This window comes from Gracilinanus agilis, chromosome 3, assembly GCF_016433145.1.
Source record: "Gracilinanus agilis isolate LMUSP501 chromosome 3, AgileGrace, whole genome shotgun sequence".
Lineage (NCBI taxonomy): Eukaryota > Metazoa > Chordata > Mammalia > Didelphimorphia > Didelphidae > Gracilinanus > Gracilinanus agilis.
In genome coordinates this window covers 511,444,552-511,516,640 of record NC_058132.1, presented here as the reverse complement: position 1 = coordinate 511,516,640, position 72,089 = coordinate 511,444,552, and the positions used below count along the sequence as shown (strand labels likewise).

General features: G+C 37.0%; 5 protein-coding genes across 5 annotated transcripts; all 5 read right to left on the bottom strand.

Annotated features, from left to right (window-relative positions):
- Nucleotides 1-34,310: 34,310 nt before the first annotated feature.
- LOC123241793 (probable E3 ubiquitin-protein ligase TRIML1) lies at nucleotides 34,311-35,720 on the bottom strand. Its single transcript, XM_044669337.1, has one exon. It carries the CDS (start codon nucleotides 35,718-35,720, stop codon nucleotides 34,311-34,313), a length of 1,410 nt encoding a protein of 469 aa, XP_044525272.1.
- Nucleotides 35,721-42,352: 6,632 nt separating this feature from the next.
- On the bottom strand, nucleotides 42,353-43,762 carry LOC123241792 (probable E3 ubiquitin-protein ligase TRIML1). The gene has a single exon (XM_044669336.1). It carries the CDS (start codon nucleotides 43,760-43,762, stop codon nucleotides 42,353-42,355), a length of 1,410 nt encoding a protein of 469 aa, XP_044525271.1.
- A 6,632-nt stretch (nucleotides 43,763-50,394) lies between these two features.
- Nucleotides 50,395-51,804, bottom strand: LOC123241791 (probable E3 ubiquitin-protein ligase TRIML1). The gene has a single exon (XM_044669335.1). It carries the CDS (start codon nucleotides 51,802-51,804, stop codon nucleotides 50,395-50,397), a length of 1,410 nt encoding a protein of 469 aa, XP_044525270.1.
- Nucleotides 51,805-58,436: 6,632 nt separating this feature from the next.
- Nucleotides 58,437-59,846, bottom strand: LOC123241790 (probable E3 ubiquitin-protein ligase TRIML1). The gene has a single exon (XM_044669334.1). It carries the CDS (start codon nucleotides 59,844-59,846, stop codon nucleotides 58,437-58,439), a length of 1,410 nt encoding a protein of 469 aa, XP_044525269.1.
- Nucleotides 59,847-66,478: 6,632 nt separating this feature from the next.
- On the bottom strand, nucleotides 66,479-67,888 carry LOC123241789 (probable E3 ubiquitin-protein ligase TRIML1). Its single transcript, XM_044669333.1, has one exon. The coding sequence runs from the start codon at nucleotides 67,886-67,888 to the stop codon at nucleotides 66,479-66,481; it is 1,410 nt and encodes a 469-aa protein (XP_044525268.1).
- Nucleotides 67,889-72,089: the final 4,201 nt, after the last annotated feature.

Genomic DNA, 72,089 nt, shown 5'->3' with positions numbered 1-72,089 from the left:
TATGTGACCCAGGGAAAGTCTCTTAACCCTCATTGTTTGGCTCTTTCCATTCTCCTGTCTTGGAACCAATACACTGTATTGATTCTAAAACGAAAAATAAGGGTTTTAAAAACAAAAAAAAAGAAACAAAAAAGAGTGATGTTCTCATTTCCTAGCAAAGTCACTTCATACTTAGCAAGTCTGATCTAAAAAGAGTTGTGTTGATAATGAAGCAAGGGACCATCTTCATGAGTTCACTGTACTATTAAAGTGGAACCCAAAATGAGATCAAAAGTCTTCTCTACATTCTATGAAGGAAGGGCAGTCACATCCTGGAGGCAAGATGGAACTCCAGTAGCCACAGTATCTGACTGAGCAAAACCATAAACTACTGGGCAGGAAGGACCCTGAAGCCACATCTGTCTGTCCATGTATAAAAAGAGCAAAAAGCTTATAGTATCAAAGTCCTAATGCAAATGCAGATAATAGAATCTGTTTCAGCTCTGCTATAGCTATGAGATATTGGGACTCTAACCACAAAGTTCAAGAACAAAGTTTTTAGTTAAAGACATGTGATGCTTGGTAATCTGACTAAAAGAAAGAATCCAGTGCCTACACCACCCATATGCCCCTAGGATGGTCCTCAGTGGCCATTTAGAGGAGGGGGCAGAAAGTTTTTTAATAAACTGAATATGCTTGGGAGAAATAGATCAAATCCCAATATCTACAATAAACCCCAGATACTATACCACTGCATCTTTGATTTAGAGCCATTATGACCCCTTTGGTGAAGCTCCAACAATAAACAACAATTATCTTCCTGGCAGATCTCTCTATCTGGTGCTTCTAGCAGATCATCTATATATTGAACTAGAGAACTTTAAAAATGATGGAGTCAAAATCTTACTGCAAAATTTGAGGAAATAAAGTTGAGCTTTCTTCATACTTTTGAAGGAAAGGAGTCTATGTCCACTTTTGACTGTTTCTAGGCTAAAGCAAATATAAATTGGGAATCTTGATGTATCAGTATGTGGGAGGGGGGAGCAGAATAGAGGTGAAGCCTGATCGCTTCAAAAGGGACTGAGGAAGTGATAGTGACAGGGCTTGGCACCGACAGGTGTCTAGGTATGGCATATGAATTAACTGCATTCAAATCCTGAACAAAATGATAAATAGGTTCATCATCTGGTCTATACTTAGGTGTTATAACAGGAGGATTGATGTATTTCATTGGGATTTGACAGAAATAAACAAGTCTTTGTCTATTAATATGTTAAATGTAGATTAAATTCCTTCAATAACTTCTTTGGACAAGGGATACGGAGAAAAAGAATGTGGGGGTGCAACTGTAGTTTTAATGGTATTATTAAAATTAATAATTAATAATATTAAAACTCTCTGGAAATGATTTTAACTTACAATTTATTAAATAAATTAAAAGAGTGGGTAAGAGAAAGAAAAGGCACCAGCCAAATGTGGCTGGATGTTCCTTTCACACTCCTCTTTCTCTAGCCAGGGCTTCCCTGAGCTCATACTCACCTAATGTTATATTATAAGGAGGACACTACTATCTTTTGATGTATATGAAGTTGGAGTACAGAAAGATGATAAGATAGTATTTCTCCTTTATAACAGTTGCCCCGGCAGGATCCTTTAGGTCAAAGTGGTTTATCCTTTCAGGATCCACCTGGGGTTAATTGATATTAATTATTGGGCTCTTCAGCTGAGGTAACGTTGGTAATCTGACTGCATAACTCCCTTCCCAAATAAGCTTTGGAAATCAATTCAGGAATGTACTTTAAACTTTAAATATATTTGGTAAGAAGGATAATGGTGTGGGATAGAGGTAAAAGGAAGACCCTACTTTAAATTGACACTAATGGATCTCTAACTGCAGCTAAATGGAGGAATCAAGATGATAGCTTCTCTCTGGTACAGCCTGGCCAGGGCTAACCCAGAGAAGGCAAACTGCTGTGAAATCTTCAGCTTCTTCTTCAGTAGATCTTAAGCCTAATCAGGTTGAGATATATTCACCCTTTCCACCCTCTTCTTTCCTGCCCACTTCCCTGATCCTTCCTGGGCCGTGGGAAGCCTAGATAACTAAGATGATGAACTTCCTAATATCTAGGGGCAGTAGAACTGATGGTGGTCTAATACAGGAAACACAGGAGGAGCTTGCAGGGTAGTGTTTGCAAGTCTCTATCTCCAAAGACCAGGATCCACACTGATCTCCAGCCTCAGGGACAGGTAAAAGACCCCAGAACCTCTCTTAGGGTTCTCAACTGCTCTCTCCTGAGTCCACATGCCTCTCTGGGAACATTCTATACAACTGATCTATCTGTCAATCAACAGTGAATTTCAAGCTCCCAAAGATTCAATATAACACTAACGGCCTCCTCTCAACATGATTCTAGGACAAAAGAGCGGCTGTGCAGCAATCTAGTTTGCTCTTCTAGCTACCTCCTCTCTCCTCAGTTCTGGGCAAAAAAGGCCTATTTCCTTTCCAGATCCAAACTTATATCCTTCAGTGATGTCACTTTTTCTGAGCCCCTCTGATTTGGCACACTTGACCTCAGGCCAGATCAGAGGTGAGTCTGCCAGACTGCAGGAGTCACATGGGACAAGAAGTAATCATCTACAGGCTTCTGGTGCCCTCCCAGAGTACACATGCATTTTCCATTATCCAGACATGCCCCAGGTTTAGTTCTTAATTCAATCAAATAGTGGAGTTGAATTGTATCCTCAAAGAAACTCTCCTTTCAAAACCTCAAAACTGATCTTAGGGTACCAAAGACTAGTGTTAAATTGTTACAAGGTAATAGGAATATCAGAAGGGATTTCAAAAAAGTATTTTCTACTGTCCCTTTTATGTTTTTAATGAGGACTGGGAATAGAGGGAGTGAGTCCTCAGACAGCTGTAGAAACAGTGCCATTAGGAGAGCAGAAAATGGTAGCCCTAAGTTTACACAGGAGATCACATCCCAACAAATTTACAGGAGATTCAGGATTGAGGAGAAATAAGTATTCTGTGATAAGAGGGCCCATTTGGAGAGATAGTTTATGGACATGTTGAGCCTTTCCTGAAACTGCAACTACATTTCAGGACTCAATAGAAGTACATCTAGGATTAGGTTTACTTAATTAGGACTGATTTTAGAAGCCCAAGAATCCAGTAAACCATCATAGTGTGTCCTCAACTTTAAGGGTGACATAGGGTTCATTGTTTAGAGGAGGGGAATGAACTGAGATAATGAGGGCAAGTAGATCAGGTTCTGGGAGAGCAAAATCATTATACTCAAGTTCGATAGCCCCTCCTCCTCCCCAACACATTCGTGCCTCAGTGATCCTCTGGGAGCTCCTAAAATCAGTACAGTTTCACTAGGAGTCTCTAAAGTCATTATATCTTGTATTTCTAAGGTTCAGTCTTTTCTGTCCACACTCTAGACTCTGGAGAAATGTGCCCCCCTTTTTTGCAATAGAAACAGGTGTGTGGATTCTGAAACATTAGCAGAGAGTCCCTGCTACCTATGCCAGGTTCTGAGACACCTCCTGCAAAGGACCTCATACATTTTGGATCAAGGCTATTTTTATAGGAATTATGGTAGACAAGTTCTATTCTTTCTCCTATTTCTTTTTCTCATGTTTATTCTTGTCCTCTCTCTCTTTCTCTATCTTCTCTCTCCTTTTTTGTTTCTTCCATAAACATATAAAGCAGTATCTTCCAATTATTCTTTATTCATGTTTTACCATGAGTTTTCTTATTGCTGGTGGTCATTGATTCACAAAATGAGTAAGGATGTTGTGCACATCTCTTGAGTTAATTGGTTCTAATCCAACATCACTTAGCTCTTTTACATAAATGGTCAAAAATCTATTTTATTTTGGGTGTTCCTTATCTCCCTGAAGCATATCTTGAAATCTATCTCAATTTTCTGGCCTAACCAAATATCCATTCCTTTAAATAAAGTTTCCCTAGTTTTTTTGTAATTTGATGCAATCCTTGGGATTATTTGGATCCCAATTAAGATCCCTTAGAGACCAAAGTTGGACTGACCCACCTACAGGGAATAGTTTAATGCAACTAAAATAGTTTGCCTTTCTCTAGGGAAAAGAAAAAAAATAGATCCATTACAGCACTTCAAGCTGGATTAAAACCTCTAAAAATTGCTTGAAATTGAGTGATTATAGCTACTGAATCCTCATCACATTTAGGAGTCTCTCTCCTTAAAGTACAAAGATTAGTAGGGAAGGGAACATGTTGCTAGAGTAAAACTACATTTCCTCTTCAATCATGGGATGGCAACTTCCTACAAAGGTAAAATGCCTTCAGGTTTTTTCCTTTACCTATAGAGAATTCCATTGCTCAATTGAGGCAGAGGAGTAGACAGAGGGAAGAGTTGAAGAACAGCTACAGCCAGCTCTAGAATCTCAAAGTTGTCTGCTAGGGATTCTTTGATCTTTGGCTCGCAAAGGGATTTCAGAGAAGAAACTGGCAAGGTAAAATAATTTGGTAAGGCAGAGGAGTAGAAGAATACAAGGGAACTGGAAAGGAAAGGGTTAAAGCAGGCTAGAAAGCTGGAGGTGAGATCAAAGAGGTAAGTAAATTCAAAGGAGAAAGGAGCAAGAAAAGGGTTCAGAAGATAAATTTGGAAGATAATTGAATTGATGTCATCAGATGACTGAAGTTTAATGGTGGGATCTATTGATCTACCCCAAAGGTACCAATGATCCAATTGTTTAGAGTTTTTGTTCCCTATAACTAGCCTCAACTATTTCAATTTCTGATAACAAAGAGAACCCTATCAGGGCCACAAAGATTCCCAAGATGAATTAGTTGTAGCCTTGGACCAAATGTCATAGAACTAAATTGCTTATCTTCTGGTCATTCCTGTCTCAGTGAGTTCTCCCTTAATCTATGTTATAGTAGTTTCCTAATGGTGTTCATTTTGGCCCATTATTCTTACTACCCTTGGCTCTCATTAGATTTCACTGAGTTTTTTGAATTAGTCTCTGAGAGTGCCTTTTCCCAGGCCCTTCCAGATTACTTCGTCTGTAATGGGGGGAGTCATATAATGAACAAAGCCTGGCTATGAGATTTTTTTAAAAATTGATTGATTGATTTGTTTGTTCATTAGGTTAAAGTCTCCAAGTATCTCTCTCCTTCCTCTCTTCCCTCTAGAAAAGGCATCATTTTACAATAACAATTATACACACATATTATATATTGTTATATAATTTTATATTATATTATATATTATTATATTATACTCATGTATAATAGTATATATAATTTACATATAGATATAGATATGTAAAACTATAGATCCAGCTTGTTCTAGTCAAGCGTCACCTCTACAAGCTATATAACTCTACATTTCAATCAGGGGTAGAGGGTGGAGGGGGAGGAACTTGGGACAGAAGCTTATCACCCCAGAAAGAGTATCTGGTTTAGGTTAGTTCTGTTTACAAAGAAAACAGAACTCAAATTCTCAGTTAGGTAGACCCAGTCCCAATTTAGGAAGATATCTTAGAGCAGGATTGGCAAACCTTTTCCCAGTTCAAGTGCCCAGAAGACAAATTCAAGCTGTTTGTGAGCTCTCCATTACCATTACCTGAGAGAGTTGAAGGAGAAAGTACTTGTTTTGGGTGGCTGGACAGAGGGGTGGGGCATGCAAAAAATGTCCTTGGTTGCTGGGAAGAGGGAGAATGAGCAGCTCCCAGAGTGTCAGCTGTGCACACGTGCCAAGGCTTTCCCAATGAGGTCTTAATGCAAGGACATTTCTAAGCCTCTCAGAGAAATTTTTGAGCTTAGACGGGAAACACAATGTTATAGGTTAAAATAAAAAAAGCAAATGATACAGCATTAAAATGTATTTCCTTCAAGATACGAGTTAGATGCTTCCTTAGAGGGATATTGTAGAGGACAATTAGGTTCAGGAACAGCTTGGACTTGAAAACTCTTGGGGTGTTTTCCAACTCTGAGCTTCTATGATTCTTTGGCCTCATGAAGGAGTCCATTCTATTTTTTACAGTTGTAATTGATAAGCTTTTCCTTTATATCGTGCCTAAATTCATCTCCTGGTAAATTCCACGCATTATATCTAACACTGCTCAATGAAGCCATATCTGATACAGATCCTTTAAATTGGCAAGGCAATCATACCTGAAATTATCTCTTCATATTAAATATCCTGAGATCCATCAACTGATCCTCTTCAGAATTATCTTTATAATTCTAAGAAATTTATTTACTTTAAAATATTTTTTCAATTACATATAGAAACACTTTTTGACAATTTTTTGACACTTTAAAATTTAAATTTTCTCCCTGCCTATCCTCTTCCCTCCTTGAGGCGCTGAATAATATGATATGTTATACCCGTACTTTCAAGTAATACATAGTTTCATATTGTTCATGACATGATTGAAGACACATATTATCCATACAATAGAAGTCTCATGAAAGATATATATATATATGAAGATGGCTCCTTCTTTGGCTATAGATAGCATTTTCAGCATGAGTTCCTTGTGGTTATCTTGGAAACTTGTTTCACTAATAATAGTCTATCCTTCACAATTGATCATCATATAGTATTTCTTCTCATGTTTACCATTTTCCATTTTGGTTTTTGTCTCCCATCTGGCAGGTATGAGGTGGTATCTCAGAGTTGTTTTAATTTGCATTGCTCTAATCAGTTGTGATGTGTAGCATTTTATCATATGCTAAGGGTAGTTTTAACTTCTTCCTCTGAGAACTGCCTGTTTGTATCCTTTGAATAATTTTTGATTGGGGTATGCTTGTATTCTTATAGATTGGCTCAGTTCTCTATATATTTAGAAACTGATGCTTTTGTCAAAACATTTAAGATAAAAATATCTTTCCCCAAATTTGCTGTTTTCTCTTCTAGTCTTAGTTGGATTGGTTTTATTTTTACAAAATCTTTTTAATTGAAAGTAATCAAATTATTTATTTTATTTTTTGTAATGTTCTCTGTCTTGTTTGGTCATACATTCTTCCCTTATCCCTACATCTGACAGGTAAACTTTTCCATGTTTCCCCAATCTGTTTATAGTGTCACCTTTATACCTAGATCAAGTATCCATTTTGACTTTATCCTAGTGTGTGGTGTGAGATGTTGGTCCATGAGTACTCTCTGCTTTACTGCTTTCCAGATTTCCCAGCAACTTTTGTGAAATAATAAGTTCTTTTTCCAAAAGCTTTGATCTTTGTGTTTTCAAACACTGAGATGCTATGGACATTAACTGCTATGTGTTGACTACCTTATCTATTCAACTGATCTACAACTCTTTTCCTTAAGTCACTATCCAGTTGTTAAGAAGATTTTCATTTTATAGTGCAGTTTGAGATTTGATACACCCAAGCCTCCTTCCTTCTTATTTTCTTTTTCATTAATTTCCTTGATAATTTTGGCCTTTTGTTCTTCCAGATGGAATTTGTTGTTATTTCTTACAGGTCTATGAAATAATTATTGGTTATTTTGATTGGTATGGCACTGAATAAGTATATTAATTTGGGAAGGATTGTCATTTTTACTATATTGGCTTGGCCTCTCCATGAATAATTAGTGTTTTTCCACTTGCTTTGTGTGAAGAGTAATTGTGTCATTTATTTGCTGGGTTTGCTGGGTATATCCCCAAATATTCTATATTGTTGAGTTATTTCGAATGAAATTTCATTTTTTATCTTTTATTGTTGGATTTTGTTAATGGTAAATAGAAATGCTGATGATTTGTATGAGTTTATTGTGTATCCTGTGGCTTTCTTGAAGTTGTTCATTATTTCTATTAGTTTTTTAGTTGGTTCTCAGGGATGCTCTATGTATACATTATATCTTTTGCAAAGAGGGATAACTTTGTTTTCTCATTGCCTATTATAATTCCTTCCATTACTTTTTTCTGCTCTTAATACTTTAACAAGTTTTTGTAGTACAATATGAAATAATGATGGGCTTTACCCCTTCTTTTATTGTGAAGGGTTGTGCTTTATCCTCATTCCAGAAAATTTTTGCTGGTGGTTTTAGATAAATTACACTTATCACTGAGGAAGGTTCCATTTATTTAAATGTTTTCTCATGTTTTGTTTTGTTTTTTAAGGAATGGGTCAAATTTGTCAAATGTCTTTTCTCCATTTCCTCCTTCATTATAAGAGAGGGATAAATTTGGTTCATTACCATTTAAAATCAGCTCAGTTCTTTCTAAGGTTGTGAGCTTTGCTGTAGTATCTGCCCAATGATTTCCGCTAGAGATAGGGTCAGTACCCCCTGTATGGGCAGGGCAATGGACTACAGCCAGAGCTTCAGGTAGTTGGAGAGCAGAGAGCACCCCTTTAATAATCTCTGCGTTTGTAATACATTTTCCAATAGTAGTTGTTAAGGCGACCTTGATCATGAGGATAGGTAAGAATCCAAACTCTAGTTCTCCCCTGGGGTCAGTGGCATAGCGAGCAATTAAGGTAGGGACAACAAGGCTGGGCTGGTGTCTTCTGGGCTGCACAAGTGAAGGATGAAGGGTGACAGTGGGCTCGTGAGGCATGACCTATGAGAGTAAGTGAGTGGAGAGAAAATTAGATAAACCTAGGCAGGGGCAGATTACTCTCTCTTTCTGTCCTACTTTTGGACTGACTAGGAACCCCCATTGGTGCTGCAGAACAACCATCTAAATGGAGATGCTACCCTGATTTAGCATTTTCTAATATTGGCTAGTAATATTCGCTATTTTTAATAGCTTTTTGAACACTAGTACCACTTAACTTTTCAAAGCCTCATTTTTTTTATCTTTAAGTTGAAAAGAATAATCAAATACATGAACTAGCCAACTCATGGTAGTATTATATTTCTTATTGTTCAGTAGCTTTAGTTGTGTCTGACTTTGGCCCCATTTGGAATATTCTTGGCAAAGTGCTTAAAACCTACTAAATTTTCTAGTACTGAACTTGGGGCTGGGGATATAAATCCAAAACATTCCCTGCCCTCCACTAGTTCATATTCTAATAGTGGGACATAACACATATAAAAGAGAAAGGTTTTGGTCTGGGGAGTCATAGGAATTGTGACCATGATGATAATATGATTGATTGTTTTCTTTTCAGAATCAATTGAAGTAGAGGCAGCTGATAGTATAGTGGATAAAGCATTAGCCTGAAATCAGAAAGATCTGAGCTCAAATCCAGCCTCAGACGCTTAAGAGCTATTCACTTAATTTTTAATTAGCTCAGATTCTTCAACTATAAAAAGGAGATAGTAATATTACTTACCTCACATAGTTGTTAAGGATTAAATGAGATAATATTTGAAAAAGAATTTGGCATAGTGCCTAGCACAGAGTAGGCACTATATAATGTTTACTCCCTCCCTTTATATTGATTATTATTTTCAGACCAAGAGTAAGAGGAGAAAAGTGGAAAGAAGAAAGGAGTAAAAATATAACAGCTAAGAAGACAGAGGCAAGAAATCTATGGTAGGTAAGCCCTGGTATCATGGTAGGTGACTTTATGGTATATTAAGATAGCTTTTGGTTAGCTGGACACAAAATATAGTGGGTTGTAGTGAGTTTTCATTCATTCACTTTTTATTTACTACCAAGCAGAGAAGCTTAATTCCAAAGCAGAGTTTCAGATATTGAAAGGATTTCCACAGGGTTGTGGGGGATCTGGTCTCTTTTGGTCCAGGATATGGGAAGATTCTGTTCTTGTTGAGAAGAGGCAAAGCAACAGATCAAAGAGCAAGATGCCCACATCAAGTAGTCACTGGTGCCATGATGGAGAGTGTTCTGGAGCTATATTGAGTTGAATTAGTACACATGGGTCTTTTATTTAATGTCCTCATACATCCTAACTTTATCAGTGGGCATGCAACATTTTTCCTCAGAGATTTGAACAGAATAACTTCCTTATTTCTATTAGACAATGTCACAAAGAACTTTTATCATGACTGAATGAATACCAGATCAAAGCTTGGTGACATCTTCTAGGACCGTATTACTGCCAATTCTAACTTGGAAAATATGGGCATTCTGATTAATTGACCTAGAATAGTGGATTTTTCAATAGTCAGACTATGTAAATATTTTTGTGCTTTGAAATCAACACTATTTATTCCAAGTAACATAAGTTGACACAACTTAACTTGTTTTGATGCCAATTTACTTGCCAACACTAACCTTAGGCTCCATTTTTAAACTTAATTACTTCAAGGTAACAGGAAACATATAGAAATCTACTTGTTTGGGTCTATTTGTGAAAGAAACATAACTTGTCATCAATTAGGATTTATTGAGCACCCACTGGGCATGTGGGATGGTGCTAGGAAAACATGAACATCTCAATTAGAGAAGCATTAAAAGCATGCCCTGGAGTGTGGTAGAGTCAATATGAAAAGTATCACAAGATTTTTATAGAATCAAAAGACTGGCCTAAAAATCAACATGTTCATTTTAAAGTTAAAATAATCCAATGGCTGTGATTAATACAGGAAGGGAGGAAAGAAACAAATATGTATTAAGCACCTACTAAGGGCCATGCAATGTACTAAGTGCTTTACAAATATTATTTTATTTGATCAGTTGACATGAGCATAGTTGGACAGTTTGGTAGAATAAATTCAGAATGAGACACTAACCATATTCTCTCTCTCTGTCTTTATCTCCATCTCTCTTTGTCTCTGTCTCTGTCTTTTTCTCTGTCTTTATCTCTATCTCTCTCTTTTTCTTTGTGTTTCTTTGTCTGTCTGTCTGTCTCTCACACTCACACCCACACAAATGCATGCATAAATTCACCTAACCTTTGAGTCATATCTACAGATTATTTCATTTTTTTCAGAATAGGCATGATATGAAATCATGAAATCATATTCCATTGCCACCAAAATAATTATTACACATGTAAAATAAAATGTACATTAAAGATTATCTGTTCCCCTACTTAAACATTAAATAATTTAGCACAGATGGGGCACTGATGCCTAGAAAAATAAAACAAATTTCTCCCGATTCAGAAACACAAATCTCTACTCATGATTATACAATAGGATTTAGGCAATTACTGGGCACTGCCCTGAAAAGGAAAATGGATGTGTGTTAGGCTTGCAATCACAACGGATGCTATAATTTGTTTTTAACATACTGTTATTAGGTTATTTTATAATAGGGTTTGCCTCAAGTCTCGAGATTACTAATGATAACTCTGCCAGAAAAGAGCTTCAGAGAGTGGAGTCCTGATTTTTTTTTTTAAATTGAAGAATGACTGAGCTTGGTTTATTCCTCTTAGAATGCATTAATACAAAAAGACCAATTGGCAGCCAACCAGACTGATCCTTTTGGTTCAATTTTAGGACAGGAGTTAGGGGACTGATTCTAACAACATATAAAAATTTCTGTATTAAAAGGAGAAAAGGAATTCAAATTTTCACTTTCCTGCTATGTAACAAGGGACACAAACCATATAAAACAAGATTTTTCTCCTCACCTATGAATATGACATAGTTAATATCAGAGACTTGGAGCTGAAGTAGACAAGCTATTACTTAGTATATTTATTAAGTATATATTAATTTTTAAATTTTTAAATTGTATATGTGCAAGCTGTAGATGATATGGATATGTAAATAAAAATATAAATGTTATTAATATATATAGATAGATATACACATTTTGACAATATATCCACATAGTATTTTTTCTGTAAGGAAATTCTCTGCATGGGTGAAATTGGGGAACTAATCTGCAACTTATAATCTTAAAGAGTTTCCTGGGGGCCCTCAAAGTTAACTAAGCTGCCCAAGATCAGACAACTTATCTAGATACTCCTATTTCTCACATCAACTGACTTTTCTAAGTCTCTGTCTGTCTCTCTTTCCTTTCTCCCCCACCCCCATACATATATTGTTATTGTTGTTCATTGCTGTAATAGAAGATATCTTGTACAGGTTCAAAAATGGAATCATTTCTCATTGTAAGAAATCTAAATTATAAATAGTCCTTGCCACATGATTTAATATTGCATACTAAATTCATTGGCATTTCCCATAAGGCATTGAATAAGATTTGATAAATACAAATATGCTTAGTCCATGATGACACAGAATACCAGCACTGGCAAAGAGCACCTTGATGGGCCATGTGAGCATAGATATCCCAAATTGCTTTAGTAGGAAGTAAGCCAAAAGTATATTGTGCAATCAAACTTTTTGGAATGCCGTGTGATGTCTGAATCACCTAGTAGTCTTTTCTCATTCCATTTAAAGACATTATTCAAAGCAACTCTCTATGGGTCACTGCCTGAAAAGGAGTACTTTCAGGATTCAAAAGGACTTTGTTTCCATTTACCCTTATTACTGTGTTAGTAACGGTGTTACTAAGAAACATATATCCTTAATGTTGGGCATGCACTAAGAACCATGTGTTTAACAGACATACTTGTAGATTTCCCTAGGAAAAATGTGAAGGCTTCAAAAGATCAAAAGATAATGAAGTTAGTGTTTAGTACAAGAAGGTAAAAATGTTAAAAATGATGATACATAGTTGAAATGGATCACTAGAAGATCAACTATGAAGGGAAGAACCCAAGACCAGAGCTGCAGTGATTGGGAGGGATGGTGGAGAGATTGCGGTAGGGACAAAAAACATAAAAAGGAGTGAGTAAGGAGAAAATTTAGGACAAGGAAATAATGAGAAAGAGGAATTTTGGAGTTCACAAACAGGGAGGTGCATAATCACAGCAGAGGATGTGCATGATAAGGTATGATCATCCCTATAAGTGACTAAAGAAAGCTTTAAGACTTAAGAGTTGTGGAAGCTGATAGACTGAGAAGCCAAGATATTTGAGCAGAATTAACATGTGTGTTGAAGTTTCCAAGTAGATGGAAAAGGAGCTGAACGAAGAAAAAGGCTACTGTGATCCAGATGGTAAACTTGAGAAAGGAAAAGCTTAAACTCTAAATCAGCATATAATACCAACAAAAGTCTTGGCTGGGATGATAGAGATGGGTGGAATTAAGCTCAAAGGAGTAAAGGTTGTTGAGTGATCTTGACAAAGGAAAAGGACTGGATGTGGCAATGGGGAGTGGGAAAAAAAACTCAATCTCCCTTCTGGACCAGTTTTTCATAGACATGAAAGAAACCCAACTGTTGAAAGAAAAATAAGAAACAAAAGATGTAAAATAAGACATTCATTTGGAGACAAGGCCAAAACACTGATTTTTTTTTTGTTTTGCTTTGTTATACTTATTTCTCACCAGAAAAAATTTCTATGAAGGGAGCTGTTAGATAGTGAGAGTGAAATAAAAAAGAAAGAAAAGAGCATCAATTAAGAATGAAAAATACACAGATGAGAGTTGGAATATTGTCTAGATAAGCAGGGAAATGTTTGTATTTAATTTAACATATACTTTAAAACTATATAATGGAAATTCACAGATTCACTTGTAATCTTTCTTTTCTTTGGATAGTAAAGTAGTCATGTTTGTTGTGCTCATAAGCAAGAAAATTTTTAAAAATTAAAAAGGCACCACTAGCACTGGAAAGCAAGAATCCTTTGGAGAATCAGATTTTGTGAAGGGAAGAAAGGAGAAATAGAATGAAAGAAGAGATCAAGGACTCAAGGAAACATATTTATGATTAGGCAGAGTTTCTAGAAAACACAAAGAGATGGAAAAGACTGGAGAAGCATGACTAGTGAGTGGCAGGATTTAACTGGTTAAGAATAAGAGTAGTAGACAGAGGAAGAAAAGAAAGCTTTCACCCCAGGAGATGAAAGACTCTGAATCATTGAGAATAGTAGTGTAAGAGGGAAAGATTCACTGAAAATAAATAACAATTATTTGAGCTTTTTTTCAGAGTTATATAAAGATTTATGGCAGCAAAATGGTGAAGCATTGACTCCCCAAATGTGAATAGACTCCCCAGTGATGAAGCACTGACTCTGTAAACAGTTGTGAATTGTGGATGTTGGTGAAAGGGGAAGGAGCGCTCTAGGATAGAGATTGGAGTATTCAGGGACTGAAGTTATCTCACATTTACCTTAGAAAATACACTCCAACATGGCAGGAGATAAAATAGCTAGACCTTTGCCAGAACTCTTGATCTTCCTAATCACAGGCAAATGGAAATGGAGGGCAGGGCTGTGAAAGAAAACTTAAAAGGAATTAAATAGAAGACTGAGCTAAATCCAGACTTTAACATTACAGAAAATTAGAGATTTGTCAGATTTCCTTTATTTAATTGTTTAATGCATTTTTGAATGAAGCAAATCAAAATTTCCTTATTTGTCCAAAAGATGTAGGTTCAAATTTGAGCTTTGCCACTTGCTACCTATGTTACATTTAAACTCCTTGAGGGCAAGGACAACTTTTTTTTCTTTTACTTTTGATCCTCAGAGTTCAACATAATGTGTGGCACCAAATAAGCACTCTATAAATGCCTTGTTAACATACTTAATGTCTCAAACCTCATTTTTCTCCTGTAAAATGAGGATTTTGAACTAGATCGCTTCTAAGATCCCTTCTAGGTCTAAATCTATAAGTCTGTGAACCCAAATGGGGACATATTCATGACCCTGAATTGCTTTCAGGTTATAAAACAATTATATCATTGATTTGACAATCTCTAAATCCATGTTTGAAATAGAACAAAAGGACATCCCCACAGAGACCTAGGCTCCTACATTGTAGGTAAATGGGATGTATATATCCCAGGTCCCAATATTTGTGAGAACCCTGACTTGTGAGACATTTAGTTCTACTGCTGACTTACTACACAGCTAAACTTTTATCCAAAAGTTCTGTGTTCCCATTTCCATATATGGTCGTAATAAAATCTACTATAATTAAAAAGGTGCCAACATCTATCCCAGGTTGAAGGTAGAAAAGTATATTTGTCCACTTGTGATAGGAACTAGAAATTCTAAATTGATGCAAAGTACACAACTTTTTGAAATCAGTATTAGTATTGAATGAAGTAAACTAAGCATTCTATAGCAATGATGTAGAAGAACAAAACCCTCATGATAGATATTAATCCTGATGTTATTTCTGTTCATTCATTTATTTCTTCCTTCAAAAGGCATTCATAAAGTGACTGCCACATGCATAACTCTGAACTAAAAGGTATGAGTAATACCAAGGCAGTTGAGTCTATGACTTACATAATTAAGAAATTCACAGTATTATATTGGAAGGCATCAATTTTCCTTAGCTATTAATTGTCATTGCTACAGCATCTTAAAATTATATGACACAATTATTTTTATCTTAGAGGAGCATTCAAAAATGTTTTTTTTTGGTTGTTGATGTTTTACTCTCTAGCTTCTGAAATGCAGTTTATTGGAAAATTTTGCATGGTTTTCTAAACTTTAAAAATGTAAACAGGAACTGGAATGACCTCCAGGAATTGATGCAGAGCAAAAGGAACAAAACCAAGAGAACATTTTATACAGAGACGGTTACACTGTGGCACAATTGAACATAATGGACTTCTGTACTAGCAGCAATGTGACAAATGATCCAGGACAATTCTGAGGGACTTACGAGAAAGAACACTATCCACATCCAGAGAAAGAATTGTAGGAGTAGAAACACAGAAGAAAAACAACTGCTTGATCACATGGTTTGATGGGGATATTTTTGGGGATGTAGACTTTAAATGATCCCCTTATTACAAACATTAATAATATGGAAATAGGTCTTGATCAATGATATACGTAAAACCCAGTGGAATTGCTCATAGGCTATGGGGGGGTAGGGGAGAGGAGGGAAGGGAAAGAACATGAATCATGTAACTATGGAAAAATATTCTAAATTAATCAATTAAATAAATAAAGTTAAAAAATATAAACAGGGAAGAGTCATTTTACATACTGGAAAATTTAAGGAGATCCGTGTTTCCTTTTGGGACATTATCTCAAATGAACCCTCACCACACATGCACAATACACATACACACACAGACACATACACATATACATTTCACTTCTTGAATCTGATTATAAGGAAGAAAAACATCTTTCCAGATCTATTACCAACATACACGCAGTCTTGTAAGTTTGAGTCAAACTTGTAAGTATGGAAGGAAAAGAAAAAGAGAAGGGAAAGGGGAAGGAAGGAAAAATTGAGGGATGGAAAGAAGGAAGGAAGAAGATAGAGGAGGTAGGAATGAGTAGACAAAAAAATTCTTCCAACTAGTATTAATAATTTTTTATATGTGATCTAAAAAAATCTGTTTTAACCATGTAATCCACCAAGCTAGGGTCCAGTGGGAAAAATCCTATTGTAGCAGAAACTTTGTAGTAGAAACTGGTTTCTAAATATTTAACTAGATTTTGCAATAGATATGTTAGCTGAGTCTATCTAGGCTTAGTACCTGCTTCATTTAAAAAAAAAAAGGCTCTTTAATGTTGATTTACCACCTGTAGCCTATTTAAGAAGAAATATATATTTGGAGAGAGACAGAGAAGAGAGAGGAACTTAAATGACAACTTCGACTATTTATTCAAAATATGCAAATGTCTTTATCTGTGATTTCATTGAATTCACCTTTAATAAGTACAGATCTTACAGATCTTATTCTGCGTTTGCCATCCTAAGTCTATGTCCTATAATATAGTCATTGGATGGTTTTCTGGGCTTTAATCTCACGTCGAGAGTGTACTAGTGGAATATCATTAATCGGTAATTATCATACCTTATCTTACCCCAGCACAAACCTCTAAGTTACTCCCTGATATATTCTTTCCATGATCTTACTCTCCAATAATTTCTCTCACTGGAAATTTAAACTTCACTTTAAGTCTCCTAGCTCTTCTTTATTTTTTTTTAACCCTTACCTTCCATCTTAGAATCAATATTGGATATTGGTTCTAAGGCAGAATAATGGTAAGGGCTAGAAAATTGCCCAGGGTCACACAGCTAGGAAGGGTCTGAGATAAAATTTGAACTTAGGACCTCCCATCTCTGGACCTGACTACTCAATCCACTGAGCCACCCAGCTGCCCTCTGCTCATCTCTTTTTTTAAAGCCTTTTGATCTTGTCTCCCTCTATTCCCTGCCCAACAAATACTCTGTAACATTTTTAGCACTCTTTTATGTGTTATCTTTCCTTCTTAGAATATAAGCTTCTTTTGGATAGGGACTGTTTTCTTTGTTCATATTTGTTTTTGCCTAGGCCAGTACTACTAGGTCATATAATAAGTGTTTAATAAATACTCTCTTTTTCTTTCTGCCTCTATCTCTGTTTCTCTATCTGTTGTTTTTTTTTTAATTTTAGTGACTTTAATTTTGTTCTTTTTATTGGGTGATGTAGCCTTCTCACCTTCACCAAAAAGCAGAAGGGGGAAAAAAGCATTTTAAAGAAAGCTTGGAGTGAGACTCAATTAAACAAAATTTCAGAGGGTGTTCAAGGATGGAAATGGATGGACAATAAGCAGAAAATAGAAAAGATCTGCAAAGGTGTTTACAACAAACATTTTGCTAGCAAGGACCAGAGAACCACACAGTTAGACACTAAATCAAAGTCTAAGGTATACTTTAAAAAGATGTAGAAATATCACAAATGAGGATAAAGAGAGGAAAGTAGCTTGATTAGAACAAGTGTATATCAGTAAAATATGTTGGAGACAATAGAATTATGAAGATTTTGAGGGATTGATTTTGTAGGAAATTAATGTTGAATTATAATGATTTTTATGTGACTCCTTTGAAGTCAGCAAGCTTCCAAGTAGTTTATTTCCATGGCTCAGAGTATCTCACTGGCCTGGCTTTTGTGAGAGGCAGGATGAAGACCTGCCTCTTATTTATTTGTAAACAAGAATTCTCTTAGGTAGAGGAAGTCAGAAAGCTCTACCACCATGTTGGAAAGTATAGTGAACTCTGAGAGTGAATTGGGCAGCAGTGTTGGATTGACCCAACCCCATGGCAGGGAGGAAGGAGCATGTTGTCTTCCTCCTGAGGGGCTGAGTGATAAAGTCACAAGTAATCTATATCAGTGTGTGTGATAGGAAGTGGAGCTTTCTTGCCCAGTTGCTCTTTTTTGCCTGGACATCTTTCTTCCAATGGTTAGGGCTTTTTGGCCCTGGCTCTCTTTTGCCCTGTGTGAGAAATGAACACTGGCCCATACCCTTTTTCTTGGTACTTTAAAGTTTAAAAGGGAAAAGTTTCATATTGAGTTTGAAAATAGCCCATTCTCTGAATGAACTTGCAATTCAACACCACCTTTTGATTGAATTAAGAGCAAGGCTGATGCTCATCAGGCAACAAACTACTTAAAATAGTGGGATATACACAGCATGTGTACACTGGGGGGAATGCCAGAGGTCTCTTGGCTCCCTTCTTGGCACCTCTTTGGTGCCAAGAAGAAGACACTTAACTTTTATCCAGGCTGAGGTCAGAGTCCTCTACATTAGAGGGACCCAGAAAAGTGACATCACAAGTACCATAAATGGGACTCAGGGAAAGGAAGTAGCTGTCTCTTTTTTTTCCCCTCAGAACCACAGAGAGAGGTGGCCCTGGGTCAGTCCTGTAGTGTGACCACAGAGCTGACTAGGGGAAGCCATTCAGGAAAGTACCAGCAAGCACTGGCTAGGGGAGGAGGCTTGTGAAGGCAATAGCCAGCCAAATGTGACTAGTGCCTATTCTTTCTCTGACCTACTTTAAAAATTCTTTAATAAATACATGTAAAATAAGATATAGTCTCCAGAGAATTTTAATCTTAACACCTGATCTTCACTTTCATTGCATTAGGATTGTGATGGGAGTCTACTGACTATTTTATTTTGTTTTTAGTGGTCAATTAAGAAATTAACCTAAAATTATGAAATAGTGCCTCTTGAGAATTTCAATCATTACAGTTTACGAGATATCTGAAAGAGAGCAAAACATCAAAACACTCTCTCTGGAATTAATAGATCTGGGTCCAAATCATACCTCTAAAACTTAATATGCCTCTGACTTTGGGAAAGTCACTTAACCTCCAGTAATGGTAATATCATCATTTATAAAATGAGAGTGTTGGAAAAATGGTTACTGAAATTCCTATTAGTTCTGGGTATATCATTTTATATTCTATGATCCCAATGTTTAAAGAGGGTGGGATGTGACCAAGAGTAGTGTATAATTTTTGTAAAATCCAAGATTTAAAATATTTTGAGAGAAATTTCGGGAAAAGAAGCTTGCTAAATCCTCGAATCAAGAGAATGAACTATTTGGAGAAAGTGCCATAAAGAAACTTACGCTGCATCAGAAGATCCAGAATGAACTTTGGGATGTAATTGATTGAACTGAAGGGGGTTGAACATATTTATTTTGATTGTAAACTCTTATGCCAGAACTCTTATGCTCCAAAGTCAGCACTCTAGCCACTATACTACCTAGATGCCCTAGACCACATCTTTACCATTTCATAATTGACTAAAAGACATAGAGAATGTCATATCCCACTATACTCATTATTGATTATGAATTTAAATATAGGATTAAAAAAAACATAGGATTCCTCTCCATTTGAGTACATTCTTGGGAATTGGAGACACGAGTTATGGGGTCTAAAAGTATCAGACCAGGAGCCAAGAAGACTTAAATTGAAATCTTGCATTTGGATTTTCTTAGCTGAATTACCATGGGCAAATTTACTTCACTTTTTAATGTTGATTCATGTAATAGTTATCTCAAAGTGTTTAGAAGGCTCAAAGAAGAGCATAAGAGCCTGTGAGGCACTTTACAAATCTTAGAGATCTTTATAAATGTCAGTATAACAGGGTCAAGGGATAGTACGATAGAGGCAAAGAAACTGAGCAAGCACTATAGACTACATGCTTGACTCTTAATCCCATTAGCATTAGTTATTAGTTATTATTTTTAGTCACAATGAATAGAGAAAAGACTTGTCATCTATTATTTTATGCAGAAATGCAGTATAGACCAGATGAAGAAGTCCCCAACTCATCTACATCTGATATGTAAAAACTTCTTAAATAAGCATACCAATTACTTGGTGGTAGAGAGGAGCAAGTCTTAGGTGAGATGAGTAAGAAATAAGGTAACAATTACCATACTTCAAAGTACAAGTATATAAAGGGTCTCAACAACTGAGCAAGTTCTTCCTTGATGGGAAACAGGTTAATTGCTAATGAAAAAAGTCTTCCCATTTGCACATAACTATATTTTAGATGAGGAAGATACCTCTAGAAAAGTAATATTTTTTTGAGAAACCCATTATTTTGTTGCATAAATACATGCCTAAAGATGAGCTATCATATAAAGCACTGAATGAATGCAATTCCATAGAAATGAAATGTTGTCATTATTCATTTTTACATCTATTTGTGCACCTATTTCATTGGAAATAATGGACACAATTCATCAAAAGGAATAGCAAACTTGACAGGATTGGGGAGAGGGGTCTAATTTTCATAATGTTAATGAAAGAAGTGACATTTCTATTCTCTATTTGTCAAATTCCAACAGTCAATAAATGTTTATAATGATTTCCAAACTATGAGATGTGACTCACTTTCTAAGTGTCATAATTTTTAAGATTTATGAAGGGGGTGTTTCTTCCATGAACACTCAAGTTTGATAATTATCAGTTGAACTATTTATTATGTTTCAGAAGTTAAATGCATGATAAATGGAAAATGTCACTTATTGATTCCAATTTTCCAAATAAAAAATGCCCACTTTTTCCTTAATAATCAACTCAAAAAATAACTCAAACAACAACAATAATAACAATATTTTTCTCTCCCCCCCACAAGAGTGACTCTTACCTTTCAGCATCATAATCATCCTGAGCAGTTAACATTCTCACTTTTAAATACATATAGTTGAGGATCAGAGCAAGAAGTGAGCTCCAGATTCTAGGTGCCCAGAATTATGCTAACCCCTTTGCTACATATGGGCATGCTATTCATTGTAGACATATGGCTGGTGTACTATAATATACTGCTAAAACGAGGTACATAGTTAATAGCTGACTGGTGAGTACTTATGGGACTTCGAGATTAAGGGAGGGAACCAGGGCAGTGTGGTACAGTGGAAAGCATTTGAGGAACTGGGTCCAATTCTCATCTCTGACACTTAACTTCCTTAAACTCCATTTTCTGAGTCTATAAACCCAGGGGATTAGACTTAGACTCTATGACTCCTGAAGTCCCTTCCAGATCCAGATGTGAGCCACTATCACTTTCATCTGTGCAACTGAAGTTGATGCCATCTCTGTCCTTTGGAGGTTGGAACCTGGAATTCAAAGAATGCTTTTGCATTTCCAAAGGATTCTTATTCACCAAAGGGCTTGCCCTGGGGTCTCTTTATAGTGAACTCTTCCCCCCACTTCCCCCCCCCCCCCGCCCCCAATCTATTTAAGGGATTGTTTATTAGTTCACTGGGTGGCCTGGAATGGAGAAACATGGAGCAACACTGTTGAGATTCAAGGACAATTAACACTCAAAAATTAAGATAAACCCCTCCAAACTGATAATGCTAATTGAAGTGGAAGTAGAACTGACAAAAAATGATCTGCAATCTTTTTAGGGTTACATTCCAGTAAGAGGAAAAGCATAACTTCATTCTGAATGAAACACTTTTAGAGTTTTCTCCATATTGGTACTTGGAAGATTTCACCACTCTACCCTTCAGAGACATCCTCACCACCACATAAATATTTCTTAATAAATATGACACTCTAAAAGCAAACCCGGACTTTGAAGCATCATAATAATACAACCAATAATCAAAATAACATAAACCTTACATTTGGAGGCAGGCCACCTGAGTTCTAATTTCTGGTAGTGTCTATTGAATCATCTATGCCTCTCCGGGTTACTTAACTTTTACTTCAGTTTTCTATGTGAAAAGAAGAGAGTTAGACTGTTTGTATGATGTTTTCAAAACTCTAACAAAAAGGGGGAAATAATTGTTTTCATGGTTCAGAAACATGAATATATTAAATGATTTGTCCATGATGTACAAATTGCTTGAATGTGGCTAAATTAATTTTTCTCAGGTCAACATACTCAGTAAGGAAAAGCATGCAAATGCATTTAATTATATTGTTTTTTAAGGCATGCATTTTTAAATGTCCTCTCAGCAGCTAAGTTAAATCCCTTGGACAGTAAGCCCTTCATTACAGTTGAATAATTTCCCATTGCACTTGTTAACTTTACACAAATGAGTAGAAAGCAATATTGCCCAGGGAATAAGATATCCGGGGTGGGCTTCTTGAAGGGATTCTTTTCTGGATTTGCAGCTCATTTTCCAATGACCAGGGACAAATCTTTTAAATCTTCTTTATATGGAAAGAGGAGATAATGGATCCCCTCTCTACTTCTTGAGATAGTTGTGGCGATTAATCAGTTCACAGATTGAAAAGTGGAAATGCTTTGAGCTCAGATAGAAGGGGTTAGAAAAGTACAAAGGAGAGACCTAGGCCACCAAGACACACATTCTCAAGGGTTTCCTTAGGCAGAACCCTTAACTGTTTGTTAATTAATTGACTGATACTAGGAAGTCATTATTTGTAGCTGGCTACAAGGGGTTAATAGAACAATTGAACTCCTAAACTCTGGCTATGGAGGTGCAAACAGACCTGTCCATATTTAGTTGAAAAGAGAATTTGGCTCTTAAGTGACAAGCTCCTCCAGAGTATGCTTCCTGACTCTTTAAATATGGCTTAGAAACTTTGCAACTATTTGGAACACTAATAATATTTATTACATTATTATGTATGTAAACATAGATTACATTATATATAAGTATAGATTACATTATTATATATAACTGTATTACATTGCTGCTACATTATTATATATAAACAAATTATATAACTATGTTACTGTATATATTACAGTTGCTACATTATTATATAGAAATATATTGCATTATTTACATATATATGTATATATATATATATCACATTATTATATATAAATAAGCAAATTTCATTTTACCTCTATCTTACAATACCAAAACCAACAATTCCTGGAAAAATAAAATATGTCAGAATATCTATAAGTAATCCCTTTAAGAAAGATTTTTCCAGAATGCATGAACATATTCAAATAGAAATATTCACAAACACACATAGGCACATGCATGCTCTCATGCACACATGTTCAAACATAGAGTTTCAAATCATAAAACCAACAACAAAAAAGCAAAACAACAGCAAAAAAGTTGTTGGAAGATCCCAAAGGGAACCCAGGCCTGGCATGGTAGGAACAAATGTGAGATTATATACAAATCTGAATGAGATATACCATCATCTCAGATTTTTCTGAAGCAGGATTCTTTCACCAGAAAGGCCCCCCAGAAAAATGTAAAACTCCTGAGTAAATTTAAGAGAGGAGCTGAGAAATTCCCTCTCTGGTGAAGGAATAAAAATATCTTTTGGAGGGAAGAGTGAATGAAAGTAGGAAGGCTCCCCATAGCTGGAAATAGATCCAAGGTAAAGTGTTCTTTCTTTTTGCTTACATAATTTTTCAGTGATCAAGTCCCACCTTTGCCTTCATTGGAAGCCACTCTACAGCTCCAATATCACTGAACAGGTCCAACTGGCCAATTTAAAATAAAATCCTGCACAGTAAGTGTCCAAAGCAATATTCCAATTACCATTCACACTCCCTAGAAGAGGACTGTACCACTTACATTTCAGAATAATTCTTTCCTCAGAGAGGGAAAGGAAGGATAAGGAGGAAGGCAGACAAAATCAAGCTACTAATGAAAGGGGAAAGGGAGGGGAGGGGAAAGGAGGACCTGAGAAAGCAGAGTTAAAAACTATTGTCCTCTCCATCTATTTCACAGACTGGCAAAAGGAAATCCTAAAAGACTTAAAACAAGGGAATTATCATGTAGATTAAAGAGCCCTAAGAACAAAACAATAATTTCCCTTTTTAACCAAAGGGGTTTTCAAATGACAGACCAATGAAGTTTTTTTTTTTAACTTAATAATTGAATTTAATCATAACTGGTTTTCTTTGCATTTTCTTTGTAATTCTATGCATTTTATTTCATGGTTTTAAAAACATCATTCTGAAAGTTTATAGGCATTGCCTGAATGCCAAGGGGCACTAAAAAGGGTAAGAAACTATGCTTTAAAGTGTCCAGAACTGTAATAGATTCTCAACTTCTTGGGGCAGGGAGAAGGAATCTTAATTATTCATTTCTGAAGAGGAAAGAGGACATTTGGCTACTGATGACATTCTGTGTACTAAATATGCATTCCCTATCTGCCAACCAGCTCTCTGGAAGGCCAACATACACTTCTGAATCATCACTTGGGACTATTACCGCAAGCATTAGAAATACAAAGATTTTCCCTCTCCATTCACTCCACCCATCACTGTGGTCTCAGACTTGTACCCTGGCCTGCCAAGGACTGCCACGGATTTTTTATTGTTAGTTGTTAGCAGTGAAAGGGGATGTGCTTCTCATGGCTTAAGGCAATTAAGGCCTAACCCAGACCAGTTTTGAAGGAAGCCTTTTATAGTCCCAGGATGTAAAGCTCCCTAAGGAGACATTCTTGAGCATCACAGATGACTTTCCAAAAGGAAACCAGAAGCTGCTTTAAGAACACCCACCTCCCCTCCCCTGCATTCTGAGAAAATCAGAAAGGGAAACAAAAATAATCATAAAAAGTATCAGCCTAAAAAGTTGCCACCTCTCCCAAATCCTGCCATCAACTTTCAATATCTGTATCCCTAGAACTTTATCTAAGAGAATCATTCTCTCATTCATTCATTCATGAGCATTCTTTCATCATCCTCTTTCCTTTTCTACTTGAAAGTTTTTGCCTCTTTTTTCTTCCCTCAGTCCTTCTCTACCAGTTCTTTTTCTGCCACCCCTAACCACTTCCTCCCCTCTTCTTCCCCATTCACCTTCTCCCCCTCTTCTCCTTCACCCTTTTCATTCTTTTCCTCCTCCTCCCCCTTCTCCTCTTCCTACATTCTTCCTCCTTCTTCACATTCTTCCCTTCCCCATCTCCTTCTCCTACAACTTTTCCCTTCTTCTCTTTCCTCCTCTTCCTCCTTCTTCTTCTCCTCCCCTCTTCCACCAACTCCTCCCCCTACCTCTGTTCCTTCCCTTCCACATCCTCCCCTCATCCTTCTCCTCCTACTTCTTCTCTCCCACTCACCCCTGCCCCCATATCTTCCTCCTTCTTCTGCTCTAAGTATCAACAAAAGGAACTTTATTCTTTTTTAATTAACACTTGTTTTTAATTTTTATATATAACATAAAAATGAAATAATACATGATTTATTGTAAATATATAATAAATGCTAATAAATATGTTTATCCAAGGGAAACAAAATCTCACATTAGCTACCCAAAAATCTTTATCACATTCTTTTAATCCCCTTCTCTAACACCCTTCCCCAAGAAGACAGGTAGCAAGATAGAGGTTGTATAAATTATAATGAAGTACATATGTCCTTGTTCATCATGTTGTAAAAAAAAGACACTGAATGCTTACACACTTACATACAAAGAAGAATTCATTGAGGTAATAAAGTGAAGAATGGGATGTTTCAATCTGCATTCAGACCCCATGGATTCCTTCTGTGGCAGTGAAAATCCTTTTTCATCATTAGACGCTTGGAGTTGTCCTGGATCATTTGTCTTGTTGATAGTATTTAAGTCATTCTAAGTTGTTCATGTTACATTAAATGTTATTATATACATTATTCTCCTGGTTCTGCTCTCTTCACTTTGCATCACTTTATACAAATCTTTCCAGTTTTTTTTTAGTCATCTTCATTTTCATTTCTTATGGCATGACAGTATTTCATACAATCATATACCACAACCTGTTCAGATTTTATTCTCATAAGATTTGATAATATAACATATTGTTCATTTTAACATGAGTTCAAATGAAGAGAAACTTGTTTTGAAGTCATTGTCATTCACTTCTGACTGAGAATTTCCAATATTAATTAGCATAATTGCTAACCTTCTAGTGATTACTCCTGGGGCATATGATGAGTGACCTAGGAGTACTTTCTCCATTAGGACAGCAAAGAGAGAAGTAAGGGCAAAGGGGCCGCCCTTCAAAGGTTATGTCTGAGAAACTAGAAATTAAGGTTCTATTTATGACATCATAAAATGCTATATATCTTTATCATAATTCAGAAAAATACCCACTTTCTCTATATGCTGGCACAGATGAAGGCCATCTTGAGAATTCCAGAGAAAGCAATGATTTCCATATCTGAAGCTTACTATGATCGGTACATCCTCAGATAATGTGGAGACTTAGCCTTTTCTCCTGACTGAATCTTTAGACTCCCACTTCCCAATAGTGTTTGGCTGAAGTGAAGGTCTGGGCCCCTGTGAAAGGAAATTCTTGGTTCTCTGTCTATTCTGAAACAATAACTTAAATGCCCCTAATTAGTACCTCACTAGACTGTGAGGACAGGATTAACTCTCCTTTGTCTACTTTTAAATTAATCAAAAAAAGGGAATACACCCATACTTAACTCTAAAATAGGGGAAATTCTTACTACAGGAGTTTTCACCTCCAAAGGAAAACTGTAACCCAGTGCTAACTCAGTAACATGCAAATCCAGACTGAATGACAGCTCAGAAACATGTGAATACTAGGAAGAGAATTAACACCTCTAGAGGTGACAACTCAGTCCCACAGACACTGCTCCTGGGCAGTGCTAGACAATTTGGAAACTGATTGGCCCCTGTGAAGAGGGGCTAAAACAGGAAACCACCATAAAAGCCACAATATCCCTGAGCAGTCAGTTTGGTGAAGTTGAATCTCATGGAGAGTGTCTCCTGGAGATAGTCTTCAAGACAACTTTACTAGAGACTGTGGCTTAGATCCTGGCATCAACTTGGATTCTGACTCCTGGACTACTTCATTGGGTGAGAGAAGAGGGCTGACTACTTTCATAGTTTCCTAAGAGACTAGCTTCCATCTTGGAGGAGGCCTCATAGTTACTCATTACTGGCCCTTCTGGCTGAGGACTGAAGTAGGTAAATAAACACATGGGTTTCTAGGGGGGAAAAGGGATGAAGGAGGAATGAAGGGCCATTGCTTGACACACAGTAAGTAACACACTAAAAATCTCACCAAACTCACAAATACAGGAGTGGGGAATAGATGGTAACAGTTGGGAAACAACTGTCACCTGTCACTTTAGCCCAACTGAGCCAGGGATTTCCTCCTATTAAATGACAGTGAGCCCTTTGGGTTCATTAAATGAAACAGGAGGAAGTTACAAAAACACAGTTTAATAGCTAATTTAAGGGTAAAAGATGTGGGGAGAGGTCACCCTACCCTAAATAACTATAGACAGACTATATATAACACCTATGGGATACATTCAAGGTTAAAGGTCTGGGTAATCCCTACACTAACACTATGGCAGGCAGCTAGGACACAAGGGAATAATGGGATCTCACACAGATGTTCTTGATCAGTAGCTCAAGAGCACAGGTAACCAGTCAAATAAATGCTCAGAGAAGTCAGGGAGACTGATCTTGCTTGTCCACCAACAAGACAGCTATTCTCAACCTGCTCTTCTAGATCTTGGTAGTTGAGATGTTGCTTTTGAAATGATGCTCAAAGCACAGAGATACCCAAATCCACAGGCTCTCTGGTCAGTGGCTATGACTTCTCCAACTCCTTTAAAACCCAAATGCCCTTAGAAAGAGTTTTCTCTGTTCAATCCCTTGCTGTGTTCCAGGTTGGAATTTTTAACTGCTAAATTTTCTTTTCCTACTCTTAAAGCCTATTTCTCCATTACAGGACTAGTATAGGTATTTTCTCTAACCTCTCTCACATTTCTCTACATTATTGTTTCCACTCTATTTTGTAAATAAACTTCTGATATGAGATATAATAACTTCTGCAACCACATTATTTCACATAATTTAAGTCCAACCACTAAATTTAACCTTTACATTTTCTGGTGACCACGAAGGGACTGACAAATATCCTTAAGTTTCCATCCATTTTCTTAAATTTTCCTTTACTATCTCAAGTCAGGCTTTTTTTCTGTTTCTACAATTTTCAACTGAGAAGCTAAGTCAAAATGTTTGTTTTTTCAAAATCACTTAGAGTCCTTTGTTAATCCTTTTTATCCCGCGGCTAGTTGATTAAGGGCATACATAAAGTCCTTGAAAAGACCACACTCTTACTCTAACCCCTAGCCAATAGCCCCATCTACTGGTTAAAAAAATTACAATGAATCTAATAAGTAAATTAATACCAGTTAATATGGAATTTACCAGCATAATCAGAGTTGGAAACATGTTGTCTCTTCTCAGTTTAAAATGGCTCTTATGTTCAAAAAGCATTTTGCAATATGTGTATATAGCCGGTGAAATAGGTTTGATACTCTACATATTCCACCTTAAGAGCAAATAGGAAAATTGTTTGTTTAGACTCAGAACTCAGAATGAAAGTATGGAGGATACTTTGTGGGAGATAAAAAAAAAAAATTCCATAAAAAACATGGGAAGAAACTTAAAAATCCTCTGGAAAAAAATCTCTCCCTACTTCCTCATTATTGGAGCCAATTCAATCTCTGTCCCACCCTACTCTACACAATCTTGTTCCTCCTACTCAACTCATCCATCTGCCTGTCCCTGCCTCTGCCCTAGTCCCTCCCTCCTACCAAATTAATTCGTTCCCCCTTGCCCCTCTCTCTTCCCCTTCTGCCTCAGCCCCTCTCAAGTATATTCTGCCCCTTGCTCCTCCTGCCCCAGCTCTCCCCAACTCTGCCCCTACCTATTATCCCTATACTGTGCTCAAAAGGAATAATAAACTGGAGGAATTCCACGTGAACTGGAATGACTTCCAGGAATTGATGCAGAGTGAAAGGAGCAGATCCAGAAGAGCATCGTACACAGAGACTGATACACTGCGGTAAAATTGAAAGTAATGGACTTTTGTACTAGCAGCAATGCAATGATCCAGGACAATTCAGAGGGACTTATGGAAAAGTCATTATCCACATTCAGAGGAAGAACTATAGGAGTGAAAACACAGAAGAAAAACAATTGCTTGAACACATGGGTTGATGCGGACATGATTTGGGAAGTAAACTATACAACCATCCTAGTAGAACTATCTATAATATGGAAATAGGTCTTGATTGATGACACATGTTAAAATCAGTGGAAATGCATGTCAGCTATGGGATTGGGGGGAGGGGTAGAGGGGAGAGTAAGAACATTAATCATGTAACCATGGAAAATTTTTCTAAAAAATAAAAATTCAAAGTCGTAAAAAAAAAAAAATGCAATCCCCTCTGAAAAGGGTGTTGACCAACACCCAGATCAGCTCATAATACATCGATGAGTTACGGGGTGTATGAGTCAATTATCAAAAGAAAAACCAAAAACATAAAAAGAAAAACAAATAGAAAAGAAATAAACTTTGGGAAAAATTAAAAATTCAAAATAAGAATCAAAATATTAAAAATCTATGTACATAAAAATTTCTAAATAAACAAGAATAAATTCATAACAGGTCCTTGTATTAGGGTCCAATTAAAGTAATTTCTTTCCCATAAGTCTATAGGACAAAATGCAGTAATATTGCACTTACCCATTGGCAGCCAAGATTACAGGAATTGTGGTATTGCCATACCATAAGAGAGAAAAAAAGGACCAGATTTTTATGTAAAAGGGAAGTATCATTCCCTGATCTGATTTGTTAAAGAAAAATAAAAGATGATATAAAAGCAGATGCTAGACTAAATCGGGGCTGATAGGCTCTAATTTGAGCCTGCCAAGCTAGCTCAAGATCCTCAGGTGGTAGATGGATCTAGGCTAAATGAGAGATGAGGTTGCCTGAGTGATCACCAAATGTGCTAGTAATTCCCAGGACTTATAAAGTTCAGCTTAGCCAAGCCTATGCCTCTTTAACAGTGCCCAAGCCAAAGTATCAAGTTGGAGTGGTATGTATGTTCAACAACTCCTCTCCCCCTTGGCTTGGGGTTGGGTTTGATGGTAAAAGGTTGTTTTGGGCTGGTGTTGATGTGCTAAACAGATAACCGCAATTTTCTGACTGGGCGGTTTGATAAATCCCTTTCACTATAGCTGTAGATGGTTACTAATCAGGAAAGGAATACCAATCTTCTCTTGGGTTAAACCTTAACAGGATTTATTGCTTATCTAAAGGGTTAGGAACAAGGAATAAGGATAGAGGTTTGGGAATGCTATACTATGCCTAATTAAGTTAAGTTGATTTAAATCTATAGGTAACAGGTTGATAGCAGGTTAGAGATTCTTCTCCCTCTCTCAATCCCTGGTCTGATCCAGCCATGGTGCAAACCAAAGGACAAGGAAGGATAATGATGTTCTTCTTAGCAGTTGTGGTGTTAATAGTTCTCAGCTCTATTGGTATCACGTGAAATGGACTTCCTATGGCACTGAGGTCTGGATGCTGGATTTGCAGGTCTATGGCCTACCCTCCCTCAACCTCTTTCTTCCCAGGATTCTCTTCTCAAAACTGAGACCCTGGATGGTGCAGTCCAAGGGTATTTATAGAGGTGGTCCCAACTGTCTTTTGGCTTTGGTTCATGCCACCTGGGTTAATTCTAAGTTCTTTAACCAATGACCCTGTCACTCAAGCTGTTCTCCTTCTTGTCCCAGAAGTTCCTTATTACAGATTTCACTTCTTTCTCAGGGATAGGGGAGGCAGAACAGTCAATTATTAGGTACTTGATTGGCAGTGTAGTACAAAGTCTCCTACGTCCTAAGATATGTCAAACATTGCAACTTTGAGTCTCACACTAAGTTCAAGTCCTTTAGTATTGGTGTAGAAGTTCAACAATCCTACCTGGATTGGTTTCTTTTTTGACCTGTGGGCTCTATTTTTTTGGCACTATTCAGGTTAATTTTGTGCTTCTATGGCACTGTGCAGATGAAGTCTGTGCTCCTTTTTTCATCCCATTTCCTAGAATCAGACATAAACATTGATCATAGTCCCATAACATTTTTCAATAAATGACAGGTTTCCATAGTCTAAAGCTTTTGGGTATGTATTAATAATATAGCAAATATGTTTTAAACTTATATTACTGCAGAATCAAAAAAAGATTAACATTAATTATATGTACTTTAAGTACAAGAAATAAAAAAGGGGAAAATCAAATATTCTATTAGAAAAATAAAAGGGAAAAGTAAAATAACAACTCAGGAATTCAATGTGCTTCTAATACTGGTGACATGTGCATCAAATTCAAAAAAATGAGAGAAAAAATTTAATACTGTATTGCACATGCAGGAAGAAAAACAAAAATATTTAAATATATATTTCAGAATCACAGAGGTAAAATACAGGATCTACTTGCCAAAAAATAAGATTTATTTCCTCTCTAACTTTTCTTGATCCACAGTGTGAGTACAAATGAGGTAGAAAATTATTAATACAGTCAAGAAAAAATGTTTTAAAAATGGCACAAAATGTTACAAAAAGGATGGTGCAAATAAATATAGTAGAAGGTTAGATAAGCACTGTATTCAAAATCCATTTTTTTCTTTGCTCTTTTAAGGGGAGACAAAACTGAAAAGGGTTAACATCAACAAGAACAATAGAGTCTAAGGGGCACCACCATCTGCCCCATGTGGAGTGGCATTAGCACCCTGTGTATTTCATGGATGAGCTCCATTTAAGATATTGTTGTGTGGTCACTTGGCATGAGTTATCCTCCCAATTTATATTTCTAGGATTTTTATCATTCTTAAAGTTACAATTCCTGAAATTATTATTATAATTATTATTCCTATAATTATTTCCATAGTTATTATTCAACTGGGTATTATTTCTGATTACTCTTAACAAATTCCTACAGTTCATCATTGTATGGTCCTTCTCACAAAAGTGGCAGGTAAGGGATTGATAGTTGGATTCTTGAAGAGGGACAATTGCCAATAATTGAGTATCATGCCCTATTTCATGTTTATCCATTCTATTACTTAAAAGATTTTAGTTCTTTCCCCATTTTGGACAGTAAATCACTAGTTTCTTCCTGCTTTTCTTTATGACCTTTTGAGACAAAAACAGCAGTTCTCCTTAATGCTTCAAGATCCATCTCAGGCCACCTAGGGCAATGTATTTTAAAGTAATCTTGGAACTCTTTATGAGAGTTATTGACAAATTGTTCCCTTATTTGTCTTATATACTTTTCAATAGAAATGTCAAGGTCCCTGTATCTACCGCCCAGCTCAATGAGCTTATCTATGAATTGGAGGTGTATGTTGTTTTAATGTAACCACATCTCCATCATGTCTTATTGTGGACACTTCCCTTAAGGGGAAAAGGCCATCATAGGAATCAGAATTGCTCTCTGGTCTTGATTTCCTCGTAGTTATTTGTATGTTTACTGTGGCAGTATGGGTAGGAACTGGTAATATAGTTGGACAAAGTCATGGGCTGGAAGAAGGAATGGGAGAAGATAGGCCAATCAGGAGAAGGAGAAGGGGATGAAAGTTTAGTTAGGAGGTGTGCAACATAAGAGAAGAGGGTCTTTATGTCAGGCATATCCATATGTTTCTAAATTTCAGGAGAAATAGGATTTTCCTCTCTTAGTAGTTCAGGAACAGGCTTAGAAAAATTAGACATTATTTGTTTAGAATCCTCCTTTTCCATTGGGCCATATAAGCAGTGTTTGAGAATTTGCATGTCAGCTTACATTTTTCTTATGGTAACGTTTTGTTTTTTAGCATTTATGATTTGGAAAATAAAGTTTCCTAATAACATAAAGAGAGCGAGGCATTCCAAAACCTTAAAGTTTCCTAATTGGGTGATAACTAGATTTTCTAGTACAGTGGCATTCATGTTGCTTCATCTAATATATTTTATATGGCTTGTAATTCTGGTTTTGGTCAGTAGGTGGCAATACTAGCTAGGTTTTCATGTGGCTAGGGATTAAGGACAGAGTGTGAAAATTCACAAGTAAGGGTATGTTTCCTTTGAGGACTTCACACCTTTATTAAGTATGTCACAACTCAAGATTTAATTAACTTTTGGGTGGAGGGTAGGCTAGGAAATCTTTTGTCTGAGGCTAAGTATAGGATTAAGTAGCTGCTAATGGTAAAGACTCTAGAATCCACTTATTCAAGGGGTGTTAGATCTCAGAATCTGACAGCTTGAACTTAAGTTCAGAACCCTGTGAGAACAGATGTATGGGCCAGTGGGGGTGGGGGGTGGGGATATGACTTGCTATTGCCTTGCTCCTCACTTACTGCTATGTCTCCTGCTAACTCTGCTCCCCTCTTACCTCAGTTCCCCGGATGGCCTCTGCCTACCTTTTGAATTTTTCTTTTTTTGAAGGTTGTTTCCCTCTGTCTCATTTTTGGTTCTTTCACTCATATTTTTTTGTGGCGATATTTTACTCTTGGTAGGAGAGGATTTTTGTGGTGAAATGGCATGCTGCTGCCCTAGTTACTCCTCCATCTTGGCCGCACCAACAGAAGTCCTCCTTCTCCCTCCCTATCTTACTTCTCCTTCAAATTCTCTCCCATCCTACTTTTCCTAATCCTCCTCCTCTCCCTCTCCCTCTCCTTCCACATCCTCCCCTCATCCTTCTCCTACTTCTGCTCCCCCACTCACTCCTAGCCTCTTTCTTCCTCCTTCTTCTGTTCCAACAATGAAAAAATTAAACTGTATTCTTTTAAAATTAACAATGTTTAATGTTTATAGATAACATAACAATAATATAATACAAGATTTTTTATAAATATGTAATAAATAGTAACAAATATGCTTATCCAAGAGAAACGTATTATCACCTTAGCTATGTCCAATAATCTTTATCTTGTTCTTTTAATCCACCTCTCTACCACCCTTCCCCAAGAAGACAAGCAATATGATATAGGTTGTATAAATTATGAAGTACATATTGCCTTATTCATCATGTTGTAAAAAAAGACATTTATTGCTTACACTCTAAAGAAGAATTCATTGAGGTAATGAAGTAAAGAATGGTATATTTAAATATGCAGACCCCAAGAGTTTCTTCTGTAGCAGTGAAAACTCCTTTTCACCACAAGTCCCTTAGAATTGTCCTAGAACATTTGTCATATTGATAATATTTAAGTCATTTTCAGTTGTTCATTGGATGTTATTATGTACAATATTCTCCTGGTTCAGCTCTCTTCACTTTGCATTTATACAAATCTTTACATGGTTCTGTATCGTTTTTGATCATCTTCATTCTCATTTCTTATGGCACAACAGTATTTCATACAATCACATACCACAAGTTGTTCATACTATTCTTATATGGTTTGATAATTTTACTTAATTATAATATCCATTTTAGCAGGAGTTTAAATGAAAAGAAGGTCATTTTCATTCACTTCTCACTGAGAATCTCCCATATTAGTTATCATAATTGACACAGGAGTACTTTCTTCTTTCTGACAGCAAAGAGAGAAGTAAGGACGAAGAGACCCTTCAAAGGTCATTTCTGAGAAACTACAAAGTAAGGATCCCTCTATGGCATCATAAAATGCGACATGTCTTTTATCATAATCCAGGAAAATTCCCACTTTCTTTATAGGCTGGCTCTGATTAATTCCACCTTTAGAATTCAAGAGAAAGTAATTCTTTCCATATCTGAGGCTTATTAGGTACCATACTTCCTCACATAATGGGGATGGTTGACCTTTTCTCCTGATTGAATCTTTACAGACTCCCAGTTTCCACACTGTCTTATCTCCTACTTTAACCTCCCAATAGTGTTTACCTGAAGTGAAGCTTTGGGCCCCCAGTACAGCAAGAGCATAATCAAACCTTTCCTGGTTGTCAGGAACCTCCTGTGGGACATCTCCATACTTGACACTCTTCAGATCTTCAGACAGGATGAGATGTGGATGGGCTGAATCAGGATCAAGACTGATATCCCTCTGGAATTTCATGAGCATCTCTCTCAAGCCAGTGATGGGGCTGGTGGCCCAGGCAAGGGAAATAACCTCTGGTTCTTGAAGTAGCAGCTCCTCATGCCTTTCCAAAGTGCCTTTCACATCTTGGAGCATTTCCAAGGGCCCCTTCTCCAAATTGTCCTCTACTTCTAATTGCATTCTTTCCAGATTTTCAATCTGTTGAGACAGTTTGGTCTTGTTGAGCTCCAGTTTTGCCAAGATGTCTGTGTATTGCTGGTCTAGTCTTTGTAGATAGAGCTCTTCTTCCTCCCATAAGAATTCATGTACTTTCCTGTATTCTGAAATAAAAGATTGTTTCAAAGAGTGTATAGCCTTGTCACAGAGTGCCTCTCTCCTGGCCGCTCTGTCCAAGGCAACATTAAATTCTTCTTTTTTTCGTTGTAAGTTATTCAGGGTGTGCTTGATCTTGTCCCTGCACTTGTCAGCAGCCATTTTCAGGGGAAGGACTCTGTGGTCCTTGTGCCCTGGGGATAATGAACAGGAACCACAGAGAAGTCTCTGGTCTTCTTCACAGAAGAGCTTCTCTTTCTCCCCATGTTTATGACACACAGACAGGTCCACAATGCTCTGAAGCAGATGAGGTCTGAGCCTTTTGCCAGTGACAGACACAGTCTGCAAATTCCTATTAGGCAACACATCATCTTCTTCGATGATTCCTCTGCATTCTGGGCAGTGGAATGTTGACTCTGCTTCTCCCCTGCACCTCAGAAGGCAGACTGTGCAAAAGCTATGGCCACAACTGACAGTCACTGGGTCTGTGAAGTAGCCCAGGCAGATAGAGCAAGTCAGATCTGTCTTGAGGTTTTCCAGCAAATCTCTTGGATCCATGCTCCCAGGCTTCTGATTCCTTCCTTCTCAGATATTCCTTCCAGGAGAGATAATGCCTGCCTTTCTCCCTTGGGATCTGGCAGCCAAAGACACCAGGACCCAGTTGTGAGGTGTCTTTTTATATGTCTGTCTTTGGTAGCTCCTCCCTTGACTCCACCCACAAAAGGTGAGAACTCATGTTTTGATAGTGCTTCAGCCTCTGCTTTAGGGCTGACTTCTCACCTTTCTTCTTATCCAGCAATTCACCATTGCCACCTCTTGGGGAAAAACCAAACAAACCCTTTTCTTCTTATTACTATTAACAAAGATCCCCAGTTTAGTCTGCCTTTTTTTGCACCTTCATTCTTTGAGCTTTTCCCTTTACTCCCTCTCTCCAAAGCTAAGAACTCCTATGTTTGTCACTGCTTCTTGTCTCTGCAAAAGAACAGTGTTCTGAAATTTTCCTTTTTTTAAAAAAAAACCATCAATGATGGACCTGAAGATTCACATTGGTGTTCCCAGATTGGCAGTTTAGAGGAAACCATTCTTGCACTTTCATCTTTCTAGCCAGTGGGGATTGCATGGAAATTATCACCTTTTTAATTATAGGTATAGAAACAGCATTAATATTTTTTAAAATTGCTTCTTTGATGTGATAGTTGTCTAAAAAGATTCAAAGGAAGTTCTAAATTGGGAAAAAAGATATGAAAACAGAAGGTAGCAATAAAATTTCATTTTATAAAATATCTTATCTATTCCCTACCATCTATTGATCTGTTGGTCTTATTTCATATAATTTTTCATAATACAATTATTTCTTTAGATAAATTTTCTAATTCAGTAGAAGTTCCTTTAGGCTTCTAGTGTCCTCATTTTTTCTGGTGTCTTACTCAGGGCCATCAAATTTTTATTCCAAATTTTACAAAACCAAAAAGAACATACATTTCCACGTGCAAAATAATTTTGCTAATAAATGAATTCATAAATCTCTTATATATTTACTTACTTTCCTTCACATCTACTTAATGAAACCTATCCTCAAGTGTCTAAGCCCCTGCCTATCCTCCCCACATCACAGCTGGGAGAGCAATATGTTCATAGGAATTAAGTCTTTCACATTTTCACCTTTCAGTTCACTCTATGAAGGTAACATTCACAAGTTATTCTTCCAGTATTAATTCTTCCACTGTATATTATATTCTCCTGGTTATGCTCATTTCACTGTTCATCATCCTGGATAATTCTTTCCATTTTTTTTCCTAATTAGACTGCTCATCCTTTCTCATGGGACAGAGGTATTCCATCATAATAATATACCAACATTTGGTTAACCATTTGGTTGTTCTTGAATGTGGTTAGATTAGTTCTCAGCCCCCCAAAATGCATATTAATGGCCCCATTTTTTCCACATCTCTTCCAACATTGGTCATTTTGCCCTTGTGTCATTGTAGCCTTCCTGGTGTGTGTGAGGTTATATTTCAGAATTGTTTTGGTTTACATTTCTCTAAACCAGTGATGGGCAAACTTTTTAAAGAGGGGGCCAAAAGGAAGGAAATGCTCATCTGTCAGTCTCTTTCTAAGGCAACTCTTTCAAAGTTTCACTGTATTGTATCCTACTCATTGTATTGGTCAGATTAGGAATAATGTTGAGGCAGGGCAGAACATTTCAGGGGACTACATCTGGCCTGTGGGCTGTAGTTTGCCCATCACTGCTCGAGACAGTAGTGAGTTAGAGCATTTTTTCAAAGACCTGAATATGGCTTTGATTTCTTCATCCAAAAATTGTCTGTTCCTATTCAGTTATCAAATGGAGGATTGCTCTTATTCTTATGAATTTGGCACTGTTTTCAACATATGAGGCCTCTATCGGAGGGGCTGTTTATAAAATTCTTCCTCCATTTTCTGCTTTCTGATCTTGGCAAAATTTGTTTTATTTATACAAAACCTTTTAAATTTAATGAACTCAGAATTGTCCTTTTTATATTTCATAAAGTTTTTCATATCTTTGGCTCATCAATTCCTTTCTTATCCATACATCTGATTGGTAACATGCTCCCTATTCTTCTAAATTCCTTATATCTCCTTTTATGTCTAGTTCATGTATCCATTTTGATCATATTTTAGTGGAATCAACAAGGCAACCCCAGAGGACAGGATTAGCAATCTCACTTTGTTTGCTGAGCCCCACAGCTTGTATCCCCAAGGATACCACTACAGTCTGCAGACAGAATAGCTGTGTCTGCAACCTGGGCACCAGATATCCCTGATTGCATAATGATTGAATCTTTGGCAGTTGTTTTTAAACATTTAAAAGCAGATATCAAGCAAGCTCCTGCAAAGACTGACCTAAAGTTAAAAGTGAACTATCTAGAGACTAAACTAGATAGAATGGAAACTCAGTATGAGGAATTACTCAAGGCTAAAGGGACAATGACAGAAAGCAAAGAACATAAGTCTTATGTAAGAGGTACTATGGATAATGAAGCATTACCAATATTGGAATTGTTGGCAGCATAGGTAATTGTTTCCAGATTTTTTTAAGGAAAAAATGAAATGAGATAAAGATTGAAATAGATAAGAAAATAATCATATTGGGGGACTTTAATTTTCCCTTCTCAGAACTAGTTAAATATAACCAAAAAATAAATAAAGAGTTAAGGAATTAAATAGAATCAGAGGTAAGTTAAATATGATGTCTATCTGGTGTGAAGAGGGAATCAAACTTTCTTTGTCTATCAATCAACAGTTTTTAAGTTAATCAGTCAAAAACTTAAGCACTCCTACTTAACACTAATTAAGTTCCCAAGCCACTTGCTAAAGTGGGTGTCAACTTCAGAGGCCACTGCCCTGTTCCTGGGCAGTGCTAGGCAAATTGAAAGGCTGCAGTTGGTTCCTGTAAAGTGGAGGAAGGGACTGGAAGAGACATGGTAAAAAGGACTGTAAAAAGTCCTGGAGATCCTGTGCAAGGGACTTTTAGACTTTGGCTTCACTTTGAGCTGGGACTTTGGCTCTTGGACTACTTCTTAGAAGACTGCTCCTGGATCTTCTCCTTTGGACTTCAGTGTTAGATGACCTCCCCTGGGGTGGGTGGAGAAGCTGGCCTTCCTTTCCTGGCTTCTGGATAGATTGGTTCCAGAAAGACCTGCCTTTCCTGGAGGAGGTTGCATTGGTATAACCCTTTCTGAGGACACCAACAGACTTCTGGCTGAGAATTACTGGAAAATCCAAGTGGGGTCAAGGGACATGGTGAAGCCCTTGCTGGAGCTGAGCCCCACACTAGAGCAGCACTTAGGGTGCTAAGCTAGATAATTCTTTATCTTCTTCTTACATTTTCCAACTTTCATTCATTCCATCTATTTGTAAATAAAGCTACTAAAGGTCATCTTTACTTCAGTTATAATATCTTGAAATCAGTGACCCCAAAATTACTATAGAATTCTCACATTAACATGAAACCTAAATTTTAAATTCTTACACTGATCACTTCCCACATACCTGCAGGTGGCTAGGAGTAAGACTGAGTATACACAGAATCCTAACATAGTTTCTGGTGAGACAACAATGGTTTAGAGAGCATAAACATTCTGCAAAAGTCTTTCTTTTTTAAATTTTCTTTTATTTTGAAACCTTTACCTTCCATCTTAGAATCAATACTGTGCATTGGTTACAAGGCAGAAGAGTGGTAAAGGCTATGCCATGGGGGTTAAGTGACTTGCCCAGAGTCATATAGCTAAGGAAGTGTCTAAGAACAGATTTGAACCTAGGACCTCCCATCTTTAGGCCTGGCTTTCAATCCACTGAGCCACCCAGCTGCCCCTAAAATTCTTACTTCAACACTCAACATACAATGGAGGTAATCTTGTACTTCTGAGGGATTGTGGCATTGGAAAAAAATGTTCTACTAGGTATGACCAAGCTAGAAAACACTTGGTTTTGGAAAGAGTATGGATCTGGAAACAGATTGTACCTTCTGCCCAAGGACCAATCTAGCTAAATATGGCCCTGGGGATGCATATTAACTGAGAATAAGACAGGTTAAATTGATCAAATTAAATGGGTATAGGAACATGTGGAACCATACCTAATATTACATTGCTATATCAACTGTAAGTTGTTTTTTAGAAAACAAGATGGAAATATACACTAAGAGCTGTAAAGTTGCTCATGCTCATTAGAGATCCCATTACCTGGATTAGGCCTTAAGGGAATTATTGAGAAGCTAAAAAATTGTGCATGTATAAAAATGTTTATGGAAGCTTTGTTTGTAAGGACAAAATAACTAGGGATAACACAGTTGCAATGATTGGGAGAAATGGCTGAATAGATTGTGATATTTTAATGTAATAGATTCTATTATTTTATTAGAAATGACAAATATTGGAAATATAAAGAAAATAAGGAAAATATATGAAGAGATGAAAAGAGAAGAATAAAGATTAATAATAATACGATGGTTACATTAAGAACCAAAGAGCTACAAAGCCAAGAGAAAAAAGTATCAAAGTAAAACAAATCTAAAGGGAACTCAAACACAGATGTTTATATTAACACATATAATTTACATATTTTGACAAATTGTGAACAATGTAGAAATTGTGCTTTTGCATATAATTTTTCATCCATTCTTTTATTTAAATGTTTTTTATGGTGGTGGTAGTTACTAATTATATGAATGAAAAAATCTTTTAAAAATTAACTTTCTTTAAAGAGAAATTTAATTCTTATTTCTTTCTTCTCTGATATCCTACTCATCAAAGATAAGGCTAGCACTTTCCTCAGAGTTGTAGCAGAAAAAAAGGTTTTTTAATTTATTTTATGTTACCCTTTTTTTTTTTTTTGTAATTTCACCCTTTAAACTCTTTCCTTTAGTCCTTTTTCTAAATCCGAGAATTCTTAAGCCCTTTAGTGCTTCTAGTCTCTATAAAGGGATAGAGTTCTCCCCTCCCCTCCCTTCCCCTTCTTATTCACAATAATGTGTCTAGTCATTCACAATGTTGTTCACATCCAGGAACTTCAAAACAAAGATGAGTGTCTTTTAGGCTTTCTAGCCAATGGAGAATGTGTAGAAAATACCTGTTTTTTCATTAGAGATATAGTGACAGTGAAATGTCTCCTATGATGTCAGATGTCAGAGCTCTCTGAAAAGATGGAGGGGAAGATTGAAAAGGAGAAGCCACCATAACAGAAAGTAGTAATAAAGTTTATTTCATAAAATATCTTGCCTCAGTTACCTACTCTTCCCTTATCTTTTGTGATTCTTATTTAATATACTTTTTGATAATATATTTATTTCTTTAGAAATCTTCTCTGTCCTGATCCGGTAGAAGTCCCTTGAGGCAGCTATGATCCTCATTTTGTGTTGTATCTCACTCAGAAACATCACTTTTCCATACCAATCTCCCAAGGAGGTCATTGAAAGGAATCATTCCCTCATTCATTCATTTGTTCATTCATTCAGCATTCTTTCATCTCCCTCTTCCTCAGTCTCTATTTTTAAAACGTTTTTACCTCCCTTTCCCCCACCTTCATTCATGTTTTTTTCAGCCTCCCTTTATACCTGATCTGCAAATTAAATGTTTGTGGATCATCATAATGTTAATTAGAAAAAAAACTCCCATTTTCAAAATTATCAAATATAAATTAAATACTTTATTTTATTTGGTTTTGATGATCAAGCTCAACTTTATTGACAATTTCAACATCGATTGAAATGAATATTTATTTATTCATTTAGCATTTTTTCATCTCTCTCTTCATACTTCTGTGCTTGAAAATTTTTGCAACTTTTTTTCTCTCCTCAGTCCTTCTCACCTATTTCTTTTCTGTCTCCCCTAACCCCCTCCTTCTTCTCTACTCTTCCCTCTTCATCTCTCCTCCCCCTCCTTCTTCTCTCCTACTCACTCCTGCTCCTTTGCTTCCTTCTTTGCTCTTCTGCTCCAAGTAAACAAAATAAACTGTATTATTTTTTAACTAACACTTTTTTATTTTTATTTATAACAGTAATAATACAAGATTTGTTATAAATATGTAATAAATAATTATAAACCCTTTTATCCAAGGGAAAAAATTCACAAATGAGTTTTGTCCAAAAATCTTTATCTCGTTCTTTTAATACACCTCTCTACCACCCTTCTCCAAGAAGACAGGTAATATAATATAGGATGCATAAATATATATTTCATAAATATATGTTCATCATGTTGTGAAAAAAAGAAACTTACTGTTTACAAGATAAAGAAGAATTCATTGGGGTAGTAAAGTGAAGAATGGTGTGTTTCAAACTGCATTCAGACCCACTGGGTTTCTCCTTTGGCAGTAAAATTCGTTTCTTCATCATGAGTCCTTTGGAGTTGTACTTGAGCATTTGTAATATTGACAATAGCTTTTCATGGTATATTAAATGTCATTCTGTGCAGTATTCTCTTAGTTCTGCTCACTTCACTTTCCTGAACTTTATACAAAATTTTCCAGTTTTTTTTAATCATTATCTTCAGTAATTTGTTATGGCACAAAAGTATTTCATACAATTATATCCAAAATTTGTTCAGATTTATTCTCTATAGGGTTTAACAATTTTACACAATTACCGTTGTCCATTTTAACACAAGTTGAAATGAAGAGAAAGTCACTTTCAAGTCATTGTCATTCACTCCTCAGTGAGAATCTCCCACATCAATTAGCATAATTGACCCTTGAGTACTTTCTCCATTAGGACAGCAAGGAGAAAAGTAAGGGCGAAGAGGCCCTTCAAAGACCATGTCTGAGAAACTAGAAATTAAGGATCCGTCTATGGCATCATAAAATGCTATATGTCTTTTATCATAATCGAGGAAAATGCCTACTTTGTCTATAGGCTCGCTCCTATGGATGCCATATTTACAATTCCAGAGGAAGCAATGATATCGAGATCCCAGACTGACGAGGGTCCATGCATCCTTAGATAATGAGGAGACTTGTCCCTTTCTCCTGACCGGATCTTTACAGATTCCCACTTCCCAAGCTGTTTTATTTCCTACTTTCACCTCCCAATAGTGTTTGCCTGAAGTGAAGGTCTGGTCCCCCAGTACAGCAGGAGCACTATCGAACCTTTGCTGGTTGTCAGGCAGGTCCCGTGGGACATCTCCATACTTGACACTCTTCAGATCTTCAGACAGGATGAGATGTGGATGGGCTGATTCAGGATCAAGACTGATGTCACTCTGGAATCTCATGAGCATCTCTCTCAAGCCAGTGATGGGGCTGGTGGCCCAGGCAAGGGAAATAACCTCTGGTTCTTGAAGTAGCAGCTCCTCATGCCTTTCCAAAGTGCCTTTCACATCTTGGAGCATTTCCAAGGGCCCCTTCTCCAAATTGTCCTCTACTTCTAATTGCATTCTTTCCAGATTTTCAATCTGTTGAGACAGTTTGGTCTTGTTGAGCTCCAGTTTTGCCAAGATGTCTGTGTATTGCTGGTCTAGTCTTTGTAGATAGAGCTCTTCTTCCTCCCATAAGAATTCATGTACTTTCCTGTATTCTGAAATAAAAGATTGTTTCAAAGAGTGTATAGCCTTGTCACAGAGTGCCTCTCTCCTGGCCGCTCTGTCCAAGGCAACATTAAATTCTTCTTTTTTTCGTTGTAAGTTATTCAGGGTGTGCTTGATCTTGTCCCTGCACTTGTCAGCAGCCATTTTCAGGGGAAGGACTCTGTGGTCCTTGTGCCCTGGGGATAATGAACAGGAACCACAGAGAAGTCTCTGGTCTTCTTCACAGAAGAGCTTCTCTTTCTCCCCATGTTTATGACACACAGACAGGTCCACAATGCTCTGAAGCAGATGAGGTCTGAGCCTTTTGCCAGTGACAGACACAGTCTGCAAATTCCTATTAGGCAACACATCATCTTCTTCGATGATTCCTCTGCATTCTGGGCAGTGGAATGTTGACTCTGCTTCTCCCCTGCACCTCAGAAGGCAGACTGTGCAAAAGCTATGGCCACAACTGACAGTCACTGGGTCTGTGAAGTAGCCCAGGCAGATAGAGCAAGTCAGATCTGTCTTGAGGTTTTCCAGCAAATCTCTTGGATCCATGCTCCCAGGCTTCTGATTCCTTCCTTCTCAGATATTCCTTCCAGGAGAGATAATGCCTGCCTTTCTCCCTTGGGATCTGGCAGCCAAAGACACCAGGACCCAGTTGTGAGGTGTCTTTTTATATGTCTGTCTTTGGTAGCTCCTCCCTTGACTCCACCCACAAAAGGTGAGAACTCATGTTTTGATAGTGCTTCAGCCTCTGCTTTAGGGCTGACTTCTCACCTTTCTTCTTATCCAGCAATTCACCATTGCCACCTCTTGGGGAAAAACCAAACAAACCCTTTTCTTCTTATTACTATTAACAAAGATCCCCAGTTTAGTCTGCCTTTTTTTGCACCTTCATTCTTTGAGCTTTTCCCTTTACTCCCTCTCTCCAAAGCTAAGAACTCCTATGTTTGTCACTGCTTCTTGTCTCTGCAAAAGAACAGTGTTCTGAAATTTTCCTTTTTTTAAAAAAAAACCATCAATGATGGACCTGAAGATTCACATTGGTGTTCCCAGATTGGCAGTTTAGAGGAAACCATTCTTGCACTTTCATCTTTCTAGCCAGTGGGGATTGCATGGAAATTATCACCTTTTTAATTATAGGTATAGAAACAGCATTAATATTTTTTAAAATTGCTTCTTTGATGTGATAGTTGTCTAAAAAGATTCAAAGGAAGTTCTAAATTGGGAAAAAAGATATGAAAACAGAAGGTAGCAATAAAATTTCATTTTATAAAATATCTTATCTATTCCCTACCATCTATTGATCTGTTGGTCTTATTTCATATAATTTTTCATAATACAATTATTTCTTTAGATAAATTTTCTAATTCAGTAGAAGTTCCTTTAGGCTTCTAGTGTCCTCATTTTTTCTGGTGTCTTACTCAGGGCCATCAAATTTTTATTCCAAATTTTACAAAACCAAAAAGAACATACATTTCCACGTGCAAAATAATTTTGCTAATAAATGAATTCATAAATCTCTTATATATTTACTTACTTTCCTTCACATCTACTTAATGAAACCTATCCTCAAGTGTCTAAGCCCCTGCCTATCCTCCCCACATCACAGCTGGGAGAGCAATATGTTCATAGGAATTAAGTCTTTCACATTTTCACCTTTCAGTTCACTCTATGAAGGTAACATTCACAAGTTATTCTTCCAGTATTAATTCTTCCACTGTATATTATATTCTCCTGGTTATGCTCATTTCACTGTTCATCATCCTGGATAATTCTTTCCATTTTTTTTCCTAATTAGACTGCTCATCCTTTCTCATGGGACAGAGGTATTCCATCATAATAATATACCAACATTTGGTTAACCATTTGGTTGTTCTTGAATGTGGTTAGATTAGTTCTCAGCCCCCCAAAATGCATATTAATGGCCCCATTTTTTCCACATCTCTTCCAACATTGGTCATTTTGCCCTTGTGTCATTGTAGCCTTCCTGGTGTGTGTGAGGTTATATTTCAGAATTGTTTTGGTTTACATTTCTCTAAACCAGTGATGGGCAAACTTTTTAAAGAGGGGGCCAAAAGGAAGGAAATGCTCATCTGTCAGTCTCTTTCTAAGGCAACTCTTTCAAAGTTTCACTGTATTGTATCCTACTCATTGTATTGGTCAGATTAGGAATAATGTTGAGGCAGGGCAGAACATTTCAGGGGACTACATCTGGCCTGTGGGCTGTAGTTTGCCCATCACTGCTCGAGACAGTAGTGAGTTAGAGCATTTTTTCAAAGACCTGAATATGGCTTTGATTTCTTCATCCAAAAATTGTCTGTTCCTATTCAGTTATCAAATGGAGGATTGCTCTTATTCTTATGAATTTGGCACTGTTTTCAACATATGAGGCCTCTATCGGAGGGGCTGTTTATAAAATTCTTCCTCCATTTTCTGCTTTCTGATCTTGGCAAAATTTGTTTTATTTATACAAAACCTTTTAAATTTAATGAACTCAGAATTGTCCTTTTTATATTTCATAAAGTTTTTCATATCTTTGGCTCATCAATTCCTTTCTTATCCATACATCTGATTGGTAACATGCTCCCTATTCTTCTAAATTCCTTATATCTCCTTTTATGTCTAGTTCATGTATCCATTTTGATCATATTTTAGTGGAATCAACAAGGCAACCCCAGAGGACAGGATTAGCAATCTCACTTTGTTTGCTGAGCCCCACAGCTTGTATCCCCAAGGATACCACTACAGTCTGCAGACAGAATAGCTGTGTCTGCAACCTGGGCACCAGATATCCCTGATTGCATAATGATTGAATCTTTGGCAGTTGTTTTTAAACATTTAAAAGCAGATATCAAGCAAGCTCCTGCAAAGACTGACCTAAAGTTAAAAGTGAACTATCTAGAGACTAAACTAGATAGAATGGAAACTCAGTATGAGGAATTACTCAAGGCTAAAGGGACAATGACAGAAAGCAAAGAACATAAGTCTTATGTAAGAGGTACTATGGATAATGAAGCATTACCAATATTGGAATTGTTGGCAGCATAGGTAATTGTTTCCAGATTTTTTTAAGGAAAAAATGAAATGAGATAAAGATTGAAATAGATAAGAAAATAATCATATTGGGGGACTTTAATTTTCCCTTCTCAGAACTAGTTAAATATAACCAAAAAATAAATAAAGAGTTAAGGAATTAAATAGAATCAGAGGTAAGTTAAATATGATGTCTATCTGGTGTGAAGAGGGAATCAAACTTTCTTTGTCTATCAATCAACAGTTTTTAAGTTAATCAGTCAAAAACTTAAGCACTCCTACTTAACACTAATTAAGTTCCCAAGCCACTTGCTAAAGTGGGTGTCAACTTCAGAGGCCACTGCCCTGTTCCTGGGCAGTGCTAGGCAAATTGAAAGGCTGCAGTTGGTTCCTGTAAAGTGGAGGAAGGGACTGGAAGAGACATGGTAAAAAGGACTGTAAAAAGTCCTGGAGATCCTGTGCAAGGGACTTTTAGACTTTGGCTTCACTTTGAGCTGGGACTTTGGCTCTTGGACTACTTCTTAGAAGACTGCTCCTGGATCTTCTCCTTTGGACTTCAGTGTTAGATGACCTCCCCTGGGGTGGGTGGAGAAGCTGGCCTTCCTTTCCTGGCTTCTGGATAGATTGGTTCCAGAAAGACCTGCCTTTCCTGGAGGAGGTTGCATTGGTATAACCCTTTCTGAGGACACCAACAGACTTCTGGCTGAGAATTACTGGAAAATCCAAGTGGGGTCAAGGGACATGGTGAAGCCCTTGCTGGAGCTGAGCCCCACACTAGAGCAGCACTTAGGGTGCTAAGCTAGATAATTCTTTATCTTCTTCTTACATTTTCCAACTTTCATTCATTCCATCTATTTGTAAATAAAGCTACTAAAGGTCATCTTTACTTCAGTTATAATATCTTGAAATCAGTGACCCCAAAATTACTATAGAATTCTCACATTAACATGAAACCTAAATTTTAAATTCTTACACTGATCACTTCCCACATACCTGCAGGTGGCTAGGAGTAAGACTGAGTATACACAGAATCCTAACATAGTTTCTGGTGAGACAACAATGGTTTAGAGAGCATAAACATTCTGCAAAAGTCTTTCTTTTTTAAATTTTCTTTTATTTTGAAACCTTTACCTTCCATCTTAGAATCAATACTGTGCATTGGTTACAAGGCAGAAGAGTGGTAAAGGCTATGCCATGGGGGTTAAGTGACTTGCCCAGAGTCATATAGCTAAGGAAGTGTCTAAGAACAGATTTGAACCTAGGACCTCCCATCTTTAGGCCTGGCTTTCAATCCACTGAGCCACCCAGCTGCCCCTAAAATTCTTACTTCAACACTCAACATACAATGGAGGTAATCTTGTACTTCTGAGGGATTGTGGCATTGGAAAAAAATGTTCTACTAGGTATGACCAAGCTAGAAAACACTTGGTTTTGGAAAGAGTATGGATCTGGAAACAGATTGTACCTTCTGCCCAAGGACCAATCTAGCTAAATATGGCCCTGGGGATGCATATTAACTGAGAATAAGACAGGTTAAATTGATCAAATTAAATGGGTATAGGAACATGTGGAACCATACCTAATATTACATTGCTATATCAACTGTAAGTTGTTTTTTAGAAAACAAGATGGAAATATACACTAAGAGCTGTAAAGTTGCTCATGCTCATTAGAGATCCCATTACCTGGATTAGGCCTTAAGGGAATTATTGAGAAGCTAAAAAATTGTGCATGTATAAAAATGTTTATGGAAGCTTTGTTTGTAAGGACAAAATAACTAGGGATAACACAGTTGCAATGATTGGGAGAAATGGCTGAATAGATTGTGATATTTTAATGTAATAGATTCTATTATTTTATTAGAAATGACAAATATTGGAAATATAAAGAAAATAAGGAAAATATATGAAGAGATGAAAAGAGAAGAATAAAGATTAATAATAATACGATGGTTACATTAAGAACCAAAGAGCTACAAAGCCAAGAGAAAAAAGTATCAAAGTAAAACAAATCTAAAGGGAACTCAAACACAGATGTTTATATTAACACATATAATTTACATATTTTGACAAATTGTGAACAATGTAGAAATTGTGCTTTTGCATATAATTTTTCATCCATTCTTTTATTTAAATGTTTTTTATGGTGGTGGTAGTTACTAATTATATGAATGAAAAAATCTTTTAAAAATTAACTTTCTTTAAAGAGAAATTTAATTCTTATTTCTTTCTTCTCTGATATCCTACTCATCAAAGATAAGGCTAGCACTTTCCTCAGAGTTGTAGCAGAAAAAAAGGTTTTTTAATTTATTTTATGTTACCCTTTTTTTTTTTTTTGTAATTTCACCCTTTAAACTCTTTCCTTTAGTCCTTTTTCTAAATCCGAGAATTCTTAAGCCCTTTAGTGCTTCTAGTCTCTATAAAGGGATAGAGTTCTCCCCTCCCCTCCCTTCCCCTTCTTATTCACAATAATGTGTCTAGTCATTCACAATGTTGTTCACATCCAGGAACTTCAAAACAAAGATGAGTGTCTTTTAGGCTTTCTAGCCAATGGAGAATGTGTAGAAAATACCTGTTTTTTCATTAGAGATATAGTGACAGTGAAATGTCTCCTATGATGTCAGATGTCAGAGCTCTCTGAAAAGATGGAGGGGAAGATTGAAAAGGAGAAGCCACCATAACAGAAAGTAGTAATAAAGTTTATTTCATAAAATATCTTGCCTCAGTTACCTACTCTTCCCTTATCTTTTGTGATTCTTATTTAATATACTTTTTGATAATATATTTATTTCTTTAGAAATCTTCTCTGTCCTGATCCGGTAGAAGTCCCTTGAGGCAGCTATGATCCTCATTTTGTGTTGTATCTCACTCAGAAACATCACTTTTCCATACCAATCTCCCAAGGAGGTCATTGAAAGGAATCATTCCCTCATTCATTCATTTGTTCATTCATTCAGCATTCTTTCATCTCCCTCTTCCTCAGTCTCTATTTTTAAAACGTTTTTACCTCCCTTTCCCCCACCTTCATTCATGTTTTTTTCAGCCTCCCTTTATACCTGATCTGCAAATTAAATGTTTGTGGATCATCATAATGTTAATTAGAAAAAAAACTCCCATTTTCAAAATTATCAAATATAAATTAAATACTTTATTTTATTTGGTTTTGATGATCAAGCTCAACTTTATTGACAATTTCAACATCGATTGAAATGAATATTTATTTATTCATTTAGCATTTTTTCATCTCTCTCTTCATACTTCTGTGCTTGAAAATTTTTGCAACTTTTTTTCTCTCCTCAGTCCTTCTCACCTATTTCTTTTCTGTCTCCCCTAACCCCCTCCTTCTTCTCTACTCTTCCCTCTTCATCTCTCCTCCCCCTCCTTCTTCTCTCCTACTCACTCCTGCTCCTTTGCTTCCTTCTTTGCTCTTCTGCTCCAAGTAAACAAAATAAACTGTATTATTTTTTAACTAACACTTTTTTATTTTTATTTATAACAGTAATAATACAAGATTTGTTATAAATATGTAATAAATAATTATAAACCCTTTTATCCAAGGGAAAAAATTCACAAATGAGTTTTGTCCAAAAATCTTTATCTCGTTCTTTTAATACACCTCTCTACCACCCTTCTCCAAGAAGACAGGTAATATAATATAGGATGCATAAATATATATTTCATAAATATATGTTCATCATGTTGTGAAAAAAAGAAACTTACTGTTTACAAGATAAAGAAGAATTCATTGGGGTAGTAAAGTGAAGAATGGTGTGTTTCAAACTGCATTCAGACCCACTGGGTTTCTCCTTTGGCAGTAAAATTCGTTTCTTCATCATGAGTCCTTTGGAGTTGTACTTGAGCATTTGTAATATTGACAATAGCTTTTCATGGTATATTAAATGTCATTCTGTGCAGTATTCTCTTAGTTCTGCTCACTTCACTTTCCTGAACTTTATACAAAATTTTCCAGTTTTTTTTAATCATTATCTTCAGTAATTTGTTATGGCACAAAAGTATTTCATACAATTATATCCAAAATTTGTTCAGATTTATTCTCTATAGGGTTTAACAATTTTACACAATTACCGTTGTCCATTTTAACACAAGTTGAAATGAAGAGAAAGTCACTTTCAAGTCATTGTCATTCACTCCTCAGTGAGAATCTCCCACATCAATTAGCATAATTGACCCTTGAGTACTTTCTCCATTAGGACAGCAAGGAGAAAAGTAAGGGCGAAGAGGCCCTTCAAAGACCATGTCTGAGAAACTAGAAATTAAGGATCCGTCTATGGCATCATAAAATGCTATATGTCTTTTATCATAATCGAGGAAAATGCCTACTTTGTCTATAGGCTCGCTCCTATGGATGCCATATTTACAATTCCAGAGGAAGCAATGATATCGAGATCCCAGACTGACGAGGGTCCATGCATCCTTAGATAATGAGGAGACTTGTCCCTTTCTCCTGACCGGATCTTTACAGATTCCCACTTCCCAAGCTGTTTTATTTCCTACTTTCACCTCCCAATAGTGTTTGCCTGAAGTGAAGGTCTGGTCCCCCAGTACAGCAGGAGCACTATCGAACCTTTGCTGGTTGTCAGGCAGGTCCCGTGGGACATCTCCATACTTGACACTCTTCAGATCTTCAGACAGGATGAGATGTGGATGGGCTGATTCAGGATCAAGACTGATGTCACTCTGGAATCTCATGAGCATCTCTCTCAAGCCAGTGATGGGGCTGGTGGCCCAGGCAAGGGAAATAACCTCTGGTTCTTGAAGTAGCAGCTCCTCATGCCTTTCCAAAGTGCCTTTCACATCTTGGAGCATTTCCAAGGGCCCCTTCTCCAAATTGTCCTCTACTTCTAATTGCATTCTTTCCAGATTTTCAATCTGTTGAGACAGTTTGGTCTTGTTGAGCTCCAGTTTTGCCAAGATGTCTGTGTATTGCTGGTCTAGTCTTTGTAGATAGAGCTCTTCTTCCTCCCATAAGAATTCATGTACTTTCCTGTATTCTGAAATAAAAGATTGTTTCAAAGAGTGTATAGCCTTGTCACAGAGTGCCTCTCTCCTGGCCGCTCTGTCCAAGGCAACATTAAATTCTTCTTTTTTTCGTTGTAAGTTATTCAGGGTGTGCTTGATCTTGTCCCTGCACTTGTCAGCAGCCATTTTCAGGGGAAGGACTCTGTGGTCCTTGTGCCCTGGGGATAATGAACAGGAACCACAGAGAAGTCTCTGGTCTTCTTCACAGAAGAGCTTCTCTTTCTCCCCATGTTTATGACACACAGACAGGTCCACAATGCTCTGAAGCAGATGAGGTCTGAGCCTTTTGCCAGTGACAGACACAGTCTGCAAATTCCTATTAGGCAACACATCATCTTCTTCGATGATTCCTCTGCATTCTGGGCAGTGGAATGTTGACTCTGCTTCTCCCCTGCACCTCAGAAGGCAGACTGTGCAAAAGCTATGGCCACAACTGACAGTCACTGGGTCTGTGAAGTAGCCCAGGCAGATAGAGCAAGTCAGATCTGTCTTGAGGTTTTCCAGCAAATCTCTTGGATCCATGCTCCCAGGCTTCTGATTCCTTCCTTCTCAGATATTCCTTCCAGGAGAGATAATGCCTGCCTTTCTCCCTTGGGATCTGGCAGCCAAAGACACCAGGACCCAGTTGTGAGGTGTCTTTTTATATGTCTGTCTTTGGTAGCTCCTCCCTTGACTCCACCCACAAAAGGTGAGAACTCATGTTTTGATAGTGCTTCAGCCTCTGCTTTAGGGCTGACTTCTCACCTTTCTTCTTATCCAGCAATTCACCATTGCCACCTCTTGGGGAAAAACCAAACAAACCCTTTTCTTCTTATTACTATTAACAAAGATCCCCAGTTTAGTCTGCCTTTTTTTGCACCTTCATTCTTTGAGCTTTTCCCTTTACTCCCTCTCTCCAAAGCTAAGAACTCCTATGTTTGTCACTGCTTCTTGTCTCTGCAAAAGAACAGTGTTCTGAAATTTTCCTTTTTTTAAAAAAAAACCATCAATGATGGACCTGAAGATTCACATTGGTGTTCCCAGATTGGCAGTTTAGAGGAAACCATTCTTGCACTTTCATCTTTCTAGCCAGTGGGGATTGCATGGAAATTATCACCTTTTTAATTATAGGTATAGAAACAGCATTAATATTTTTTAAAATTGCTTCTTTGATGTGATAGTTGTCTAAAAAGATTCAAAGGAAGTTCTAAATTGGGAAAAAAGATATGAAAACAGAAGGTAGCAATAAAATTTCATTTTATAAAATATCTTATCTATTCCCTACCATCTATTGATCTGTTGGTCTTATTTCATATAATTTTTCATAATACAATTATTTCTTTAGATAAATTTTCTAATTCAGTAGAAGTTCCTTTAGGCTTCTAGTGTCCTCATTTTTTCTGGTGTCTTACTCAGGGCCATCAAATTTTTATTCCAAATTTTACAAAACCAAAAAGAACATACATTTCCACGTGCAAAATAATTTTGCTAATAAATGAATTCATAAATCTCTTATATATTTACTTACTTTCCTTCACATCTACTTAATGAAACCTATCCTCAAGTGTCTAAGCCCCTGCCTATCCTCCCCACATCACAGCTGGGAGAGCAATATGTTCATAGGAATTAAGTCTTTCACATTTTCACCTTTCAGTTCACTCTATGAAGGTAACATTCACAAGTTATTCTTCCAGTATTAATTCTTCCACTGTATATTATATTCTCCTGGTTATGCTCATTTCACTGTTCATCATCCTGGATAATTCTTTCCATTTTTTTTCCTAATTAGACTGCTCATCCTTTCTCATGGGACAGAGGTATTCCATCATAATAATATACCAACATTTGGTTAACCATTTGGTTGTTCTTGAATGTGGTTAGATTAGTTCTCAGCCCCCCAAAATGCATATTAATGGCCCCATTTTTTCCACATCTCTTCCAACATTGGTCATTTTGCCCTTGTGTCATTGTAGCCTTCCTGGTGTGTGTGAGGTTATATTTCAGAATTGTTTTGGTTTACATTTCTCTAAACCAGTGATGGGCAAACTTTTTAAAGAGGGGGCCAAAAGGAAGGAAATGCTCATCTGTCAGTCTCTTTCTAAGGCAACTCTTTCAAAGTTTCACTGTATTGTATCCTACTCATTGTATTGGTCAGATTAGGAATAATGTTGAGGCAGGGCAGAACATTTCAGGGGACTACATCTGGCCTGTGGGCTGTAGTTTGCCCATCACTGCTCGAGACAGTAGTGAGTTAGAGCATTTTTTCAAAGACCTGAATATGGCTTTGATTTCTTCATCCAAAAATTGTCTGTTCCTATTCAGTTATCAAATGGAGGATTGCTCTTATTCTTATGAATTTGGCACTGTTTTCAACATATGAGGCCTCTATCGGAGGGGCTGTTTATAAAATTCTTCCTCCATTTTCTGCTTTCTGATCTTGGCAAAATTTGTTTTATTTATACAAAACCTTTTAAATTTAATGAACTCAGAATTGTCCTTTTTATATTTCATAAAGTTTTTCATATCTTTGGCTCATCAATTCCTTTCTTATCCATACATCTGATTGGTAACATGCTCCCTATTCTTCTAAATTCCTTATATCTCCTTTTATGTCTAGTTCATGTATCCATTTTGATCATATTTTAGTGGAATCAACAAGGCAACCCCAGAGGACAGGATTAGCAATCTCACTTTGTTTGCTGAGCCCCACAGCTTGTATCCCCAAGGATACCACTACAGTCTGCAGACAGAATAGCTGTGTCTGCAACCTGGGCACCAGATATCCCTGATTGCATAATGATTGAATCTTTGGCAGTTGTTTTTAAACATTTAAAAGCAGATATCAAGCAAGCTCCTGCAAAGACTGACCTAAAGTTAAAAGTGAACTATCTAGAGACTAAACTAGATAGAATGGAAACTCAGTATGAGGAATTACTCAAGGCTAAAGGGACAATGACAGAAAGCAAAGAACATAAGTCTTATGTAAGAGGTACTATGGATAATGAAGCATTACCAATATTGGAATTGTTGGCAGCATAGGTAATTGTTTCCAGATTTTTTTAAGGAAAAAATGAAATGAGATAAAGATTGAAATAGATAAGAAAATAATCATATTGGGGGACTTTAATTTTCCCTTCTCAGAACTAGTTAAATATAACCAAAAAATAAATAAAGAGTTAAGGAATTAAATAGAATCAGAGGTAAGTTAAATATGATGTCTATCTGGTGTGAAGAGGGAATCAAACTTTCTTTGTCTATCAATCAACAGTTTTTAAGTTAATCAGTCAAAAACTTAAGCACTCCTACTTAACACTAATTAAGTTCCCAAGCCACTTGCTAAAGTGGGTGTCAACTTCAGAGGCCACTGCCCTGTTCCTGGGCAGTGCTAGGCAAATTGAAAGGCTGCAGTTGGTTCCTGTAAAGTGGAGGAAGGGACTGGAAGAGACATGGTAAAAAGGACTGTAAAAAGTCCTGGAGATCCTGTGCAAGGGACTTTTAGACTTTGGCTTCACTTTGAGCTGGGACTTTGGCTCTTGGACTACTTCTTAGAAGACTGCTCCTGGATCTTCTCCTTTGGACTTCAGTGTTAGATGACCTCCCCTGGGGTGGGTGGAGAAGCTGGCCTTCCTTTCCTGGCTTCTGGATAGATTGGTTCCAGAAAGACCTGCCTTTCCTGGAGGAGGTTGCATTGGTATAACCCTTTCTGAGGACACCAACAGACTTCTGGCTGAGAATTACTGGAAAATCCAAGTGGGGTCAAGGGACATGGTGAAGCCCTTGCTGGAGCTGAGCCCCACACTAGAGCAGCACTTAGGGTGCTAAGCTAGATAATTCTTTATCTTCTTCTTACATTTTCCAACTTTCATTCATTCCATCTATTTGTAAATAAAGCTACTAAAGGTCATCTTTACTTCAGTTATAATATCTTGAAATCAGTGACCCCAAAATTACTATAGAATTCTCACATTAACATGAAACCTAAATTTTAAATTCTTACACTGATCACTTCCCACATACCTGCAGGTGGCTAGGAGTAAGACTGAGTATACACAGAATCCTAACATAGTTTCTGGTGAGACAACAATGGTTTAGAGAGCATAAACATTCTGCAAAAGTCTTTCTTTTTTAAATTTTCTTTTATTTTGAAACCTTTACCTTCCATCTTAGAATCAATACTGTGCATTGGTTACAAGGCAGAAGAGTGGTAAAGGCTATGCCATGGGGGTTAAGTGACTTGCCCAGAGTCATATAGCTAAGGAAGTGTCTAAGAACAGATTTGAACCTAGGACCTCCCATCTTTAGGCCTGGCTTTCAATCCACTGAGCCACCCAGCTGCCCCTAAAATTCTTACTTCAACACTCAACATACAATGGAGGTAATCTTGTACTTCTGAGGGATTGTGGCATTGGAAAAAAATGTTCTACTAGGTATGACCAAGCTAGAAAACACTTGGTTTTGGAAAGAGTATGGATCTGGAAACAGATTGTACCTTCTGCCCAAGGACCAATCTAGCTAAATATGGCCCTGGGGATGCATATTAACTGAGAATAAGACAGGTTAAATTGATCAAATTAAATGGGTATAGGAACATGTGGAACCATACCTAATATTACATTGCTATATCAACTGTAAGTTGTTTTTTAGAAAACAAGATGGAAATATACACTAAGAGCTGTAAAGTTGCTCATGCTCATTAGAGATCCCATTACCTGGATTAGGCCTTAAGGGAATTATTGAGAAGCTAAAAAATTGTGCATGTATAAAAATGTTTATGGAAGCTTTGTTTGTAAGGACAAAATAACTAGGGATAACACAGTTGCAATGATTGGGAGAAATGGCTGAATAGATTGTGATATTTTAATGTAATAGATTCTATTATTTTATTAGAAATGACAAATATTGGAAATATAAAGAAAATAAGGAAAATATATGAAGAGATGAAAAGAGAAGAATAAAGATTAATAATAATACGATGGTTACATTAAGAACCAAAGAGCTACAAAGCCAAGAGAAAAAAGTATCAAAGTAAAACAAATCTAAAGGGAACTCAAACACAGATGTTTATATTAACACATATAATTTACATATTTTGACAAATTGTGAACAATGTAGAAATTGTGCTTTTGCATATAATTTTTCATCCATTCTTTTATTTAAATGTTTTTTATGGTGGTGGTAGTTACTAATTATATGAATGAAAAAATCTTTTAAAAATTAACTTTCTTTAAAGAGAAATTTAATTCTTATTTCTTTCTTCTCTGATATCCTACTCATCAAAGATAAGGCTAGCACTTTCCTCAGAGTTGTAGCAGAAAAAAAGGTTTTTTAATTTATTTTATGTTACCCTTTTTTTTTTTTTTGTAATTTCACCCTTTAAACTCTTTCCTTTAGTCCTTTTTCTAAATCCGAGAATTCTTAAGCCCTTTAGTGCTTCTAGTCTCTATAAAGGGATAGAGTTCTCCCCTCCCCTCCCTTCCCCTTCTTATTCACAATAATGTGTCTAGTCATTCACAATGTTGTTCACATCCAGGAACTTCAAAACAAAGATGAGTGTCTTTTAGGCTTTCTAGCCAATGGAGAATGTGTAGAAAATACCTGTTTTTTCATTAGAGATATAGTGACAGTGAAATGTCTCCTATGATGTCAGATGTCAGAGCTCTCTGAAAAGATGGAGGGGAAGATTGAAAAGGAGAAGCCACCATAACAGAAAGTAGTAATAAAGTTTATTTCATAAAATATCTTGCCTCAGTTACCTACTCTTCCCTTATCTTTTGTGATTCTTATTTAATATACTTTTTGATAATATATTTATTTCTTTAGAAATCTTCTCTGTCCTGATCCGGTAGAAGTCCCTTGAGGCAGCTATGATCCTCATTTTGTGTTGTATCTCACTCAGAAACATCACTTTTCCATACCAATCTCCCAAGGAGGTCATTGAAAGGAATCATTCCCTCATTCATTCATTTGTTCATTCATTCAGCATTCTTTCATCTCCCTCTTCCTCAGTCTCTATTTTTAAAACGTTTTTACCTCCCTTTCCCCCACCTTCATTCATGTTTTTTTCAGCCTCCCTTTATACCTGATCTGCAAATTAAATGTTTGTGGATCATCATAATGTTAATTAGAAAAAAAACTCCCATTTTCAAAATTATCAAATATAAATTAAATACTTTATTTTATTTGGTTTTGATGATCAAGCTCAACTTTATTGACAATTTCAACATCGATTGAAATGAATATTTATTTATTCATTTAGCATTTTTTCATCTCTCTCTTCATACTTCTGTGCTTGAAAATTTTTGCAACTTTTTTTCTCTCCTCAGTCCTTCTCACCTATTTCTTTTCTGTCTCCCCTAACCCCCTCCTTCTTCTCTACTCTTCCCTCTTCATCTCTCCTCCCCCTCCTTCTTCTCTCCTACTCACTCCTGCTCCTTTGCTTCCTTCTTTGCTCTTCTGCTCCAAGTAAACAAAATAAACTGTATTATTTTTTAACTAACACTTTTTTATTTTTATTTATAACAGTAATAATACAAGATTTGTTATAAATATGTAATAAATAATTATAAACCCTTTTATCCAAGGGAAAAAATTCACAAATGAGTTTTGTCCAAAAATCTTTATCTCGTTCTTTTAATACACCTCTCTACCACCCTTCTCCAAGAAGACAGGTAATATAATATAGGATGCATAAATATATATTTCATAAATATATGTTCATCATGTTGTGAAAAAAAGAAACTTACTGTTTACAAGATAAAGAAGAATTCATTGGGGTAGTAAAGTGAAGAATGGTGTGTTTCAAACTGCATTCAGACCCACTGGGTTTCTCCTTTGGCAGTAAAATTCGTTTCTTCATCATGAGTCCTTTGGAGTTGTACTTGAGCATTTGTAATATTGACAATAGCTTTTCATGGTATATTAAATGTCATTCTGTGCAGTATTCTCTTAGTTCTGCTCACTTCACTTTCCTGAACTTTATACAAAATTTTCCAGTTTTTTTTAATCATTATCTTCAGTAATTTGTTATGGCACAAAAGTATTTCATACAATTATATCCAAAATTTGTTCAGATTTATTCTCTATAGGGTTTAACAATTTTACACAATTACCGTTGTCCATTTTAACACAAGTTGAAATGAAGAGAAAGTCACTTTCAAGTCATTGTCATTCACTCCTCAGTGAGAATCTCCCACATCAATTAGCATAATTGACCCTTGAGTACTTTCTCCATTAGGACAGCAAGGAGAAAAGTAAGGGCGAAGAGGCCCTTCAAAGACCATGTCTGAGAAACTAGAAATTAAGGATCCGTCTATGGCATCATAAAATGCTATATGTCTTTTATCATAATCGAGGAAAATGCCTACTTTGTCTATAGGCTCGCTCCTATGGATGCCATATTTACAATTCCAGAGGAAGCAATGATATCGAGATCCCAGACTGACGAGGGTCCATGCATCCTTAGATAATGAGGAGACTTGTCCCTTTCTCCTGACCGGATCTTTACAGATTCCCACTTCCCAAGCTGTTTTATTTCCTACTTTCACCTCCCAATAGTGTTTGCCTGAAGTGAAGGTCTGGTCCCCCAGTACAGCAGGAGCACTATCGAACCTTTGCTGGTTGTCAGGCAGGTCCCGTGGGACATCTCCATACTTGACACTCTTCAGATCTTCAGACAGGATGAGATGTGGATGGGCTGATTCAGGATCAAGACTGATGTCACTCTGGAATCTCATGAGCATCTCTCTCAAGCCAGTGATGGGGCTGGTGGCCCAGGCAAGGGAAATAACCTCTGGTTCTTGAAGTAGCAGCTCCTCATGCCTTTCCAAAGTGCCTTTCACATCTTGGAGCATTTCCAAGGGCCCCTTCTCCAAATTGTCCTCTACTTCTAATTGCATTCTTTCCAGATTTTCAATCTGTTGAGACAGTTTGGTCTTGTTGAGCTCCAGTTTTGCCAAGATGTCTGTGTATTGCTGGTCTAGTCTTTGTAGATAGAGCTCTTCTTCCTCCCATAAGAATTCATGTACTTTCCTGTATTCTGAAATAAAAGATTGTTTCAAAGAGTGTATAGCCTTGTCACAGAGTGCCTCTCTCCTGGCCGCTCTGTCCAAGGCAACATTAAATTCTTCTTTTTTTCGTTGTAAGTTATTCAGGGTGTGCTTGATCTTGTCCCTGCACTTGTCAGCAGCCATTTTCAGGGGAAGGACTCTGTGGTCCTTGTGCCCTGGGGATAATGAACAGGAACCACAGAGAAGTCTCTGGTCTTCTTCACAGAAGAGCTTCTCTTTCTCCCCATGTTTATGACACACAGACAGGTCCACAATGCTCTGAAGCAGATGAGGTCTGAGCCTTTTGCCAGTGACAGACACAGTCTGCAAATTCCTATTAGGCAACACATCATCTTCTTCGATGATTCCTCTGCATTCTGGGCAGTGGAATGTTGACTCTGCTTCTCCCCTGCACCTCAGAAGGCAGACTGTGCAAAAGCTATGGCCACAACTGACAGTCACTGGGTCTGTGAAGTAGCCCAGGCAGATAGAGCAAGTCAGATCTGTCTTGAGGTTTTCCAGCAAATCTCTTGGATCCATGCTCCCAGGCTTCTGATTCCTTCCTTCTCAGATATTCCTTCCAGGAGAGATAATGCCTGCCTTTCTCCCTTGGGATCTGGCAGCCAAAGACACCAGGACCCAGTTGTGAGGTGTCTTTTTATATGTCTGTCTTTGGTAGCTCCTCCCTTGACTCCACCCACAAAAGGTGAGAACTCATGTTTTGATAGTGCTTCAGCCTCTGCTTTAGGGCTGACTTCTCACCTTTCTTCTTATCCAGCAATTCACCATTGCCACCTCTTGGGGAAAAACCAAACAAACCCTTTTCTTCTTATTACTATTAACAAAGATCCCCAGTTTAGTCTGCCTTTTTTTGCACCTTCATTCTTTGAGCTTTTCCCTTTACTCCCTCTCTCCAAAGCTAAGAACTCCTATGTTTGTCACTGCTTCTTGTCTCTGCAAAAGAACAGTGTTCTGAAATTTTCCTTTTTTTAAAAAAAAACCATCAATGATGGACCTGAAGATTCACATTGGTGTTCCCAGATTGGCAGTTTAGAGGAAACCATTCTTGCACTTTCATCTTTCTAGCCAGTGGGGATTGCATGGAAATTATCACCTTTTTAATTATAGGTATAGAAACAGCATTAATATTTTTTAAAATTGCTTCTTTGATGTGATAGTTGTCTAAAAAGATTCAAAGGAAGTTCTAAATTGGGAAAAAAGATATGAAAACAGAAGGTAGCAATAAAATTTCATTTTATAAAATATCTTATCTATTCCCTACCATCTATTGATCTGTTGGTCTTATTTCATATAATTTTTCATAATACAATTATTTCTTTAGATAAATTTTCTAATTCAGTAGAAGTTCCTTTAGGCTTCTAGTGTCCTCATTTTTTCTGGTGTCTTACTCAGGGCCATCAAATTTTTATTCCAAATTTTACAAAACCAAAAAGAACATACATTTCCACGTGCAAAATAATTTTGCTAATAAATGAATTCATAAATCTCTTATATATTTACTTACTTTCCTTCACATCTACTTAATGAAACCTATCCTCAAGTGTCTAAGCCCCTGCCTATCCTCCCCACATCACAGCTGGGAGAGCAATATGTTCATAGGAATTAAGTCTTTCACATTTTCACCTTTCAGTTCACTCTATGAAGGTAACATTCACAAGTTATTCTTCCAGTATTAATTCTTCCACTGTATATTATATTCTCCTGGTTATGCTCATTTCACTGTTCATCATCCTGGATAATTCTTTCCATTTTTTTTCCTAATTAGACTGCTCATCCTTTCTCATGGGACAGAGGTATTCCATCATAATAATATACCAACATTTGGTTAACCATTTGGTTGTTCTTGAATGTGGTTAGATTAGTTCTCAGCCCCCCAAAATGCATATTAATGGCCCCATTTTTTCCACATCTCTTCCAACATTGGTCATTTTGCCCTTGTGTCATTGTAGCCTTCCTGGTGTGTGTGAGGTTATATTTCAGAATTGTTTTGGTTTACATTTCTCTAAACCAGTGATGGGCAAACTTTTTAAAGAGGGGGCCAAAAGGAAGGAAATGCTCATCTGTCAGTCTCTTTCTAAGGCAACTCTTTCAAAGTTTCACTGTATTGTATCCTACTCATTGTATTGGTCAGATTAGGAATAATGTTGAGGCAGGGCAGAACATTTCAGGGGACTACATCTGGCCTGTGGGCTGTAGTTTGCCCATCACTGCTCGAGACAGTAGTGAGTTAGAGCATTTTTTCAAAGACCTGAATATGGCTTTGATTTCTTCATCCAAAAATTGTCTGTTCCTATTCAGTTATCAAATGGAGGATTGCTCTTATTCTTATGAATTTGGCACTGTTTTCAACATATGAGGCCTCTATCGGAGGGGCTGTTTATAAAATTCTTCCTCCATTTTCTGCTTTCTGATCTTGGCAAAATTTGTTTTATTTATACAAAACCTTTTAAATTTAATGAACTCAGAATTGTCCTTTTTATATTTCATAAAGTTTTTCATATCTTTGGCTCATCAATTCCTTTCTTATCCATACATCTGATTGGTAACATGCTCCCTATTCTTCTAAATTCCTTATATCTCCTTTTATGTCTAGTTCATGTATCCATTTTGATCATATTTTAGTGGAATCAACAAGGCAACCCCAGAGGACAGGATTAGCAATCTCACTTTGTTTGCTGAGCCCCACAGCTTGTATCCCCAAGGATACCACTACAGTCTGCAGACAGAATAGCTGTGTCTGCAACCTGGGCACCAGATATCCCTGATTGCATAATGATTGAATCTTTGGCAGTTGTTTTTAAACATTTAAAAGCAGATATCAAGCAAGCTCCTGCAAAGACTGACCTAAAGTTAAAAGTGAACTATCTAGAGACTAAACTAGATAGAATGGAAACTCAGTATGAGGAATTACTCAAGGCTAAAGGGACAATGACAGAAAGCAAAGAACATAAGTCTTATGTAAGAGGTACTATGGATAATGAAGCATTACCAATATTGGAATTGTTGGCAGCATAGGTAATTGTTTCCAGATTTTTTTAAGGAAAAAATGAAATGAGATAAAGATTGAAATAGATAAGAAAATAATCATATTGGGGGACTTTAATTTTCCCTTCTCAGAACTAGTTAAATATAACCAAAAAATAAATAAAGAGTTAAGGAATTAAATAGAATCAGAGGTAAGTTAAATATGATGTCTATCTGGTGTGAAGAGGGAATCAAACTTTCTTTGTCTATCAATCAACAGTTTTTAAGTTAATCAGTCAAAAACTTAAGCACTCCTACTTAACACTAATTAAGTTCCCAAGCCACTTGCTAAAGTGGGTGTCAACTTCAGAGGCCACTGCCCTGTTCCTGGGCAGTGCTAGGCAAATTGAAAGGCTGCAGTTGGTTCCTGTAAAGTGGAGGAAGGGACTGGAAGAGACATGGTAAAAAGGACTGTAAAAAGTCCTGGAGATCCTGTGCAAGGGACTTTTAGACTTTGGCTTCACTTTGAGCTGGGACTTTGGCTCTTGGACTACTTCTTAGAAGACTGCTCCTGGATCTTCTCCTTTGGACTTCAGTGTTAGATGACCTCCCCTGGGGTGGGTGGAGAAGCTGGCCTTCCTTTCCTGGCTTCTGGATAGATTGGTTCCAGAAAGACCTGCCTTTCCTGGAGGAGGTTGCATTGGTATAACCCTTTCTGAGGACACCAACAGACTTCTGGCTGAGAATTACTGGAAAATCCAAGTGGGGTCAAGGGACATGGTGAAGCCCTTGCTGGAGCTGAGCCCCACACTAGAGCAGCACTTAGGGTGCTAAGCTAGATAATTCTTTATCTTCTTCTTACATTTTCCAACTTTCATTCATTCCATCTATTTGTAAATAAAGCTACTAAAGGTCATCTTTACTTCAGTTATAATATCTTGAAATCAGTGACCCCAAAATTACTATAGAATTCTCACATTAACATGAAACCTAAATTTTAAATTCTTACACTGATCACTTCCCACATACCTGCAGGTGGCTAGGAGTAAGACTGAGTATACACAGAATCCTAACATAGTTTCTGGTGAGACAACAATGGTTTAGAGAGCATAAACATTCTGCAAAAGTCTTTCTTTTTTAAATTTTCTTTTATTTTGAAACCTTTACCTTCCATCTTAGAATCAATACTGTGCATTGGTTACAAGGCAGAAGAGTGGTAAAGGCTATGCCATGGGGGTTAAGTGACTTGCCCAGAGTCATATAGCTAAGGAAGTGTCTAAGAACAGATTTGAACCTAGGACCTCCCATCTTTAGGCCTGGCTTTCAATCCACTGAGCCACCCAGCTGCCCCTAAAATTCTTACTTCAACACTCAACATACAATGGAGGTAATCTTGTACTTCTGAGGGATTGTGGCATTGGAAAAAAATGTTCTACTAGGTATGACCAAGCTAGAAAACACTTGGTTTTGGAAAGAGTATGGATCTGGAAACAGATTGTACCTTCTGCCCAAGGACCAATCTAGCTAAATATGGCCCTGGGGATGCATATTAACTGAGAATAAGACAGGTTAAATTGATCAAATTAAATGGGTATAGGAACATGTGGAACCATACCTAATATTACATTGCTATATCAACTGTAAGTTGTTTTTTAGAAAACAAGATGGAAATATACACTAAGAGCTGTAAAGTTGCTCATGCTCATTAGAGATCCCATTACCTGGATTAGGCCTTAAGGGAATTATTGAGAAGCTAAAAAATTGTGCATGTATAAAAATGTTTATGGAAGCTTTGTTTGTAAGGACAAAATAACTAGGGATAACACAGTTGCAATGATTGGGAGAAATGGCTGAATAGATTGTGATATTTTAATGTAATAGATTCTATTATTTTATTAGAAATGACAAATATTGGAAATATAAAGAAAATAAGGAAAATATATGAAGAGATGAAAAGAGAAGAATAAAGATTAATAATAATACGATGGTTACATTAAGAACCAAAGAGCTACAAAGCCAAGAGAAAAAAGTATCAAAGTAAAACAAATCTAAAGGGAACTCAAACACAGATGTTTATATTAACACATATAATTTACATATTTTGACAAATTGTGAACAATGTAGAAATTGTGCTTTTGCATATAATTTTTCATCCATTCTTTTATTTAAATGTTTTTTATGGTGGTGGTAGTTACTAATTATATGAATGAAAAAATCTTTTAAAAATTAACTTTCTTTAAAGAGAAATTTAATTCTTATTTCTTTCTTCTCTGATATCCTACTCATCAAAGATAAGGCTAGCACTTTCCTCAGAGTTGTAGCAGAAAAAAAGGTTTTTTAATTTATTTTATGTTACCCTTTTTTTTTTTTTTGTAATTTCACCCTTTAAACTCTTTCCTTTAGTCCTTTTTCTAAATCCGAGAATTCTTAAGCCCTTTAGTGCTTCTAGTCTCTATAAAGGGATAGAGTTCTCCCCTCCCCTCCCTTCCCCTTCTTATTCACAATAATGTGTCTAGTCATTCACAATGTTGTTCACATCCAGGAACTTCAAAACAAAGATGAGTGTCTTTTAGGCTTTCTAGCCAATGGAGAATGTGTAGAAAATACCTGTTTTTTCATTAGAGATATAGTGACAGTGAAATGTCTCCTATGATGTCAGATGTCAGAGCTCTCTGAAAAGATGGAGGGGAAGATTGAAAAGGAGAAGCCACCATAACAGAAAGTAGTAATAAAGTTTATTTCATAAAATATCTTGCCTCAGTTACCTACTCTTCCCTTATCTTTTGTGATTCTTATTTAATATACTTTTTGATAATATATTTATTTCTTTAGAAATCTTCTCTGTCCTGATCCGGTAGAAGTCCCTTGAGGCAGCTATGATCCTCATTTTGTGTTGTATCTCACTCAGAAACATCACTTTTCCATACCAATCTCCCAAGGAGGTCATTGAAAGGAATCATTCCCTCATTCATTCATTTGTTCATTCATTCAGCATTCTTTCATCTCCCTCTTCCTCAGTCTCTATTTTTAAAACGTTTTTACCTCCCTTTCCCCCACCTTCATTCATGTTTTTTTCAGCCTCCCTTTATACCTGATCTGCAAATTAAATGTTTGTGGATCATCATAATGTTAATTAGAAAAAAAACTCCCATTTTCAAAATTATCAAATATAAATTAAATACTTTATTTTATTTGGTTTTGATGATCAAGCTCAACTTTATTGACAATTTCAACATCGATTGAAATGAATATTTATTTATTCATTTAGCATTTTTTCATCTCTCTCTTCATACTTCTGTGCTTGAAAATTTTTGCAACTTTTTTTCTCTCCTCAGTCCTTCTCACCTATTTCTTTTCTGTCTCCCCTAACCCCCTCCTTCTTCTCTACTCTTCCCTCTTCATCTCTCCTCCCCCTCCTTCTTCTCTCCTACTCACTCCTGCTCCTTTGCTTCCTTCTTTGCTCTTCTGCTCCAAGTAAACAAAATAAACTGTATTATTTTTTAACTAACACTTTTTTATTTTTATTTATAACAGTAATAATACAAGATTTGTTATAAATATGTAATAAATAATTATAAACCCTTTTATCCAAGGGAAAAAATTCACAAATGAGTTTTGTCCAAAAATCTTTATCTCGTTCTTTTAATACACCTCTCTACCACCCTTCTCCAAGAAGACAGGTAATATAATATAGGATGCATAAATATATATTTCATAAATATATGTTCATCATGTTGTGAAAAAAAGAAACTTACTGTTTACAAGATAAAGAAGAATTCATTGGGGTAGTAAAGTGAAGAATGGTGTGTTTCAAACTGCATTCAGACCCACTGGGTTTCTCCTTTGGCAGTAAAATTCGTTTCTTCATCATGAGTCCTTTGGAGTTGTACTTGAGCATTTGTAATATTGACAATAGCTTTTCATGGTATATTAAATGTCATTCTGTGCAGTATTCTCTTAGTTCTGCTCACTTCACTTTCCTGAACTTTATACAAAATTTTCCAGTTTTTTTTAATCATTATCTTCAGTAATTTGTTATGGCACAAAAGTATTTCATACAATTATATCCAAAATTTGTTCAGATTTATTCTCTATAGGGTTTAACAATTTTACACAATTACCGTTGTCCATTTTAACACAAGTTGAAATGAAGAGAAAGTCACTTTCAAGTCATTGTCATTCACTCCTCAGTGAGAATCTCCCACATCAATTAGCATAATTGACCCTTGAGTACTTTCTCCATTAGGACAGCAAGGAGAAAAGTAAGGGCGAAGAGGCCCTTCAAAGACCATGTCTGAGAAACTAGAAATTAAGGATCCGTCTATGGCATCATAAAATGCTATATGTCTTTTATCATAATCGAGGAAAATGCCTACTTTGTCTATAGGCTCGCTCCTATGGATGCCATATTTACAATTCCAGAGGAAGCAATGATATCGAGATCCCAGACTGACGAGGGTCCATGCATCCTTAGATAATGAGGAGACTTGTCCCTTTCTCCTGACCGGATCTTTACAGATTCCCACTTCCCAAGCTGTTTTATTTCCTACTTTCACCTCCCAATAGTGTTTGCCTGAAGTGAAGGTCTGGTCCCCCAGTACAGCAGGAGCACTATCGAACCTTTGCTGGTTGTCAGGCAGGTCCCGTGGGACATCTCCATACTTGACACTCTTCAGATCTTCAGACAGGATGAGATGTGGATGGGCTGATTCAGGATCAAGACTGATGTCACTCTGGAATCTCATGAGCATCTCTCTCAAGCCAGTGATGGGGCTGGTGGCCCAGGCAAGGGAAATAACCTCTGGTTCTTGAAGTAGCAGCTCCTCATGCCTTTCCAAAGTGCCTTTCACATCTTGGAGCATTTCCAAGGGCCCCTTCTCCAAATTGTCCTCTACTTCTAATTGCATTCTTTCCAGATTTTCAATCTGTTGAGACAGTTTGGTCTTGTTGAGCTCCAGTTTTGCCAAGATGTCTGTGTATTGCTGGTCTAGTCTTTGTAGATAGAGCTCTTCTTCCTCCCATAAGAATTCATGTACTTTCCTGTATTCTGAAATAAAAGATTGTTTCAAAGAGTGTATAGCCTTGTCACAGAGTGCCTCTCTCCTGGCCGCTCTGTCCAAGGCAACATTAAATTCTTCTTTTTTTCGTTGTAAGTTATTCAGGGTGTGCTTGATCTTGTCCCTGCACTTGTCAGCAGCCATTTGCAGGGGAAGGACTCTGTGGTCCTTGTGCCCTGGGGATAATGAACAGGAACCACAGAGAAGTCTCTGGTCTTCTTCACAGAAGAGCTTCTCTTTCTCCCCATGTTTATGACACACAGACAGGTCCACAATGCTCTGAAGCAGATGAGGTCTGAGCCTTTTGCCAGTGACAGACATAGTCTGCAAATTCCTATTAGGCAACACATCATCTTCTTCGATGATTCCTCTGCATTCTGGGCAGTGGAATGTTGACTCTGCTTCTCCCCTGCACCTCAGAAGGCAGACTGTGCAAAAGCTATGGCCACAACTGACAGTCACTGGGTCTGTGAAGTAGCCCAGGCAGATAGAGCAAGTCAGATCTGCCTTGAGGTTTTCCAGTAAATCTCTTGGATCCATGCTCCCAGGCTTCTGATTCCTTCCTTCTCAGATATTCCTCCCAGGAGAGATAATGGCAGCCTTTGCCCCTTGGGATCTGGCAGCCAAAGATACCAGGACCCAGTTGTGGTAGTCTTTTTATGTGTATGTCTTTGGTAGCCCCTCCCTTGACTCCACCCACAAAAGGTGAGAACTCATGTTTTGATAGTGCTTCAGCCTCTGTTTAGGCCTGAGTTCTCACCTTTCTTCTTATTCCGTGACTCATTATTACCATCTCTTGGGGGAAAAAAAAAAACCAAACCTCCTTTTCTTCTTATTACTATGACCAAAGATCCCCAGTTTAGCCTGCCTTTTCTTGGACCTTCATTATTTGAGCTCTTCTCCTTACTCCTCTCTGGAAAGCTGAGAACTCCTGTGTTGGTCACACTGCCTCTTGTCTCTGTAAAAGAACTGAGTTTTCAACTTTTTTTTTTTGGAAATTACTATAATGGGCTTGAAAATTCACAAATAAGGACAAAGAACTAGAAAATAAAGTTCAAAATTGTTTCCACAAATGCAAGTGCGAAACATGCAATTTTTCACAAACTGCCTGTGAATGTGATTTACATTTTCACCTGTTAAAATATCCAACCCAATCCATTTTTCTACATAGTCAATAATTTTATCGAGGAAAGTGGAGGGAGTCTTTCCCACTTCCTTCTTTAGGTGCTCAAATTTAGATCAGGTTCCTGGACATCTGGAATTTTGTCTCATAGTTTCAATTATTGCCTCCCTGGCTGTAGTTAAATTTCTGTACCCCAAAACAGAGTTAACTTCCCAACCAGGGTCCTCAGTTGGCCAATCAGCAATTAGAAGGTTATTATTAGTGTCATCTAAATCTGCTGTTTGTCTCTTTTTGTCAATAATTCATCCATAAGGATGTCAAAGTCCAAATAAGAAGGGTTGTAAAGCTTAATTAAGCACTTGAATTGCCTTACAACTCCCACTGGTTCTTCTTCATATTTTGGAGTATTTTTCTTAAAATTGTCAATATCAGTTTGTGAAAACCTTTTGTGGCTTATGAGCTTCTGTATACCATGTTCTGGGTTTACTATGGGTACCTGTCTTAGAGGGAACATATGAGCTGGTTTGCTTTCTAATGCTTCAGTTTCCATTTCTAATTTAGTTGGTTTATCTAATTTAGTTGCACTCTCTAATTTAGTTGCTTCATATTCTTTAGTTTCTGCAATTGTCCCTTTAGCCTTGAGAAATCTTCATATTGAGTTGCATTTTATCTAGTTTAGTCTCTAGTTACTTCACTTTTAACATTAGATCATTTTTTGCAGTATCTTGTTTGATGCTTGCTTTTAAATGTTTAAACACGACTGCCAAAGATTTGATCATCATGTAAAAGCACATGAAAAACAATAGTAGCACAGGGACATAAGAAATTAGTTGTAACAGTGTCAATGAGAGTAGTGGCATTAAGAAGTCATAGGCAAGTAAATTCTGTAAATATCCTGGTATAATATTAAAAATGAGAGAATTCATAGATAACAGAAAAAATTCCATGGTGATTTTATGTAGCTAATTCATCAGGTTTTCTGAGACTGCAGAGTCTTTGTATCAAGTTGACTGGGAGATGAGTTTTTAGCAAGCTAGAGTTCAGCTCACTGTTACTACAGCTCACAATGAAACTTTCAGCTCTAGCTACCTCAACAGACCCCCCTGCTGAGATAATGGTTCCAACCACCCAAGTTGACAGTTGGACCCTTAAAATCAGACTTTTTAGGTTCTTCATCCTTTGTGGCTCGACAAACTGTAAAAATAATATAGGCAAGCACACAAATAAGGACAAAGAACAAGAAAATAAAGGATGAAAATTGATTCTAGATACTTTTGATAGATGATATCTTCAGTGGTAAGTGATGTGAAGCTCAAAGATGAACTTCCCTTCAGGGCCAGGCACCAGAAACACTTAAAGACTCTTGTTATAGAAAATAAACTTTTTATTTAAATATATATGAGGAAAAGGATTTCTAATTCTAAGGGATTCTAACTCCACCCAAATAAACTCCCAGGTCCCACAAGGAGCTGCTTCTCCTGTGGTTCACAGGCTACACTAATCCTCCCTGATCTATCTAACCAAATTTATACTATTCTAAATAAACATAACCACTCTAACTCTTAACTTCACCTTTAAGTTATAAAGATAACCAAGGCTAGCTAATTGAGTCTCCACAAGAATCAAATTAAGACTCCGAGCCTTAACAGATTCAGAGTCCAAACCAAAGATCAGGTTTCGTTTGGTCTTTTCACAGTTTAACCAGTCTATAGGCAGTAACAGATAAATGAATAGTGTTTCCCAAGTTGGAAAAGAAAACGCTTCCCTCCTTCAAGTCTTTCCCTCAGACAGAGATAGAGAGAGGCAAAGATGTTACCTTCTCCAGCCCTGAGAGAGAAAGCAGCTGCATGTGGCTCTGTCGACTTCCAAAAGCCCACTCCTGGAATGCCACACCCAGAGAGTGTAACTGTCATAGAAATAATGGTTATAACTGCACCAGTTGAAATTAACGCTCTCTCTCAGCTCTATTCGAAACTCCAATTCTCTCAGCTCTCCAAATCTCTCAGCTCTATTTGAAACTCCAAGCCAGCTTCTCTACTTCTTATCTTTAAACTAATAAAACAATACTTATTTTCTAATATCATCCTTCCAAGTCCAAACCCCTGACCACCCTCCCCACATCACAGTTGGCAGACCAATATGTTCATAGAAATTAAAGGCTTCATGTTTTCACCTTTCAGTTCACTCTCTGAAAGTAACATTCACAAGTTAATCTTCCAGTATTATTTCTTTCACTGTATATTATACTCTCTTGGTTATGCTCATTTCACTATTCATTATCCTGTATGTTCATAATCCTTTCCATTTTTTCCCCTAATTAGACTGCTCATCTTTTCTCATGGGGCAGGATTATTCCATCCCAATAATATACACCACCATTGTTTTTAACCATTCTCCAAATGATGGGCATCCCCTCAGTTTCTAATTCTTGGCTACCATAAAGAGAGATGTTATAAATGTTTTGGAACTCATGAGTTCTTTTTCTTTTAAGCTAATCTCTTTGGGAAACAGGGCTATACAGAGCTTTATACCTTTCTGAGTTTAATTCCAAATTGCTCTCCAATATGGTTGGATCATTTCTGAGATGCCCTGACTGTGCATTTGTGGCCCCATTGTTTCCTACATCCCTTCCAACATTGGTCATTTTGCCCTTTTTTTCATTTTAGCCAGTCTGGTGTGTGTGTGAAGTGATATCTCAGAACTGTTTTTGTTGGTAGTTCTCTAGCCAGTAGTTTGTTAGAGCATTTTTTCTTATACCTGAATATGGTTTTGATGTTTTCATCCAAAATTGTTTGTTCCTATTCAAGTATCAATTGGGGTATTGCTCTTATTCTCATAAATTTGGTACAGCTCTCAATATATTTCAGATATGAAGGCTTTCTCTGAGGGGCTATCTATAAAATTTCCTACCCCATTTTCTGTTTTCCTTCTAATCTTTACAAAATTTGTTTTACTGATTCAAAAGTTTTCAATTTGATGTACTCAGAATTGTCCATTTTATTTTTAATATTGCTTTTCATCTCTTTGGCTCATCAGTTCCTTTCTTATCCATCCATCTAATAAGTAAAATGCTCCCTATTCTTCTATATTATTTATCATATCTTTTAATGTCTAGTTCATGTATCCATTTTGATCATATCTTAGTGGAATGAACAAGGTAACCCCAGAGAACAGGATTAGCAATCTCACTTTGTTTGCTGAGCCCCACATCTTGTATCCCCAAGGATGCCACTGGAATCTGCAGACAAAGTATCTGTGTCTGCAACCTGAGCTCCAGAGATCCCTCCCTCCCCCACAGCTGGTGTCCAAAGGAGTGGACATCACAGAATCTATTATCACCACGCCCTAAGGGCAAGAACTCAAGCTTCACTGAAAACTAACTAGAGACTTTAGAGTTTAGAGAAATGTGGACTAGACACTTGCTCTATCTTATGCCATGGCAGTAGGAGTGGAAGTTTAGGAAATAGCACACATCAGTGAATATGAGTGTTGAGGGTCTATGGCACCATCAGCTATGGTCTCTCCCATGAGAGTGGACCCTCTGGTGGTTGCCACAGGGGAAGATCAGCTGTCTGCTTGTAGTTTCAGTGGCAGCTCTGCCCAAGGGTTATGGTTGGT

What these genes read in the sequence shown, in the direction of transcription:
- LOC123241793 (XM_044669337.1), bottom strand. Translation starts at nt 35,720, where the DNA reads ATGGATCCAAGAGATTTGCTGGAAAACCTCAAGACAGATCTGACTTGC.
- LOC123241790 (XM_044669334.1), bottom strand. Translation starts at nt 59,846, where the DNA reads ATGGATCCAAGAGATTTGCTGGAAAACCTCAAGACAGATCTGACTTGC.
- LOC123241789 (XM_044669333.1), bottom strand. Translation starts at nt 67,888, where the DNA reads ATGGATCCAAGAGATTTACTGGAAAACCTCAAGGCAGATCTGACTTGC.
- LOC123241791 (XM_044669335.1), bottom strand. Translation starts at nt 51,804, where the DNA reads ATGGATCCAAGAGATTTGCTGGAAAACCTCAAGACAGATCTGACTTGC.
- LOC123241792 (XM_044669336.1), bottom strand. Translation starts at nt 43,762, where the DNA reads ATGGATCCAAGAGATTTGCTGGAAAACCTCAAGACAGATCTGACTTGC.